This window comes from Arvicola amphibius, chromosome X, assembly GCF_903992535.2.
Source record: "Arvicola amphibius chromosome X, mArvAmp1.2, whole genome shotgun sequence".
NCBI lineage: Eukaryota > Metazoa > Chordata > Mammalia > Rodentia > Cricetidae > Arvicola > Arvicola amphibius.
Genome location: NC_052065.1, coordinates 137,629,777 through 137,701,865, shown reverse-complemented (window position 1 = coordinate 137,701,865; position 72,089 = coordinate 137,629,777). Strand labels below are relative to the sequence as shown.

General features: G+C 39.7%; 1 protein-coding gene across 5 annotated transcripts; it reads right to left on the bottom strand.

Moving 5' to 3' along the window:
• Window positions 1-13,616: 13,616 nt before the first annotated feature.
• Vamp7 (vesicle associated membrane protein 7) lies at window positions 13,617-53,407 on the bottom strand. Of its 5 annotated transcripts, none has more exons than XM_038316561.1 (8): window positions 53,282-53,407; window positions 46,982-47,136; window positions 44,192-44,249; window positions 39,184-39,321; window positions 37,146-37,236; window positions 33,434-33,501; window positions 16,477-16,569; window positions 13,617-15,424 (listed from the first exon to the last, which is right to left on the bottom strand). In XM_038316561.1, the coding sequence occupies exons 2-8, from the start codon at window positions 47,125-47,127 to the stop codon at window positions 15,356-15,358; spliced, it is 663 nt and encodes a 220-aa protein (XP_038172489.1). In that variant the 5' UTR covers window positions 47,128-47,136; window positions 53,282-53,407; the 3' UTR covers window positions 13,617-15,355. The 5 variants fall into 5 exon arrangements, with proteins under 5 accessions (XP_038172489.1, XP_038172491.1, XP_038172492.1 ...); XM_038316563.1 differs by having other exon boundaries at window positions 47,047-47,136; window positions 53,282-53,401; XM_038316564.1 differs by having other exon boundaries at window positions 47,047-47,136; window positions 53,294-53,389.
• Between the last annotated feature and the right edge of the window lie 18,682 nt (window positions 53,408-72,089).

Below are 72,089 nucleotides of genomic sequence, written 5' to 3'. Positions count from 1 at the left end.
GTAGCTACATGTCTAGCTATCACCATCATGATGTAGCTACATGTCTAGCTATCACCATCATGATGTAGCTACATGTCTAGCTATCACCATCATGATGTAGCTACATGTCTAGCTATCACCATCATGATGTAGCTACATGTCTAGCTATCACCATCATGATGTAGCTACATGTCTAGCTATCACCATCATGATGTAGCTACATGTCTAGCTATCACCATCATGATGTAGCTACATGTCTAGCTATCACCATCATGATGTAGCTATATGTCTAGCTATCATCATCATCATGATGTAGCTATATGTCTAGCTATCATCATCATCATGATGTAGCTATACGTCCAGCTATCATCATCATCATGATGTAGCTATACGTCCAGCTATCATCATCATCATGATGTAGCTATATGTCTCGCTATCATCATCATCATGATGTAGCTATACGTCCAGCTATCATCATCATCATGATGTAGCTACATGTCTAGCTATCATCATCATCATGATGTAGCTACATGTCTCGCTATCATCATCATCATGATGTAGCTACATGTCTCGCTATCATCATCATCATGATGTAGCTACATGTCTAGCTATCATCATCATCATGATGTAGCTACATGTCTAGCTATCATCATCATCATGATGTAGCTACATGTCTAGCTATCATCATCATCATGATGTAGCTACATGTCTAGCTATCATCATCATCATGATGTAGCTACATGTCTAGCTATCATCATCATCATGATGTAGCTATATGTCTAGCTATCATCATCATCATGATGTAGCTACATGTCTCGCTATCATCATCATCATGATGTAGCTACATGTCTAGCTATCATCATCATCATGATGTAGCTATATGTCTAGCTATCATCATCATCATGATGTAGCTATATGTCTAGCTATCATCATCATCATGATGTAGCTATATGTCTAGCTATCATCATCATGTTGCTAGCTAGCTATCATGTAGCTATCTATCTAGCTATCATGTAGCTAGCTAGCTATCATGTAGCTATCATGTAGCTATCTAGCTATCATGTAGCTATCATGTAGCTATCATGTAGCTATCTAGCTATCATGTAGCTATCATGTAGCTATCATGTAGCTATCTAGCTATCATGTAGCTATCATGTAGCTATCATGTAGCTATCTAGCTATCATGTAGCTATCATGTAGCTATCATGTAGCTATCTAGCTATCATGTAGCTATCATGTAGCTATCTAGCTATCATGTAGATATCATATAGCTATCTAGCTATCATGTAGCTATCATGTAGCTATCATGTAGCTATCTAGCTATCATGTAGCTATCTAGCTATCATGTAGCTATCATGTAGCTATCATGTAGCTATCTAGCTGTCATGTAGCTATTATGTAGCTATCATGTAGCTATCTGGCTGTCATGTAGCTATCATGTAGCTATCATGTAGCTATCTAGCTATCATGTAGCTATCAGTTATAGCTCGGAGATCAGGGAGGAGGGAGGGGAGCACGGGGATGAGGGAGGAGAGAGGAGGGCGGGGAGCACAGGGATCAGGGAGGAGGGAGGGGAGCACGGGGATTAGGGAGGAGGGAATAGGGAGGGGAGCACGGGGATCAGGGAGGAGGCAGGAGCAAGGGGAGCACGGTGATCAGGGAGGAGGGAGGGGAGCACGGGGATCAGGGAGGAGGGAGGAGAGCACAAAGATCAGGGAGGACGGATGGGAGCACAGAGGTCAGGGAGGAGGGAGGGGAGCACGGGGATCAGGGAGGAGGGAGGGGAGCACGTAGATCAGGGAGGAGGGAGGGGAGAACGGGGATCAGGGAAGAGGGAAGGGAGAACGCGGATCAGGGAGGAGGGAGGGGAGCACGGGGATCAGGGAGGAGGGATGGGAGCACGAGTATCAGAGAGGACGGAGGGGAGCACGCGGATCAGGGAGGAGGGAGGGGAGCACAGGGATTAGGGAGGAGGGAGGGGAAGACGGGGATCAGGGAGCACGGGTATCAGGGAGGAGGGAGGGGAGCACGGGGATCAGGGAGGAGGGAGGGGAACATGGGGAGGAGGGAGGGGAGCACGGGGATCAGGGTTTAGGGAGGGGAGCACGGGCATCAGGGAGGAGGTAGGGGAGCACGGGGAGGAGGGAGGGGAGCACGGGGATCAGGGAGGAGGGAGGGGAGCACGGGGAGGAGGGAGGGGAGCACGGTGGTCAGGGAGGAGGGAGGGAGCACGGGGATCAGGGAGGAGGGAGGGGAACATGGGGAGGAGGGAGGGGAGCACGGGGATCAGGGTTTAGGGAGGGGAGCACGGGGATCAGGGAGGAGGGAGGGGAGCACGGGGAGGAGGGAGGGGAGCACGGGGATCAGGGAGGAGGGAGGGGAGCACGGGGAGGTGGGAGGGGAGCACGGTGGTCAGGGAGGAGGGAGGGAGCACGGGGATCAGGGAGGAGGGAGGGGAGCACGGGGAGGAGGGAGGGGAGCACGGGGATCAGGGAGGAGGGAGGGGAGTACGGGGATCAGGGAAGGGGGATGAGGGAGGGGATTACGGGGATCCGGGAGGAGGGAGGGGAGCACGGTGATTAGGGAGGAGGGAGGGGAGCACGGGGAGGAGGGAGGAGGGAGGGGAGCAGGGAGATCAGGGAGGAGGGAGGGGAGCACGGGGATCAGGGAGGAGGGAGGAGGGACGGGAGCACGGGGATCAGGGAGGAGGGAGGAGGAAGGGGAGCACGGGTTCAGGGAGGAGGGAGGGGAGCACGGGTATCAGGGAGGAGGGAGGGGAGCACGGGTATCAGGGAGGAGGGAGGGGAGCACGGGGATCAGGGAGGAGGGAGGAGGGAGGGGAGCACGGGGATCAAGGAGGAGGGAGGAGGGAGGGGAGCACGGGGATCAGGGGAGGGAGGGGAGCACGGGGATCAGGGAGGAGGGAGGAGGGAGGAGGGAGGGGAGCACAGGGATCAGGGAGGAGGGAGGGGAGCACGGGTATCAGGGAGGTAGGGAGGGGGGCACAGAAATCAGGGAGGAGTGAGGGGAGCCCGTGGATCAGGGAGGAGGGAGGGGAGCACGGGGATCAGGGAGGAGGGAGGGGAGCACGGGGATCAGGGAGGAGGGAGGGGATCACGGGGATCAGGGAGGAGGGAGGGGAGCACGGGGATCAGGGAGGAGGGAATAGGGAGGGGAGCACGGGGATCAGGGAGGAGGGAGGAGAGGACGGAGATCAGGGGGGACGGATGGGAGCACGGAGATCAGGGAGGAGGGAGGGGAGCACGGGGATCAGGGAGGAGGGAGGGGAGCACGGGGATCAGGGAGGAGGGAGGGGAGCACGGGGATCAGGGAGTAGGGAGGAGGGAGGGGAGCACGGGGATCAGGGAGGAGGGAGGAGGGAGGGGAGCACGGGGATCAGGGAGGAGGGAGGAGGGAGGGGAGCACGGGGATCAAGGAGGAGGGAGGAGAGCACGGGGATCAGGGAGGACGGAGGGGAGCATGGGGCTCAGGGAGATGGGAGGGGAGCACGGGGATCAGGGAGGAGGTAGGGGAGCACGGGGATCAGGGAGGAGGGAGGGGAGAACGGGGATCAGGGATGGGGTAGGGGAGCACAGGGATCAGGGAGGAGGGAGGAGGGAGGGGAGCACGGGGATCAAGGAGGAGGGAGGAGGGAGGGGAGCACGGGGATCAGGGGAGGGAGGGGAGCACGGGGATCAGGGAGAAGGGAGGAGGGAGGAGGGAGGGGAGCACGGAGATCAGGGAGGAGGGAAGGGAACACGGGGATCAGGGAGGAGGGAGGAGAGCACGGTTATCAGGGAGGAGGGAGGGGAGCACAGGGATCAGGGAGGAGGGAGGGGAGCACGGGGATCAGGGAGGAGGGAAAGGAGCACGGGGATCAGGGAGTTGGGAGGGGAGCATGGGATCAGGGAGGAGGGAGGACGGAGGGGAGCACGGGGATCAGGGAGGAGGGAGTTGAGCACGGGGATCAGTGAGGACGGAGGGGAGCATGGGGCTCAGGGAGGAGGGAGGGGAGCACGGGATCAGGGAGGAGGTAGGGGAGCACGAGGATCAGGGAGGAGAGAGGGGAGAACGGGGATCAGGGAGGAGGGAGGGGACCACGGGGATCAGGGATGAGGGAGGAGGGTGGGGAGCACGGGGATCAGGGAGGAGGGAGGGGAGCACGGGGATCAGGGAGGAGGGAGGGGAGCACGGGGATCAGGGAGGATATCTAGCTATCATGTAGCTATATCTAGCTATCATGTAGCTATATCTAGCTATCATCATGTAGCTATATCTAGCATGACTTAGCATGAGGCAACAATATTACAAGCTCATAGTTTCCCAGGCCAGGATGGCCACGGCCGAGGACACCACAAACAACAGAACACTTATGAACATAGATGCAAAAATACTCAATAAAATGTGTCAAACTGAATCCAAGAACCCTTTTAAAAAAATTCACCATGATAAAGGCAGCTTCATAACAGAGATCCAGCTCATCTATTTTACTGAACTACTGTAAATACAATAATTTGGTTTAATGGTAAGTTCAGTTCTTTATATAGATTCATGGTCTGTGGACAAACAAAATGGCCAGACAGAACATTTATGGAACATCTGAAATTGATTACCTCACTACTCACTCCTAATATCAACTATAGTCACAGCAGGAAAGCTTTCACCCTCTTTCTTGCCAATCCCTTCTGTCGGGACTACACTGTCTTTACAACTGTGAACTCAGTTTTTATACAGGTACCACTTCACTTGTAAGTTCACAATGAAATCTGTAGAAATTGGAGGATACTCATTCACTGATCTATTCCTCCTTCACACAGACCAGTCAAGGCCCAGCCTGGTAGGAGTTGCTGGGCTGTCTTTGCAGCACTGGGTAGCAGAGGCAGGATTAGGTGTTCACAGCAATTCTCAGTTTCATAGTATGAGGCAAGCCTGAGCTACAAGAGACATTAATCTAAACCAGTTGTTCTCAATCTTCCTAGGGCTATGAACCTTTAATACAGTTACTCATGATGTAGTCAACCCCCCTATAAAATTATTTTTGTTGCTACTTCATAACTATATTTTTGCTACTGGTTATGAATTATAATATAAATACCTGTACTTTCTGATAATCTTAGGCCAGTCCTATGATAGGTTCATTTGATCACTCCAAAAAGTCATGACCCACCAGGTTGAGAACCACTGCTATAAACTGATAATTCAAAACCTGGGAAATATTGGAAAATAGAAACAAAAAGATTATAGCAGTAATGCATTTGAAGAAAATGAAATCTAAAAACCAATAAACAATATTTCACTTCTAAAAATGATAAAGATAACTGAACACTTACTTATACTGACTTTGAAACAGAGTAGGCTTCTCCTGGTAGGGAGAATGCCATTAATAAGAGAATGCATGACTTTGTCCCATGTAAAATGTTAGCTGCTGAGTGCTCTAAGCTGACACATGGAGTTACAGCCAATAGCCTGTGTCTCAAACATCTGAGCTGATTAACTGTGTCAACCAAGACTGAACATATCTGCACGGGAGAGTTCACTAATTGGAAAATGGATACTTAGAAGTTAAAGTTCTCCTCCCTGAACTGTACACCCACTGGTGTCTGTCTTCATTCACATGAAAGAAAATAATGTATGATGGGAAATTATACAGAAAGTCACACACTGTGCCCCATCAGGTCCTTCTTTGTTATGGAAACCCCTGCAGTCCATGGTCTTAAACTTCAGTCTAATATCTAGCTATTGTCCAGTGTGTTTAACCCTGCAGTGTACACAGTGCATTGTTCCTACTCTTCTGGTCTGAGGGAGAAGCCTTGCTCCACACACAAATCCTTTTATTGTTATGCCAATGGATGCCCCACGATATAACTCAAACTGGTAAGTTTAGAGCTCTGTGGTGCAGCAAGGGTAATGCCCTGTGGGGCTACAAACAGGGTACAAGTCCACATCAATCAGTATAGGGGACATTGACTCTAAATTGCTTTTCTTTTTTTTTTTTTTTTTTTGGTTTTTCGAGACAGGGTTTCTCTGTGGCTTTAGAGCCTGTCCTGGAACTAGCTCTTGTAGACCAGGCTGGTCTCGAACTCACAGAGATCCGCCTGCCTCTGCCTCCCGAGTGCTGGGATTAAAGGCATGCACCACCACCGCCTGGCTTCTAAATTGCTTTTCTTAGAGATGAAAAATGGAGCTGTTCTAAAATTATTATACTTTCATGGCACACAGGTCGTGACCCTGTAATGGCAACTTCAGCAGCATATTAAAGGTCTTTGATGGGGAAGTGGGTCTTTTCGCTGGTTGTAAATCATGGTTGTCTCATTTGTTATAAAAATGTACCTTAATGGTTGATTAATACTGGTGAACAAACACTTGAATCTCATTTTGCATACTACTTATCTTTGGGGTATCTGGGATGAGGTCCTCCCTTACTTAAATTCTACTTTGTGTGACTTAATGTCTCCTAAAAACTGGTAAATCCTTATACCACTAATTCTATAATCAATCATTATACCATTAATTCTACATCACAGGTTAGCAGCAAAGTGATGAGGAGGTACAGCTTAACCATCACCACCTTGAAGAGGCTGGCTGTGGAAGAGGGGCCACAGCATCCCTGGCATGGCTACTGAGGGCCTGGCTGGCTCTGGGGATGCCTGCCATGGAAGAGGGAGTACAATTTCCCTGGCCTGGCAGCTGTGGAATGGTGGGCACATCTTCCCCAGCCTGGCTACCCAGGGCCTGCCAGGGAGGACAGCTGTGGAAGAACGGCAGATCTTCCCTGGCCTGGCTTTCCATGGCCAGCCCTGCCCTGGGTAGGTTGGTCGTGGAAGAGGGGGTCGCAGTGTCCCTGGCCTGGATCACCAGGGTCTGGCTGGCCCAGGAAGAGGGGGTGCATCTCCCCCAGACTGGCACACCAGGACCTGTCATGGGGAATCCAGTCATTGAAGAGGGGCACAGCTTTCACAGCATGGCAGCCCTGGATGAGGGCACACAGCTTTCCCAGACTGGCATTCTAGGGCCTAGTGGCTGTGGATGAGGGGCAAAATTTCTCCAGCCTGAAGCTGTAGGGACTGTCCTACCCCGGGAAGGCCAGCTGTGGATGAGGGGGAGCAGCTCCCCCAGCCTGGTAACCCAGGGCCTGGAATGCTCTGGGAAGGCCAGCCATTGAAGAGGGGCCACAGCTTCCCATACCTGTCATCCATGGAAGATGGGTCATAGCTTACCTGTGCTAGCAGCTGTGGGTGAGGAGGTGCAACTTCCCCATCCGGGCTCCCAAATGCCTTGCTAGCCCTGGGAAGGCTAGCTGTGGAAGAGTGGGTGCATCTTCCCCAGCCTGGCACCCCATAGTCTGGCCTGCCAAGGGAGGTCTGCTACAGAAGAGGGGATGCATCTTCCATGGCCTGGCTCCCCAGATCCTGTCCACCATGGAAGAGGGGGCACTTCTTCACTGTTCTAGCTGTCCTACTCTGGGGGGGCCAACCATGGAACTGGAGGGTGCAGCAGCCCTGGCCTCCCTCCCCAGGGACTAGCCTGCCCTGCAGAGGCCAGCCATGATGGAAGGGTACAGCTCCCCTGTAACAGGGCCTGGCCTAAACTGAGGAAGCCAGCCATGGATGAGGGGACATAGCTTTCTCCTCCACGCAACCCTTGGCCTGGCCAGACTTCAGCAGGCCAGCTATGGAAGAGGGGGTGCAGCTTCCCTGGCCTGGCACCTCAGGGCCTGCCTTGGAGAGGCCAGCCATTGGGGAGGGATTACATCTTTCTCAGCCTATCCTTTGTTGAAGCTTCCCTGTCCTGGAAGCCATGGGTGAGGAGGCACAGTTTCAATGGACTGGCACCTGGGGAAGCCAACTGTGGAAGAGGGGCACAGCGTCCCCAAACTGGCTCCCTAGGTCCTGGCTGGTCCTGGGGAGAGAGGCCAGCTGTGGAAGCGGGGCATATTATAGTGATATAGTATTTTTATTTAATAACTAAATCTTACCTAAAGACTAGATGCAAAGGTGAAGCCACTAGAGGTCAGGTAATGGTGACACACACCTTCAATACCAGGATTAAGGGTAGAGGTAGAGAGGTGGATGGTGTTTGGTCATTCAATGGATTATGGATATTTGTCATTCCTTAGGGTGTTAGTTAAAAGTTAATATTGGTAATGGTTAGGAAAAAGGCTAAACAAAAGAAATTAGATTAAAGGTTCTTGTTTTGAAAAGGAAAAAAAAGGGAAGGTATATATATGATAAAAAGTAGATTATTGATCCTACTTTTAAAAAGCAACTACTAGTTTTAAATGTTTTACATTGGATTGTACTTTTATATATTGTATACAAATTTTGTATATTAAGATTAATTTTGTTAGAACATACTATACATACATTTCTACTCTAGTTCAAGGTATTGTACCTATATAACTCATTAAACAACGTAATGCAAATTTCTAGTCCTTGAAAGTTATTATTACTAATTGTTTAGGATAAGGAGATCCAGGTTAGTAATTAGTCACCTATTATAATCAAAGTTGTAGCCAGAGAAGAGTGGGCACATCTTCTCAGGCCTGGTACCCCATGGCCTGCCCTGCCCAGAGAGTCCAGGAGTGGAAGAGGGGGACACTTCACCCTCCAGCCTAGCACCCAAGGGATTGGCCAGCCCTGGGCATGCCAACTGTAGAAGAGGGGGCATGGCTTCCCCTGCTTGAAACCCTAGGGACTGACCAGCCATGGGGAGGCAAGGGGTGGAAGAGGGGGTACAGATTTATCAGCTTGGCACCTCGGGAACACAATGGACAAGGGGAATTCAGCCATGGAAGTGAGGGTACAACTTCACTGGCCTGGAACTCCATGGCCTGGCCTGCCTGGGGAGGCTGGATGTAGAAGAGGGGGGCTTCTTCCCTGGCCTGGCTCCCCAGGGCCTGTACACTATAGAAGGGGGCACAGCATCTCCAGTATGGATCCCCAGAGTCTGCCTGCCCTGGGGAGGATGGATGTGGAAGAGGGGTGCACATTTACATCAACCTGGCACCCCAGGGCCTGCCATGAAGAGACCAGATATTGAAGATGGGGCACAGTTACCTTGAATTGGAAGCCACGGATTAAGGGGCGCATCTTCCCCAGAATGGCACTTGAAGGCCTGGCATGTCCTGAGGAAGCCAGCTGTGGAAGAGGGGGGACACAACCTCTGCATCCTGGCAGATGTACAAGAAGAGACACAGCTATTCAAGCATGGCACCCAAGGGCCAGGCATGGTCTGGGGAGTCCAGTTGTGGAAGAGGTGGTGAAGGTTGCTAGGCCTGGTAGTTATGGATGAGGTGGCACAGCATCTTTGGCTTGGCTACCCAGGGCCTGCCCTGCCCTAGTGAGATCAGCTGTGGAGGAAAGGGCACTGCTTCCCTGGCTTGGCATCCTTAGACCTGGACTGTCCTGGGGAGGCCAGTTCTGGATAAGGTGTGCATCTTCCCAGGCCTACACACCACAGCCTGTCCTGCCCTGGGGAGGCCAAACATGGACAAGGGGCGTGCAGCTTCCCCAGACTGGTACCCCAGAGACTGGCTTTCCCTGAAGAAGCCAGCAGTGGAAACAGGGGCACAACTTCCACAGCCTGGAACCCTAGGGCATTGTAGAACCCAGGGCAGGTCAGCTGTGGAAGAGGGGATATAGTTCCCCTGCCTGAGAGCCGGAGAAGATTGGGTGCATCTTCCCTAGCCTGACACCCAGGACCTGGCTGGCCCAGGTAAACCAGTGTGGGAAAAGGGATGCATCTTCTCCAGCATGGCATGTGAAGGCCTGGCCTGCCCAAGGGAGTCCAGTCAAGGAATAGGAAACACAGCTTACCTGACCTGGAATCCCAGGGACTGGCCAGCCCAGGGTAGGTCAACAGTGAAAGATGGGGCACAGTTCCCCTGCTTGGCAGCAATGGAAGAGTGGGCACAGCTTTTCCAGCCTAGCTAGCTAGGGCCTATCTGGCCTTGGGGAGGCCAGCCGTGGAAGAGGGGGGCATAGTCTACTGGCCTGACCTCCAGGGCCTGTCTGGCCCTAGGTAGGCCAGACTGGAAAAGTGGGGCTCAGTTTCCCTGGCTTGGCACCCCAGCACCTGGCCGGCCAAAGGGAGGTCAGCCATGGAAGAGGGGACACATTTCTGCTGCCTGGGAACTTCCCTAGCCTAGCACTTGAGCACATGGCCTGTCTGGGAAGGCTGGTCATCTTCCCTGGCCTGGAATTCCAGGGCTTGGCTGGACCTAGAGAGGCCGAGGTGGAAGAGAGGGTGCATCTTCCTGGCCTAGCACCCCAGGGCTTGGGCAGTAACTGTGGAAGTCAGCCATGAAAGAGAGGGTGCATCTTCTTGGCCTGGCACCCCAGAGCTTGGCTGACCCTGGGGATACAGACCATGAAGGAGGACACAGCTTTGCCAGCTTGGCACCCTGGGCCTTGTAGGCCCTCAGGAGGCTGTCCCTAACTCTAGGGAGAAGACAGGGAATCACAGGTTCCAAGGCCTAAATCCCCAAGCCTTGGCTGGATCTGGGGAGGCTGGTCATAGAAGAGGGAGCACAACTTCCTGGCCTGGAACACCAAGGCTTGACTGGCCCCAGGGAGTCCAGCCTTGGAAGAGGAGGAGCATCTTCCCCTGCTATGGAAGAGGGGGTGCATGTCCCCTGGCCTGGCATCCCAGGGTCCTGGGTAGCCATGGGAAGCCCAGCTGTGGAAGAGTGGGTGCAACTTCCCCGGGCCTACTCATAATTTTACTGAAAATAAACCTTTTAGCCCTTTATTAACCACCTATAAATGTAGCGTAGCACAGTAACCTTCCCCTCTTAGAATTCCCTGATGATTTAATTCCTTTCTTAACTCTCTCCATTAAGGTGTTCACCAGATGTGCACTAGTCACTCCCATGGATCTCTCTCTGTCTCTCTCTCTCTCTCTGTGTGTCTGTCTGTCTGTCTGTCTGTCTCTCTCTCTCTCTCTGTGTGTGTGTGTGTGTGTGTGTGTGTGTGTGTGCGTGTGTGCGTGTGTGTGAAAACCCTTATCTGATTTCTATGGGGCAAAAGAATTTTGGCCCTGAAACCTGCTAGGGCTGGGGAATTGCTGGTTTAAAAGTTATATGTGACTAGGAACATTGGTAACAGGTAGAACAAGGCAGAACAAGAATAAAGAGAGAAAGAGAATAAAGAAACATGGGCAGGTGATTCCCATTGTGAATAGACTTCTTTACCCTCAGATTTTTAGTCCCCTTTTAGCTTATCGTGGTGTCTTTAATTGAACCCTGCACAGAAGTCTTGAAGGCTAGAACTTTAAGGCTCCCATTACATTTCCCCAGCCTGGCACCCCCAGGGTCTCCCATGGGGAGGCCAGCAATTGAAGAGGGGGTGCAGGTTCCCTGGCTTGGGAGCCCTGGATGAGGGGTCACATCTTCCCTGGCCTGGTTGTCCCTGGTGAGGCAGGCCCTGGATGAGGCGGTGCATATTCCCTGGCCTAGCAACCCAGGAAGCCAGCCAGACCAAGGCTTCACTAACACAGGGGAGGTCAGCCGTGGAAAAGGGGGCACATCTTCCCTTGCATGGCTCTCCAGGGCTTGGCCAGTCCTGCTTTGGCACTCTGTAATCCAAATCTGAATTGGGTTCTTTTTTTTTTTTTTTTTTCACTTTCTTTCCTGACATTATGTTCCAGATTTCTGGGGAGGTGTCTTGAGGTTTTTTGGTTTAAGGTTTTTTTTCCACACTCAGAGTGAAAGCCATGAATGTCTGCATTATAAAATATTCTGTTATAATCCAATCTAATATGGCATTTATCTCCAACTTCATATTGTAATGCAGCAGCAATGAAATAATCACATTTCTTTTCAGCTTGTTTGGATTTCAGCCAAATTCTATTTCTATAGACTGCTAGGTTGAACCACTTAAGAACCTTTCCTAACAGAGGAAGGACAGCCACGTTGTCATTTTTCTCTGAGTTCTCACTGCCCCAAGACCTAAATCCATTCACATCAGTATCAGCAGTACTCTCACTATTGCTTTCACCAGCAACTTCAGACGTTTCTAGTACCATCATGATTTTACTAGCATCACTTTTAAATACCTTTTCATACAGCAATTCATAGAAAGACTGACACATCGCAGAACTATTTTTATGTTTGTTATAGGATAGACAATATCATAATTTCCATTTGAAAAACACAGTAACATATTTTCAGGAAAATTATTATCAGTTACTTGTGAATGAGAAATATTTGGTTCCTGATATATTACAAAATCTTTCCTGTACATAAGAAAAAGTACTTTTTCCAATTGTCCTACCCATTCCTGTGGGTTTTCCAAACGTTTTAAATATTCTTCAAATGACGCTCTAAAATGCTTCAAGTTTCTCTCTGTCCTCTCAAAGGTAGTGAATACAGGTCATTCTAACTTCCACATGGCAAGACTGAGAATGCAATACCTGCTCAGCTACAGCTCTGAACAAGTAAAACCCGTTCTTTGCAACCAATTTCTGATACAAGCCCAGTTTGGGGAGATAGGCATGCATGGGCTCCTTGAAGCAGCCCTGGTATTGCCGTTGGGCATGCCCATGGTTAAAACCTTAACATTTAACCCTAATCCTAGCCTAATCCTGAGTACCCTAACCACATAACCAACCTGAACCTGAACTCAAAGTTTAAATCCTAACCCTAACCCAACCTGAACCCTAACCCAAAACCCTCTCTAACCCTTACCCCAATCTTAACCCCTTTTGCTGCTGCTGAGTTCTGCTAACCCTAACCCTCTAACCCTAACAACGCTAATTGTTACACCCAACACTCTAACCCTCTAATTCTAATACCTAACCCTAAGTAATCCTGAGTAATGGTAAACTTTAACCTTGCTCCTTACTTCCTAATCCTGACAAACCAAGCATTTTGTTATATTGTTTAATAAACAAACTCTCAATTAAAAAAGTCTCATTTTCCCTTCTGTATCATTCAACATACTGTTTACAACTTGGCGTGTGTGTGTGTGTGTGTGTGTGTGTCTGTCTGTCTGTCTGTCTGTCTATGGATAGACTGTCCCAGCTAAAGATGAGTTTTAAATACTTTGAGCATGTTGGGCTACATACCTTTTTTTAGTTATTTTTATTTTCATCTTATGGTTTCCGGAATTAAACTCTATGCTTTAAATCTTCACAGAAAAGAATTAGGTCACACTTCTCAGTTGTAGTGATATTTCAGTTTTATTTTAATAAAAAAAAGTCTACCTGAAAATCAGAGAGTAAAACAGCCCCACTGGTTAGTCTTATAGACCAGGCAGTGGTAACACATACCTTGAATCCCAGTAGCCACACCAGTTTGCCGTAGAAACCAGGGAATGCATGCCTTTAATCCCAATGGTACACACCTTTAATCATAATCCTAGAGAGGATTATAAAATGGGATGAGACAGCTCACAGACACAGTCTCATTCTGAGATTCTTGGAGACAGGATCACCATTTTGGACTGAGGTAGAGGTAAGAGCCAGTGGCTGGCTGTTTTGCTTTTCTGACCTTCAAGCTGAACCCCAATTTCTGTCTCTGGGTTTTTATCATTCATACTACACTCAGTATTTCAACATAAATAAAATTATTTTTCTCCAAACACCATGTTTAAATGTCTTTACATTTAACTAAAGTAAGAACTTCTAAAACAAGAAACTCAATGTATTAACTTTTATTAATGTTTTCAATTTGTGCATCATTTACAATGAAAAATGTGCCGTAAAAAGCATTCTTATACATAAATAGACCAAGGAACACTTAAGTAATTAATCCCTATAACATGCACATTAATTTTATTCTAGTGTGTATAAGAAAAGGAAATAAATTTTAAGCCTTTAAGTTATTACTTGGGAATGTCAATTTTTTTGGAGAATGAATGTATTTCCTAATAGGAAATAATTATATAATTACTATGAATTAGTGCTCATAAAAATGTCCGCAAAAAATTGTGTTATACATGATGAACCAAAGATTTCCTATGTGCATTAGGTGCATCAAATAAATCAAACAGGTAGCATGAACATAGAAGAAGAGGTACAAAGAGTCTGATTATAGGACACATACATATTCAAGGCACATGACTAGGCTAAACAGTTGGCTGAGTCCAAAACACTAGTTTATTGTTTCATTGAGAAAAGAGTAAAATGTAATATCACTTCTATTTAATTTCACCTATGGATAAATAAATGCAATTACATCTAGGGCAAAAATGTTTTGATTTCAGATAGACACCAACTACTAAATTACTGATGCCAGAGTAGATGAAGAAGCATAACATTCAGATTTTCTTATTCTATAATAAATTTATATTAAGATATTTTGTACTATATCATTATACTGTTTATTCTCTTTCAGCTTTACAATTATTCAAAATTAGATTAAAGAATTTGTTAAACCACAAAGAAAGATCAAACTATTATTCAACAGAAGTTAAATCCAAATCCTGGAGTTAACTTCTGACTGTATTCATTTTGGGCTTTTCCCAGAATGGAAAAAAACTTACCACATGACTGCATTTTGTGAGGCTAAAATGCCTGCACTTTTATTGTGGTTCCCTTCTTTTTCTTTGATGACTTAGAAATATTTGCCTCCCCTTTCCTCTGTTATGAATTTTATTAAAAATGTTTGTCCTAATTATGCACAGAAGAAAAATAATGTGTAAAGCCCATAATTCTCAACTTATTTAATTCATTTTCTCAATTTGACTTTGCAATGGAGAAGCAGAACATATTAAAATATCTGCAGTATGGATAAATAATGCACTAAACTTTATTTAACAAAGTAAATGCTGGGAGGACAAAGATAATTCTTGTGCTTCTAATGGGATAGCAAAATGTTTCCCACCTTATTAAAATAAAAACACTAAGTACATCATTTGTATGGGCTCCTGGATATAAGCAGCACCAACAATTCATTACAATTCCCCAAATTATCTATATTATTTTGAAGCACCAAAAACTCTCCCATAACAAAAGAGACTAAAATGATATGTTAGCAATACAATCAATCTCCCAATAATTTTGTGTCAGTATAGAAAATTCCTAGAGAGTTTTAGCAGACAGATTCTAAGATTGGTGGTTTCCACCTTGGCAAAAGCTTTGTGTGTTAAAAACAAAAATGTCTTTCTAAGTAGAAGTTTATACTTAACAAACAAAAGAAACAAACAACATTTCAAAGATATTCATGTAAATAATGGTTCAAAGTAAAGTTTGTTAAACAATATGAGAGGACAAAGATAAATCTAGAGGCATATAATACTATTAAACAAGAAAAAGCAAAAAGAAGATTAAAGAAATTGGCAGATAATTTCTGAAAATAGTGAAAAGCCTGAGTCACATGGATTGCCTTTCTTTCCTTTCACTCTTATATCCTTGGTTAATGGTAATGTTTTCCTTTTTATTTCTTTACACAGCTTGGCCATGTAAACCCACCACAGAGAGGTGACACAATGATATAGATGAACACCTGGAAGAAGAAAGAAGGCAATTTTACTTACATGACTCTATCACAAGGTTCAAGGAACACATCAAAGAAACACTATTGGTACTAGAGGAGTAATGCTCTTCACTAATGTAACCAATAGTGAAAGTATAGCAAAAATAAGTATTGTTTGTGAGGAAATATTTTATTATTTTCAGTTATAATCATGAGTCTGGATAAATGCAAAAACACATACCACCTAGCTAACAAATGTTTGTAGAATAGATGAAATCACATATTAATTCCTATATAATTCTGTGTATACCTAGAACAAGTTGAAAGTTTTAAATAACAAAAGTGTTTGTGTGTGTGTGTGTGTGTGTGTATGTGTGTGTGTATGTGTAGTACATGGGTATGTACACCTGTGACTGTATATACAAAAGCCAGAGTACCTCCAGTGTCTTCCTTTACTGCTTTCCTATTTATATTTTGAGATCAGGTCTCTCATTATGCAAGCATACTAGAAGTTCACTTTTTCAGCTAGGCTGCTTAGGCAACAAGCTACCAGGAACTACATATACACACTACACATGCTACAGGCATGCGCGACTATGCCCAGCCTTTTAGGTGGCTGTGGGAGATTTGGACCCATGTCCTCTTGCTTACAGAAAAAGTGCTTTTAAACACTAAGTCATGTCCTCAACCACAGTTTTGCTTATCTCATTACGCACAAAACTTCTCTACAGGAAAATAGGAGTTTAAATGAAGATGATACTTAATGCTGATTTCACAAGAAAAGATATTTCCCAGGCATGTGTTTTACAATTAAAATGTGAATGTAGAGCCGGGCTGTGGGGGCGCACGCCTTTAATCCCAGCACTCGGGAGGCAGAGGCAGGTGGATCTCTGTGAGTTCGAGACCAGCCTGGTCTACATGAGCTAGTTCCAGGACAGGCTCCAAAGCTACAGAGAAACCCTGCCTCGAAAAATCAAAAAAAAAAATGTGAATGTAGCCCATTTCAGAATATCAATAAATAAGAATCCCATCACCTTAAAGAGTGAAAAATAAGCTCATATACTAGCGAGACAAAAACTTACAATCGATACGATGATGATGATGACAGTAAGCTTGATATTCTTCATACACATGGCCCGAGCAAGATTTCTGCTGGTAGTTTTGAAAGTTACAGACTAGAACACAATCGTAAGTTGTTTTATTCTTGGCACTGGCTATATGAATTATTCATAGTAACAACCTGCAAGCTTTTATTTTAATCAATTATCTTACTTTTTTGGTTCTAAGAATGGAAACCAGGGCCTAGATCATGGTAGACAAGTACTCTACTACTGAGCCATACTTACACTAATTTTGTTTAAATTCAAATGTCCTTTTTTCCTTCCTTTTCTTTTCAAAGAGAGACTGGTCATTAGTTAGCCAAAACAGAGTTCATTGAAACCTATAATAAGGAATATGAACTTACTGGCAAGGCTTCACTTCTTTTCCTTCTCTGTGTAGCAACGTACATAGTGTTGAATGAACAAGAGATTATTTAGGAGAAAACAATTTCCAATTTAAAACTTTAATAAGAAAGACTCACTATGCAAGCATATTAGTTTATTCTATCCAATATGATTTTTGGGCTTTGAACAATATATATCTGTTTCATTTTCCTAGAAACATATGTATTTACTTGTTAAGTGTCAAAAACCCCACAGGATCACATTTCTTCTATTATACATTTTCTTTTGCATTGTAATCTTCTCAGGAGATATTAAAGCATTTCACCAGAACACAAGCAATTTAAAACAAATAGGTAAGCAAATAACAAAATGTACTAACTACTCAGCTATTATTATACAAAAGAGATATATGTGAAAGTTCAAAAAATGTTTGGGTTATTATTCATACCTAAAACTGGAAAGTATTAAAATATCAGTAAACCACAATGAAATATTATATAGTACTTAAAACAGTTTACTAATATATTTATGTAGTCAATCTACATATCATGGATTAATGTCACAATTTTGACATAAAGAAAAACAGAGTAAATGTTTCTTTTTATATTTTTTGGAGACACAGTTACATGCAATACTGACTAGTCTTGAACTTGCTATGAAGGTAAGAACATTAAAGTTCTGATCTTCCTGGCTATACTTCCAAAGTGCTAGGATTATATGTATGTACCACCTTGCCTGGTTTAGGTGACTGCGATGGCTACTTTTAAATCTGTGAAGAGGGAACCTCAATTGAGAAAATGCCTCCATAAGATTGGGCTGTAGGCAAGCCTTTAGGGCATATTTAAAATTAGTGATTGATGTGAGAGGGCCAATACCATTGAAGGTAGTGCTACTTCTTGGCTGGTGGTCCTAGGTTCTATAAGAAAGCAGGGTGAGCAAGCTATAAGAAGCAAGTCAGTAGACAGCACTCCTTCATGGCCTATGTATCAGGTCCTGCTTCAAGATTTTTGCTCTGTTTGAGTTCCTGCCCTGAAATCCTTCAATGAACAGTGAAGTTCCATTGTAAGGGAAAATAAACCCTTTCCTTCCTAAGTTGATTGTGGTCATGGTGTTTCATCAGAGCAATAGTAAACCTAAGATAGAAGTGATGGAGATTAAGCCCAGGGCTTTGTGCACACCAAGTAAGCACTCTACCAATCGAGCTACAGCCCCTGTCCAATAGCTTTTTAATATATGGGATACTACAAAGGGTGCAGTCAATAGAAGAGGGTAGAAAGGCACCTCTGAGTTTTGATAATACTCTAAATTTAATCTTCATGTTGGCTCAATGAATGTATTTGCATATATTAGTAAATAATTACAAGTTGTATACTTACAGTTAATATACTTTTCAATATGGCTGCTACATTTTAATTAACTGCTTTCTCTACAAAGTATCTATAGTGCTGCAGGTAATAAGATATCAGCCTGGGTTTCATTTAGTGCAGAATGAAAAGGATGCCATGCACAAACTCAACTAATACATGAATATATACTACATGTCCAAACTAAGTAATTAAGCCCTAAACATTCATGCCAGAAATATGTACACTGACTAGGGCATATTAGAAGGGCTTACAAAAGTAACATATGTAAATGATCAGAGAAAATGGTTCTTAACTGAAAAAAGTTAATACAATTTATAAGAAAATAATAACTCTTAATAATTATATCAGTCAAACAACAATGTGCGCACATATCCAAGATCATCCTAAAGGTTAGAAATATTTTTCAGCACATGATTCCAGAGAGCTCAGTCCAGTAACTTAGACCTTTACTTTGCCAGAACAGTATGGTGATGGTAATGTGTGGTAAAGAATATTTACCACATGGTCCAAGTAGGGAAAGGGAGATAGGAAAGGTCTAATGATAAGGCAACCTCAAAAACCATCACCATTGATGTATACTTCCTTGCACATGCCTTTAATCCCAACATTTAAGTCACAGTGGCAGATGGATCTCTGGGTTTGAGGCTAGCCTGGTCTATATGGTCAATTTCAGGCCAGCCTGGTCTATATGGTCAATTTCAGGCCAGCCAGGGCTACATGGTGAAACAGTTGTAAGCCACTATATGGGTGCTAAGAAATGAACCCAGGTCCTCTACAATAGCAGTAAGTACTCTTAACTGTTGAACCATCTCTCCAGTACTACATAGGAAAAAAGAGTGAAGAACTATAATGAAACATTCCAAACTGATTACCTGAAACATAGCAAGGAAAATTGTTCTGCAGCACATTTCTACCACCAAATGAAAATTTACATTAGAATCTTAGATGTTCATGGTAACAGGTAAAGAATAAGTTTCCCTATTTGTCTACGTAAAAAGGCCCTGAGTAGGTTATCATATTTTAATCTGGTAATATTTGGTAGCCATGGAAGAGTGGGCACAGCTTTTCCAGCCTGGCTACCTAGGGCCTATCTGGCCTTGGGGAGGCCAGCCGTGGAAGAGGGGGGCATGGTTTACCGGCCTGACCTCCAGGGCCTGTCTGGCCCTAGGTAGGCCAGACTGGAAAAGTGGGGCTCAGTTTCCCTGGTTTGGCACCCCAGCACCTGGCCGGCCAAGGGGAGGTCAGCCATGGAAGAGGGGTCACATTTCTACTGCCTGGGAGCTTCCCAAGCCTAGGCGCATGACCTGTCTGGAAAGGCTAGTCATCTTCCCTGGCCTGGCACTCTAGGGCTTGGCTGGACCTAGAGAAGCCGATGTGGAAGAGAGGGTGCATCTTCCTGGTCTAGCACCCCAGGGCTTGGCTGACCCTGGGGAAGCCTGCCTTGGAAAACAGGGTGCATCTTCTTCTCCTGTGAAAGAGGAGGTGCATTTTCCCTTGCCTGACACCCCAGGGCTTTGGCAGTACCTGTGGAGGTCAGCCATGGAAGAGAGGGTGCATCTTCTTGGCCTGGCACCCTAGAGCTTGGCTGACCCTGGGGATACAGACCATGAAGGAGGACACAGCTTTGCCAGCTTGGCACCCTGGGCCTCGTAGGCCCTCAGGAGGCTGTCCCTAACTCTAGGGAGAAGACAGGGAATCACAGGTTCCAAGGCCTAAATCCCCAAGCCTTGGCTGGATCTGGGGAGGCTGGTCATAGAAGAGGGAGCACAACTTCCTGGCCTGGAACACCAAGGCTTGACTGGCCCCGGGGAGTCCAGCCTTGGAAGAGGAGGAGCATCTTCCCCTGCTATGGAAGAGGGGGTGCATGTCCCCTGGCCTGGCATCCCAGGGTCCTGGGTAGCCATGGGAAGCCCAGCTGTGGAAGAGTGGGTGCAACTTCCCCGGGCCTACTCATAATTTTACTGAAAATAAACCTTTTAGCCCTTTATTAACCACCTATAAATGTAGCGTAGCACAGTAACCTTCCCCTCTTAGAATTCCCTGATGATTTAATTCCTTTCTTAACTCTCTCTAGTCACTCCCATGGATCTCTCTCTGTCTCTGTCTCTCTCTGTCTCTCTCTCTCTGTGTCTCTGTCTCTGTCTCTGTCTCTGTCTCTCTCTCTCTCTCTCTCTCTCTCTCTCTCTCTCTCTGTGTGTGTGTGTGTGTGTGTGCGTGTGTGTGAAAACCCTTATCTGATTTCTATGGGGCAAAAGAATTTTGGCCCTGAAACCTGCTAGGGCTGGGGAATTGCTGGTTTAAAAGTTATATGTGACTAGGAACATTGGTAACAGGTAGAACAAGGCAGAACAAGAATAAAGAGAGAAAGAGAATAAAGAAACATGGGCAGGTGATTCCCATTGTGAATAGACTTCTTTACCCTCAGATTTTTAGTCCCCTTTTAGCTTATCGTTGTGTCTTTAATTGAACCCTGCACAGAAGTCTTGAAGGCTAGAACTTTAAGGCTCCCATTACATTTCCCCAGCCTGGCACCCCCAGGGTCTCCCATGGGGAGGCCAGCAACTGAAGAGGGGGTGCAGGTTCCCTGGCTTGGCTTCCCTGGATGAGGGTGCACACATTTCCCAGCCTGTTACCAAAGGGCCTGGCATGTCCTGGGGAGGCCAACCATGGATGAGTAAGTGCAGTTTCCCCAGCATGGTGGATGTGGAAGAGGGGACATTGCTTCCACATGCTGGCATCCGTGGAAGAGGGGGACACAGTAATTTTATCGTGGCACACAAGGCCCAGGCGTGGTCTGGGGAGGACAGCTGTGGAATAGGGGGTACAGTTTACCCAGCCTGGCAGCCATGAATGAAGTGGCACAGCATCCCTGGCCTGGTACCCCAGAACCTATCCTGGGGAGTCCAGCTGTGGAGGAAAGAGTGCTGCTTCCCCAACCTGGCATCTTTGGACCTGGAAGCCCTGGATGAGGTGCGCATCGTCCCAGGCTTGGCACAACACAGCCTGTCCTGCCCTAGGGAGGCCAACTATGGACGAGTAGGTCCAGCTTCCTCAGCATGTCTTGCCCTGGCTTGCCATGGGGAGGCAAGCTGTGGACAGAGGACACAGCTTCCCAGGCCTGGCATCCTAAAGACTGGACTGCCCTAGGGGAGGCCAGCTGTGGATAATGGGGAGCAGCTTCCCCGCCCTGGCACACCAGGGCTTGGCCAAACCTAGGGAGGCCAGTCGAGGATGAGGGGGCACAGCTTCCCAGCCCTGCAACCCAGGGACTGGCCTGCCTGAGGAGGCTGGCCGTGTAAGAGAGGGCACATCTTCCCAGGCCTGGAACTCCCAGCAGGGAGGCCAGTCATGAAGAGGAGATGCGTTTTCCATGGCCTGGCTCAACAGGGCCTGTCTGCCATGGAAGAGGGGGTGTATCTACCCAGACTGGGACTCCAGGGACAGGCTGACCCTGGGAAGGCTGACTGTGGAAGAGGGGGAGATCTTCCCCGGCCTGGTACCCCAAGGCCTTCACAGTCCAGCTTTGGAAGAGGGGGTGCAACTCCCCTGCCTGGCAGCCATGGAAGAGTGGGTGAAGCTTCTCTGCCTGGCACTCCAGGGCCTGCCCTGCTTGAGAAAGGAAGCTGTAGTAGAGGGGGCGCATCTTTCGTGACCTGGCCAGACCTCAGGATGCTGGCCATGGAAGGGGGGTGTTTCTTCTCTGGCCTAGCTCCCCAGTGCCTGCATGTCATGGAAGAGCAATGCACAACTTCCCCAGCCTGCCTCCCCAGGGTCTGTCCTGGCTGGACCTGGGGAGGCCGGCCGTGCAAGAGGAGGGCACAGCGCCTCCACCCTGGGTCCCCGGTGTCTGCCCAGCTATGGGAAGCTGGCTGTGGAAGAGGGGTGCACATGTGCCCAAGCCTGGAACACCAGGGCCTGCCACGGGGAGCGCAGCCATTGAAGAGGGGGTACAGCTTCCCTAGCTTGGGAGCCCTGGAAGAGGGGTCGCATCTATTACTACATTTCTATCAAATGTTTTATGTTCAAAACATAGGTTTTGGGGGATGTGTGTGTGTGTGTGTGTGTGTGTGTGTATGTGTGTGTAATTCTGCACTAGAAAATGATGTCAGAGGCCATGAGAGAGGAGCTGCCATCAACAATGAAGCTTAAGGAATACAGCCAACCAGAGAGCAAAGCTATGATGTGAGTCCCTGGAGGGGCAAAGCCCTGGGTAAATTGTCCCCAGGTACCCCTTGCTTCTGCCGTGTTTCCTCCTACTTGCTGTCAGGTTCCTGTGGTATTTGGCATGGTGTGATTACTATGAGAAAGGATCCCACTGTGTCTAGTATAGTGATGGTTTCATGGGAAAATCCCACTCCTCACTGGGAAATTTAATTGAAGATCATAATGAAGATGATTTTTATAAGAGCAATGATGATTAGTTAGATCGATAATTTAAAGATCCATGTGGTTAGGACAGTCAATAAAAATGATTAGGGAACTGTCATACGTAATTCTGCCAATTATTGCTCCAACAAGAGATACAAATAAGGGAAAATTAGGCTAGAAGTCACCTTCACCTTTCTTAGATTTGCAGAGAATGAAAAATAAGAACAAAGAAGTTTCACGCATTATAGCTCCATGAATTATGACTCTGGAAAAACAGGTTGATGATCAAAGAAAGCAATTTATACCTACACCCAAGGTTAGGCCTGAATTCCTTGGTCATGCAGCTTACAGAATTAATCACAGGCCCTGGTATGCACCTTGAAAAAACAAAGTTGTGAAAGGAAATTAAATGACCCTTTGTGTGTAAAGAAAAACAGATGGTTAGCTATAACACTTGAGTAAAGTTTTGTAGAACAGAAATAGGATAGAAATCAACTACACTGAAACTATAAATAGTTGCCTGCAAGTACAAACGGAACTAGCTGAAATATACTTGGCTTGCTTAAATCTTTGTTAAGGATCATTGCTTTGGGGTGAAGATGTTATTGTGGGACTATTAATGCAAAAAAAGTTTAAGTACTTATGGACTTCTAAGAAAAACATGTAATTTGTGATCATAATGTGATTTCGTTCAGTGTGAAGACTAATTCGATTTTGGAAAAAAATGTAACTTGTGGTTGTGAGGTAATCTTTTCTTACATAGAATTTTTTGTCTTAGGTGATCTAAAAGGGCTAAGAGAAAAATAAAGATACAGACGAAGAGACTGACTGTCTTGTTTCTCTGATCTGCTGGAGCTGGTTCTCTCAGCAAAATGGTTTTCAAGCATACACATATGCCCAAAGTTAAGCTGTCTGATGATGTATTTCCTGATTTTGTTTGTACTGATTTGCTACTACTACATCTTATGGATCATTTAGCTCTGTAGCTGCCAGCAGAGCTTGTAATGACAACAACATGCTATCATCCATTAATTTTTAAAGATGTACCCTGGCTGACAGAAATAATATCAGGGTGACATTTTAGTGATAAACCAGACTTTAGGGGGGACTAAATGGATGTGATGCTTTGACTGATAAATGTCCCAAATAGACTATGACATTTGAACACTTGATTCCCAATTGGTGAAACTGCTTAGGGATATTTAGGAGTTGCAGCATTGCTGGAGGAAGTATATCACTGGAGGTAAACTTTGAGAGTATACAGCCTTGCCCTACACTTTCCGTTCGCTCTCTGATTCATAATGTAATCTGCTTCCTGGTCCTGCCACTATGACTATTACTTGCATCCATGCCTCCTCACTGTAATGTGCTGTAGGAATAATGAAAGCTGAGACATTTGACTATAATACTGAGGCTTGGGTAGGAGAAGCAATTTCCAAAAGTATGAGGAGACATCAAAATGCCAAATGTTTCAATTGTGGTAGAATAGGACATCTAAGAAGAGATTGTAGACAAGGAATTTCTAGAAATAATGTCTCCTCTGGTAATGACAAAAATAGAAGGTCTCCACCTTCTGGATTATGTAGAAGATGTGGTAAAGGCCAACATTGGACCAATGAATGTAGATCAACAAAAGACAGACAAGGGAACCCAATACCATGGAGAAACTCCTTGAGGGGCCTCTCACAGGTCCCCAAGCCAAAAGTGGTCCAGTCATTCCCAGTCACCATGGAGGACCTATCTCACCAGGAAAATTATAACATCCATTGCCTGCTGTAAAAAAACCATACTGTTCTGGATGATGAAATAGACATCAAGGATGAATCAAAAATTCCAATAGGAAATAGGAAGTATATATGTTGGCAGACTTCTATAAATGATCAAAGACCAAAGATAAGAGTGTGTATAAATAATATTCTAATTGAGGGATTACTAGAAGAACACGAAGCAACTAGCAAACCTTTAGAGGTCCCAATGGCTCTACCTTTAAAATGCTTAACTAAGAAACCAGCCCTTGGAATTCTCCTCTATTTGTTAAAAGAAATCTGGCAAATGGAGAATGGTGACAGATCTAAGAGCTGTCAATAAGGTAATTTATCTTATGGGACTTCTACAATCTGGAATCCCTTTGCCTTCTCTATTACCTAAAGGATGGCCTCTTATAGTTATTGATTTAAAAGATTATTTCCTCACTATACCTTTACAAGAAAAGGACAAAGAAAAAATGCCTTCACAGGACTATCCTCCCATAGGCAATGCTTTATGAGTCAGCCAGTGGAAATAATATGTAAACAATTTGCTAAATCTATAATTTACCATTACATGGATGACATTTTGCTATTTGATTCAAATGCAGATACCTTAGAAAGAATGTTTGAAGAAGAAAGTTTTGCCTAAATGGGGATTACAAATTGATCTTGAAAAAAATAGAAAGACGAGTTTCTGTCAATTACCTAGGTTACAGAATAGGTTTACGGTGTATGAGGTTCTTCTGTTTGTGTGTTGCTTTCATTGGTTGAATAAAGAGACTGCCTTGGCCTTTTGATAAGGCAGAATTTAGATAGGTGGAGTAGACAGAACAGAATGCTGGGGAGAAGGGAAGTGTGACAGATGCCATGATTCTCCTGCCTGAGACTGACACCGGTTAGAATCTTTCCTGGGCATGCTGCAGAGATTTCCTGACTCAGCAATAGCAGCAGAAAAACAGCTGCACCATTTTAAAACAAGGTTTCCTGGGCCCTACCACTGGTGCAATCTCCAGTTATGGAGCATTTGTGGGCCCGGATGTTTGTGTGCCCACTCGGGGTCGGAATCAAAGCAACTGAGACCATGCCTGTGGTTTGGCGTGGCTTGGCGCTCCCTGCCTGGGTAGGCAGCAGGATCAGATCTACTAGAAAGTGGCGGTTTTGAAATGCCAGATTATGGGCTGTGCTGCCAGCGTAACCTCTGGCTCATGCGGGAGACAGAGCATTTCCATGGGGTTTGTGAATACAGTTCATTTGATGACCTCTGGATTCGCTGTGTGCCTAAAAGGGGAGCATTACGCACGGTTCAGAGGCACAACTGACTCACAGGCACAAGCAGCTCCGCCATGCTAGCGGTGCTCATGGCTCCGAGGCACAAGTGGCTCTGCCATGCTGGACTGGGCGGGGCAAGCCCACAGTACCTGTTTTTGACCTAGGAATGTCTCATCTTAGATTCTTAAGTACTTAGCGATTTAAAACTGCAAAGCAAAACTGCTCTTGGACAGTAAAGAATTACAGATTCACAATAGGACAGATTCAGACATAAAAGACCACTAAATGCGTCACACTGTTAAATAAATGTACGTAGGCTTAGAAGAGAAAAGATAAAAAGTATAGAGACTCATAAAGTTAATGTTTTTTAAAAAAGGGTAAAGTCTTTAAAGAGACAGAGTACAGATAGTTATAGATTAAAAGAAATAAAGAAAAATAAGCCATATAAAAATGGAAAATTCACAGACAGCCTGGATTCTGTGTATTATTGTGTTTTCTTTAAATCTTTTGACTGTGAAGGAGCTAAGTACAGAGAGACATCTCATTATATGGGCTGCCAAGCTAAACCAGCATGAATATTATAAAGGTATTATGACTTCAGAATGTGGGTCTAAGGAAATGATGCTTTGGAAAAGAGGTTCTACTTTTGTTTTCACAGAGGATGAGACACTGTGGATTGCTTCTAGACCAATATGCTATGATAGACCACACCCTCCTAAAAGGTCACCGTGAACACCTTCAAAAAATTACTTCACTCAACTGCCGACTGAGATGAACCTAGAACACAGGATATACCATGAAGGACCTGATTAACAGCGCACCCATACAACATGAAGCAGTTTGGAGAGAAAAAACTACGCCCATATTCCCAAATATTGTTTATAAATTTTTTTTTTACATTTAAAGGGGGATATGATATAGATATGAATAATTTGCTTTGATACGAATCTTGGTTTACTGATACTAATTTAAGGTCAATTTTGTTATATGCATATTTCTGATCTTGATTAAGGTATTGTGATTTTGTAGTTCATTTAAAAATGTAATGTATAATTAGGAAGTATAGGTTAATGGATAATCATCTATAATAGTCAAGTTTGTAGTTATGTTAGTTAAATTTTCTAGATGTGCATAGATATAGTTCATATAGGCATTCTTCATATATTCCAAAGACTACAGAATATGGCATTTGAGATGTTTTAATAACTTAGGGCTTTTCATGACAATAAGATATACCTGCTCCTGGCAGCACCAATCTACTTCAAGAGGAAGATGGGCATTGAAGAGGCTCCTTATGAAGTTGGTTAGCCATTTGGGCAAGAAACTGCTCTTGCCTGGACTGTTGTATAAACTGGACATGAAGAACCCACAGAGAAAAGACTGCTGAACGTGCCTAAAGGTGAGATGATCTTTCGGGATTCCTGATTCATAAAAGAGTCTGTGAGACATTCTGCAGGACACAGCAGAAAGTGACTGAACTGTCTTTAAAATTTCCTGCTTCATGGAAATGTCTGCTGGATACTATGGGCCTGAAGGCCGAAGATGGATGCCCCAATGGTACAGAAGAACTCTGGGTGACTGTCCAGGCAGCAAGATGTCTCTGTCAATTCTAGAGTTTTAGAAGTTGCTTACTTCTTGTTAACTTAGGTAATAATATATCCTTCTGGAGTCTTTGATGGGAGTTGAAGAATAGATAATTATAGTTTTCCTTTGTTATGATAAAAGATAAAGTAAATATAAATATTGTAACAGTAATTCTTGCTTGATAACTGTTTTGTTATATGTAATTTTACTATGTTAAAGTTAAAGCTTTTCTTTTTTGTTTAAACAGAAAAAGGGGAAATGGTGTAGGAGGTTCTTCTGTGGTGTGGGAAGTGGTGCGGGAAAATTGTCTGTATTCTGTCAATCATGTTTTAAATAACTGCTGATTGGTTAGGCAGGAAGTATAGGCGGGTCAACCAGACAGGAAGTAGAGGCAGGTCGAGGAGAACAGGAGAATTCTGGGAAGGAGGAAGCCCATTCCTCCCACTCCTGCCCAGATCACCGAAGAAGCAAGATGTGACCTGCCCTGCTGAGAAAGGTACCGAGCCATGTGGCTAACAGATAAGAATAATGAGCTGGTATACATTATAAGAGCTAATAAGTAGCCTGAGCTAATGGGCCAATCAGTTTGTAACCTAATGTAGACTCTCTGTGTGATTTTTCTTTGGGACTTGCCGGCTGTGGGGTACCAGGCGGGACAGAAACCCCAACAAGCCTGCTCGTCATGTTACAGGTTTACAGTAAATTAGAACACAAAAGGCATAAATTAGGAGAGACCGATTGTGAACTCTTAATGACTTTCAAAGATTATTAGAAGACATTTCCAGTCTATGACCAGCTGTTGGGATAACACCTGATCTAATAGTTCACTTAAACAAAACCTTAGATGGTAACAAAGATTTAAATAGTCCCAGGGAATTAACAACTGTTGAATGTATGGACACACAGCATCTGTGAATACATGTATAAGATTAAAGCATGGATGTGGTAGGAGCTCATGAGATCCCACCACTAACGATTGTCAGTTGATTACCACTATGGGAGAAAAATATGTTTTCTTTAGGAATATCATCCCTGAGAGGTTACATATGCTCCTGTATGTTCTAGACAAATGCATATATACAGGAAGAACTAAATGAAATCAGCACAAAAATTTGGGAGAGAAACATAGAAGAGGATAAGGGATGAATTGGCAGGAAGGGAAGGTGGGGTAGAGCTGATCAAAATGAATCATAAGCATATATGAAATTTTCAAAAAATTAAAAATCTTTACATCATTATTCTAATTACCCTACTTTGGTGAAAAAAATATAAAATGCTACAAAACATAATAGTGGTAATACAGCCTCCTAAAACCTGCCATTAATACATACCAGTATTAAAATTAACAATAACATAACTTAAAATACCTGTTAGAATGTAACAGATACCATATAAAGCTCTTTACATACATCATATAGTTTAATTCTCAAAAATCAATGAAAAGATATATTGCCACTTTACATATTATAGAAGTTTAGGCATAATGAGATTAAGTAACATGCTTAAACTCACACTACTAATAAGTGGTATTAAAATCTAGACTGTTTGGTTCTAGAGTTCAGGCTCCTAATCACTACAGTCTTGTTGCTAGTTGTATCAACATGATTACAATGCTTTATATTCTGGTGTGGGAGGTTCTTCTGTTAATGAATAAAGAATAAAGAAACTGCACTGGCCTGTTGATAGGGAAGAATTTAGGTAGGCGGGGAAGATGGAACTGAATTCTGGGAGAAAGAAAGAGAGTCAGAGAGATGCCATGGATCTGCTGCCAGAGTAAGACATGCTGCCGAAACTTAGCTGGTAACCCACTGCCACGTGGTGATACACAGATTAATAGAAATGGGTTAAACTAAGATATAAGAGTAAGCCATTAAGAAGTTAGAGCTAATGGGCCAAGCAGTGATTTAATTAATATAGTTTCTGTGTGATTATTTTGGTTCTAGGCAGCAGGGAGAAAAAAGCAGCCCTTTCCTTGCAACAGCTGGCACTCCAATGTGTGCTAGCTAAATCCACGTAAAACCTCTGAAAGCCTGAAAATGAAATCTAGAAAAAAATAGTTTAAAACTGCTTTTTGCTGTTTGCTGGCAGCATGCCGCAGCTCCTTTAAGAGAGATTTCCCTGACTCAGCAGCAGCAGCAGATAAAAAACCATGCTGTTTTGAAATGCAGGATTTCTGGGCTATGCTGCCAGCGAGACCTCTGGCTCTTGCAGGAGACAGAGCATTTGGATGGGGTTTGTGAGCAGAGTGCTGTAGCTTGCTTAATGGTGTCGTGGACTGGCAATGTATCTAGAAGTGGGGCGGTGCACAGAGCTCAGAGGTGCTGGACTGGGAGGGGCAAGCAGGCACTGACATATTACCCGAGCAATAACACAGCTTAAGTTTTTAAGAAGTGCTTAGCATTTTAAGAAGTGCTCCTGGACAGTAAAAAATTACAGATATACAGTAGGACAGATTCAGACATAAAAGACCTCTAAATGGGTAATAGTGTTGGATAAATGTACGTAGGCTTGGACAAGAGAAGAAAAAGAGTATAGAGAGTCATAAAGTTAATGCTTTTAAAAAATGATAACGTCCTTAAAGAGACAGAGTACAGACAGTCATAGATTAAAGGAGTAAAAATAATAAAAAATAAATATTAAAAAGTAATAGAGTAAAAACAATCCATGTAAAGACGGAAAGTCTACAGAGAGTCTGGATTATGTATATTATTGTGTTTCTTTGAATTTTTTTTTTTTTAATCTTTTATTTTTTTTTTTTCCTCATGGTTTATTTTTTTTTATATTTAAAAATTTCCATCTCCTTCCCTCCTCCTCCCCCCTCCCTCTCCTCCTTCTCCCCTTTCTCTCCCCTCCTTCTCCCCCTTCCCTCCCCTCCCCTCCACCCATACCTCCCCTCCCTCCCTCTCAAGGCCAAGGAGCCATCAGGGTATTTTGACTGTGAAGAAGCTAAGTACAGAGAGACACTTCATTGTATAGGCTGCTAAGCTAAACCAGCATATATGTTCTAAAGGTATCTTAATTTCAAAATTTGAGTCTAAGGATATGTTGCTTTGGAAAAGAGGTTCTTCTTTTGTTTCCACAGAAGATGAGAACCTGTGGAATACTTCCAGACAAATATGGTTTGATAGACCAAGCACCCCTGAAAGGTCGTCGTGAACACCCTCTTTTTAAATGTATAAAATTTTACTCTGTAATAGATCTCTACGTGTTTATCATTATTTTCAAAACACTTTTACAATAAACTGCACAGAAAATGTAAAGATAGATACTACTGACCCTCCCCCTACATAGCCAGCAGACATCCCTGCTCAGGTGCAGGCCATACCAGTCAGAAGAATAGACCACCACAGATTAAATCTGGATATAACAATAACAGAAAGTGCAAATGTCCTACAAAACTCATTGGAAATTGAACAACTCCATACGAATCAACTACTGTGTCAAGGCAGAAATGAAGAAAAAAGAAAATAAAAACTTCCAACCACACAAAGATTCAACAAAGGAAGAGAATTACAGACCAATCTCTCTCATAAAAATTTATGCAAAAATGCTCAATAAAATACTCGCAAATCAAATTCAAGAACACATCAAAAACATCATACACCATGATAAGTAGGCTTCATTGTAGAGATGCAGGCATGGTTTAACATACGAAAACCTGTCAATGTAATTCACCATATAAACAAGCTGAAAGAAAAAAAAAAATACATGATCATCTCATTATATACTGAAGATACCTTTGACTAAATTTAACACTCCTTCATGATAAAGGTCTTGGAGAGATCAGGGATACAAGGAACATACCTAAACATAATTAAGGCAGTATACAGCAAGCCAACAACCAACATCAAATTAACTGAGAGAAATTCAAAGCAATTTCACTAAAATCAGGAACAAGACAAGGCTGTCCACTCTCTCCATATGTATTCAATATAGCATTCAAAGTTCTAGCTAGAGCAATAAGACAACAAAAGGAGATTAAGGGGATATAAGTTGGAAAGGAAGAAGTCAAAGTTTTGCTATTTGCAGATGATACGATAATTATCACACAAGTGATACCAAACTTTTTACCAGGGAACTCCTACAACTGATAAATATTTTCAGCAATGTGGCTGGATATACAGTTAACTAAGAAATTAGTAGCACACCTATATACAAATGACAAACAGGATGAGAAAGAATTCAGGGAAACAATACCCTTTATAATAGCCACAATAATATAAAATATCTTGGGGTTAACTATAACCAAACAAGTGAAAGACTTTATGATAAATACTTCAAGTCTTCAAAGAAATAAATTGAAGGAGATATCAGATGATGCAAAAGTTTCCCATGCTCATGGATTGGTAGGATTAACATACTAAAAACAGCCATCCTACCAAAAGCAATCTACAGATGAAACACAATCTCCATCAAAATTCTAACACAATTCTTTATAGACCTTGAAAGAATTAATGCTCAACTTCATATGGAATAAAAGACCAAGCAAAACAACCCTATATAATAAAAGAACTTCTGAAGGTATCACGATCCATGATTTCAAGCTATACTACAGAGCTGTAGTAATATAAACCATATGGTACTGCCATAAAAACAGACATGTTAATCAATGGAATTGAATCAATGACCCAGACATAAATACACATATCTATGGGCACCTAATTTTGATAAACAAGACAGAAATATATAATAGAAAAAGGAAGGCATCTTCAATACATGGCACTGGTCCAACTGGATGCTGGTATGTTGAAGAAAGCAAATAGATCCATACTTAACATCTTGCACAAAAAATTAACTCCAAATGAATCAAAGACCTCAGCATATGACCAGATACACTGAACCTGATAGAATATTAGCTTTAAAGTAAAAGATAATCATACTAAGGTCCACAGACCCAGAGAGCCTAAGAAACAAAGAGGGGAACACAAGGATCTCCCTGGGAAGGAGTAATAGAACAGCTTTCGAGGATGGACTGAGGGCGAGTGGGGTTGGAAACAGGAGAGATCAAGTCGGAATGTGGGAGAAAATACTGGGAATTGGGAGGAGCATTGGGGGGGGTGAGGTGAAAACCTAGTTCAATGGAAATTTCATGGAATTTACAAGAGTAACCCTAGCAAAGACTCCTATTAATGGGGGTTATAGAGTCTGACTCGTTCATCTTTTATAGCCAGACAAGGCCTCAAGTGGAGGGATTGAGGTAGCAACCCAGCCACAAAACCTTCAATGTACAGCTTGTCCTGCCTGCAGAGTATTCTGGGACCGGAGCCTAGCAGAATCATCATTAAAGAGACCAGAGAGACTAAAACCAGTAATTGACTGGAGCAGTTAAACATTAGGCAGAGATCAGGGAGTCCTGAGGAGGAGGGGAAGGAAGGATAGGAGTAACCAGAGAGGACAAGGACACCACAAGAATACAACCCATAGAATCAACTGACTGGGACTCATGGGGGCTTACAGAGATCAGTGATCCTGTAAGGGTCTGACCTAGATCCTCTACAATGTTATGGCAGAGTAGCTTGGTGTTTTTGTAGGATTCCTAACAGTGGATGTGGGGGATGTCTCTGACCCTTTTCCTCCTACTGGGTCACCTTGTTCAGCTGTGATATGATGGTATGTGCATGGTCTTATTGTAGCATATTAAGCCATGTTTGATTGATGGCCCTGGGAGGTCTGCTATTTTCTGAAGAAAAACAGAAGGGGGATGATGGAACTGGGGGAGAAGGGAGGTGGGGGGAGCCTGGGGAAGGGGAGGGAGGGATATACTATATGAGAGAAGAGTGAAAAATATAAAGAAATATGTAAGAATAGAACAAGTAACTCACAGGGACACACTTATCTCAGTTAAGGATTAATGGCACATTTCAACTTATACATTTGGTTTGATATAAGGAAAAAATCAAGGGAATTGCATACTTTGAGGATTCACAATGAGTCACACCAAGCTGAAACTTACAGCAAAGGTACATAATGAATTATTTATCAATTGAAAAACTTTGCCTCAATCCAAACTTTTAGGAAATTATTTCTAGACATTGAGTATATTTTCTTAAAAAAAAGCTTCATTGATGGCTGCTGAGAGATTGTTTTGTATGTCTCACTGTTACTCTTCTTATCACAATATAATGACATAATAGATATAAGAAAGGAAACAGAGAAACAAAACAACTCAGCATAAAATTTAAGGCATTTCCATATTTTCTTAGACATAAGTGCAGTTGTTTTAAAAACCTGGAAAGAAATATCATATTCTATACTTACTGAATCCACAAGGTTTTCTGTTTTATCTATCAGTAATTCCAATCTTTCTCCACGTTGAGCAACCAAATCTGGAAATATTTTTACAAATAGAAATAATGTTTTATATTAGAAATAAAGGGACCCACTCACCAAAGCCAAGGGCCCTAAAACTGAGTTCAAAGTTCCATGAAGTAACTATTTGACTTCAGAAGAAAAGCAGCTGACCCCAATTCAAGACAACTGATAGTTGCATAGAGACAACAGACTCTAACCTTTTCAAAAACATCTTATTTAAGGAAAACAGCTAACTTCCCTATTCAGCAATAATGAATGCTTTCCCATTTCACTATCATTACAAAACTCCCATCTTGGAGAATATGAACTGTGCTCTCTGGAACTATGGTCATTGAGTGACTGGGTCCTTTGCCCTGATCATGGTGAGGCTAGTACTCAGGATTGTACCCCTTTAGCATTAAAAAAAAAAAGCCCACTCTAGATGTTTGAGGTCATCTAACTTCTCATCTTTTTTATTTCTTCCTATAAACTTAATTATTACATATCCTTACAATAAATATGCAATTTTGAGGTTAGCAAAATAATTCAAAATGGTAAGGGTGTTTATTGTCAAGCCTGACAATGAGAGTACAATCTCTAGAACCCACATATACATAGGAGAGAATAGGTTCAAATGAGTTGTCCTCTGACATTCACACACACACACACACACACACACACACACACACACACAGTGGCATATTCCAGTTACCATACACAAATAATTAAAAAATAAAAATCTGAATGTAACAATGTGAGATTAAGCCAACATTTTCAAAACTTTGAATAAAAATCAATGCCTGGATAGATTAAAAGATGAATTCTATATAAAATATTTCAAGAAAAATACACACTACTTATCATAAACTTCTGGGTTTTTTTTTGAACAGGGTTTCTCTGTGTAGCTTTGGAACCTGTCCTGAACTCACTATGTAGACCAGGCTGTCCTAGAACTCAAAGAGATGCCTGCCTCTGCATCCCGAGTGCTGGGATTAAAGATATTTGCCACCACTGCCCACCTTTCACAAACTTCTTGAAAAAGTGAAAAGAAAGAAGTATTTCTCAATGTATTAAATGTGTTCATTATCATCTTGGTATTAAAGTCAAACAAAGGCATCACAAGAGGATCTGGGGATGTGGCTCACTTAGCAGAATTCTTTGCTAACATGCATAAATCCTGGATTTAATCATTAGCACTACATAAACTGGAAGACATCTATAATCCCAATATACTGTGGGACAATGGTCTTTTATCCTGTCACTTGTATTATTTTTAATAAAACGCTGATTGGCCAGTAGCCAGGCAGGAAGTATGGGCGGAGCGACCAGGCAGGAAGTATAGGCAGGACAACCAGAACAGGAGAATTCTGGGAAGAGGAAAAGTCAGTCTGCAGCCATCACCCAGACACAGAGAAAGCAAGATGAGAATGTCTCATTGATAACAGGTACCAAGTCACGTGGCTAACACAGACAAGAATTATGGGCTAATATAAGTTATAAGAGTTAATAAGAAGGCCAACCAGTTTATAATTAATGTAGACCTCTGTGTATTTTGGGGGGATTGAACAGATGCGGGACCTGGCAGGACAGAAATCTCTGCCAACACTAATACCTTGGAGGTCAAATTAGGGTTAGTTTTAATTGACAATTTGATACAACTTAGAATACTTGGGAACACAGTATGGATGAAATAGCCTAGATCAGGCCACGTGGTGGTAGCACATGCCTTTGATCCCAGCACTTGGGAGGCAGATGCATCTCTCTCTGAGTTCGAGGCCATCCTGGTCAATATAGCTAGTTCCAGAAAAGTCAAGCCTACACAGAGAAAACCCTTCTCAAGAAAAAAACAAACAAAAAAGAAAACAAAACAAAAAACAAATTAAAAAAAGAAATATCTAGATCAGATTGGCCTGTAGGCTTATCTGTAGGAATTTGCCTTGTTTACCTTAATTGATGCAAGACCCAGCCAAAATGTAGGTAGCACTAAACCCTAGTTTTTGGCCCAGAGACATTTAAGAGTACAGTAAGATAGATGAGCACTAAGCATGCATGCATTTATTTTTCTGTATTCTTAAATGTAGATGTTATGTAACTGGCTACTTCAAGCTACTGACTTTGTGACTTCCCTGCTATGATGGCCTTGCAAACTAAAACCTTTTCTTCTCTAAGTTGCTTTTCTCATGATATTTTATTAAAATTATAGAAAGAATACTAGAATACAGGAAAACCAGAACTTCAAGGTCATCATCAGCTAAATAATAAGTTTAAGCACAGTCTTACATGAGACTGTCTCACAAAAAGAAAAGTACATCATAAATTGAGAAAACAAATAGGCTAACAACCACAAATACACACACACACACACACACACACACACAGAGAGAGAGAGAGAGAGAGAGAGAGAGAGAGAGAGAGAGAGAGAGAGAGAGAGAGAGAGAGAGAGAGAGAGAGAGAGGCTGGTGGTCCTGGTTCTATAAGAAGAGCAAGCTACAGAGAGCAAGCCACAAGCAGCAGCCTTCCATGGCCTCTGTATCAGTTCCAACTTTCAAGGTTGCAGTCATGCTTGAAGTCATGTCCTAACTTCCTTCACTGATGGGCTATGATGTAGAAGTGTAAGCCAAATAAACTTTTTCCTCCCCAAGTTTCTTTTGTCATGGTGTTTTATCGCAGCATTAGTAACCATAATCAAAATACTGCCTGATACACAGCCCAGGGAAGCTAGCTAATTGCAGATCTTCAACGTTCCCTCCTTTCTTTTAAATCCCATCCGCTAGTCTTACCCCCAGCTCTATAACAGACAACCTGTTGCAGCCTGCCCTCCCTTTAAGTCACCATTTCCAGAGGATTATACAGATGGTCTCCAACATTCTTCCACACTCATACCTTTGTCTCAGACCCCAACTCTAGCAGGCATTCCCTGGGAAGCTACCAGTAAAGCCATTTAGAGAACCAAGTAAGCCAGTGAAGAAGGTAGGTGAGCTTCAGATCTTTACTCCCCCTCCTTTCCTCCAAAATCAATACCCAAGTCTCATCCCCAGATTCACAGCAAACTACCTTCTGTGGCTTCTCCTGATCCTTTGCCTCCATTCCTAGGGTATTAAACAGATTATGGTAGAACACCTTCTTCTCCTCCTTCCTGTGGAGCCACCCAGCCTCTCTTCTAGCTAATTCCCATTTCTAAGTATCAGTTCCCAGAACCTAGACATGCACTGAACCAGGAAGTCCCTTGGCCATACTTAGCAGGATCCCAGAAGCATTCCCTATCAAGCAATACACAATCACCACACCCACCTAAGAAGCAGAGAGGGCAACAGAAACCAAAAAACAAAACATCCACCCAACAAAGGCAAGACCAGGTATCAGCACCTAGATCAGTGGCTCTCAACCCTCACAAGGGTTGCATATCAGATATCTTGCATATCAAATACTTACATTACAATTCATAACAGGAGCAAAATTACATTTATGAAGGAGCAATGAAAATAATTTTATGGTTGGGGTCCCTATAACATGAGGAACTATATTAAAGGGTCACAGCATTAGGAAGGTTAAGAACCACTAATCTAGATGGTGAAAACAAGGAAATGCTGTTTCTGCCTTCCTACAATAATCTGTCTCCAATCTAGTAAACCAGTGTTATTTGTGTTCATATGAATGAAACTATGCCACTTAAACGTACCTATGTTTCTGACCATGATTCCTTTTAGTTCATCCACTTGTGCTTGAGTCTCCATCACTCTGTCTTGCCCTTTATTTTCGGAGTGATGCTTCTACAAGATATTAAGTTTTACAATATTAAGACATTATTAAAAAAAGAAAGTGTAACAACCAACCTATACTGAGGAATGCTATAGAATCATGGTTCTATTATATAAAAGACACATATACCTGACAAAACAGTTTACATTTAGAAAATTATTGGCAGTATAAAAACTACTCTTATATGGAATGCACTTTAGTATAAAACATCTTATTTTAAGTAAAAATCTGTGAATGTATTACAATATATGAAATATATGAGACTCTTAGGGCAGAGGTGAGGGGATATGTAATCTGTGCTTATACAGGAAGAAAGGAACAAATTAAAAATGACTATAGTTGGGATAAGGAGAGGCAGGATAGGATAAAAGTACTCTTGATTTTTCTTACTTCTTGAATATAACAGAATAGGGGCACACTCAGTTCTTTTAATATCTGCCCATCTATCTGCTGGGATTACAATATGTCTCTTATTTTCATTGGCTTCTCTCAAGATCTAGAATCTAAAGGACTGATGATAGTATATATTTTGAAATTATCACTCAAGACGAACAACTATAAAGTACTTAATGCACAATATTACAGATATTTCACTATGGAAAGTAATTCAGATAATATATTACTTAATCCATTACAAAACTCTATGATGTAGATATTTTCATTATTTCTATTTGCTATAGGGAAGAAATTAGTAATTCAAAGGATCACACACACAAATCTGGAGCTAATAATAATAATAATTTTGCTGATACTTAAAGTATTTTTTAAAATAGAAAAAGTGAAAACTGATTAAAATGTATAGTTTCCATATGTCTTTGAACCCAGATACTTTTACAGATAAAAAGAAAGCATTTTGAAAGGTGCTCGTCATCATTCATATCATGAAAATGCAGATTAAAAACCCTATGAGATACCAGTGCATATCCACTAGAATAGCTAAAATAAATGATAAGACAATAAATGTTTACAAGGATGTAAAACACTGGAATTGCCAATGAGAATTTAAAAATGGTACATTCACTTTGGAAAAATAAGGTGATAGATTTTTAAATTAAATATTACCATATGACCCAGAAATTCCATTCCTAGGTATTTATTTACCAGAGAAATAAAAACATATGTCCACACAAAGACATGTAGAGATTCACAGCAGCTTTACTTGTAACAGTTAAAAAAAAAAAAACAGCAACCCAAACATCGAGCAACAGATAAATGAGTAAAACAGTATGTATACAGTATTGGTCAACAAAAAACAAAAATATGCTGCTGCTGACTTACTCAACATGGATGAGGGCTAGAAGTATTATAATGAGCAAAAAAACCAGACACATCAGAATACTTACTTTATGAGTGCATTTATACAAAATTCTAGAAAAAGCTAATCTATAGAAATGAAAAATAGATCAATAATTTGCTGGGACAGAGTATTGGGTAGATGGCTTACTAAGAAGGGGCATGGGGAAAAGTTTAGGGTTAATGGAAAGTTTTTTTGTATCTTGACTAGGGTGGCATTTCAGATTTGCACACACACATCATCATCATCATCAATTCAGTTGAGAATGAGGGAGTTAGGCAGATGAACAGATTTTCACATGTCTAATTTGAACTATTCAAATATCAAACATATCGTGGATAAGGAAAGGGTTTATGGACGGGATAAAATGCCAGTACACAGGTTTAGTGAATCTAAACATTAAATGAGTAATCAAACCAGTCTATCTTTAACATTCTTTCAAATCCTGAGATATGCTGACTATTAGTAATAGAGAATGTCACCAATCAGCTTTCTACACTAAAATGACCCCTTTACATTTTTATTAGGGAAACTTTATTATGTTGGCTTATAGTAACACAATCAGAAAAGTGTTCTATAGGCCAGGGCCCCTATATCCATGGTGTTTAAAGGTAATAAAGAAGAAAATATACATCGAAACACTATGTCCTGAGAAAAATCTTACCAGCTGTGCAGCCAAAACACTCGAGAACTCACTATTCATAGCATATGGAAGTGCAGTCTGTGCTCTGGAACCATAAGTAGTCTGGAACCTCTTCTTTACTTCATTAAGAAAACTGAAGGCTCGAGAACGCTCAAAATCCTGTAAAGTGACCCACATTGTACTCATATTTACAAAGCAAACAAAGATATGTAGCAGATTAGCAATAACAACAATACTGTTTACTGATTCATGACTCCATTAGGAATAACTAGAACTGACCTTGTTTCATAGATAAGGAACAAAAGCTCCCAAAGACAACTAACTTGCCATTTGTCATACAGCTAATAAATTAAAAAGCTGAAAACAAAATCCAAACTAAAAACAACAGTATGTGGGGAAAAAAATCAACAAATTCCACAAAGAAAGCCAAGAAAAAACAATCAAACAGGTGAAGGAAACAGATCAAGACTTGAAAAAACTGAAATAGAGACAGTAGAAAACACAAATATAGGGAATTCTGTAAAAGGAAAATCTGGGTAAAAGATCAGGAATTACAGATGCAAGCATAACCAACAGAATGTAAGAGAAAGAATCTTGATGTGGTATGTCTTTTTGTATATGTGTTGCTCTTATTGGTTAATGAATAAAGCTGCTTTGGCCTATGGCAGGGCAGAATATAACCAGGCTGAAAGAGAGAGAGGGGCGGGAGGGACGGAGGGAGGGAGGGACGGAGGGAGGGAGGGAGGGAGGGATGGACGGAGGGACGGAGGGAGGGAGGGAGAGAGAAGGCAGAGTCAAGGAGACACCATGTAGCTGCCAAAGGAGAAAGACACTGGAAAACCTTCACAGCCTTGTTGTGATACACAGAATAATAGAAATGGGTTAATTTAAGATGTAAGCTAGAAATACACCTGAGCCATCAGTCAAACAGTGTTGTAATTAATATAGTTTCTGTGTGGCTATTCGGGTCTGGGCAGCCGGGAAATGAAAGAAAAGTCTCCATTTTTTTTTAGAGGGGCTTCTAGACCCACAAAAAAAGGGAGCCAAGTGCAGCTTCTTGGTAGCCGCATTTTTCAGATAGGCTGTTTGCTGGCAGCAAGCAGAGGCATGGCTACTTTAAGAGAAGGCTTCCTGACAGCATTAGCAGCAAAACTGCATAGCTTTAAGGGAAAGCTTCCTGGTTTATAGCCAGGATATACGAATGGTTCTGGCTCTTTCAGGAGGTCCTGCACTTAAATGGGGTTTATGAACAAAGTGCTACTAATGGTGGTAAAAAATGACATCTTGAAATTTGCAGGCAAATGGATAGAACTAAAAAAAAAATCCTAAATGAGGTAACCCAGACACAGAAAGACAAATACAGTATGTACTCACTCATAAGCGGATATTAGACATACTATCACAGCAAATGATAACCAGCCTACAGCCCAAAACCCCCAGAGAAGACACGAAGGGAACCCTAAGACAGACAGACATGGATTCCCCCCCCCCAAGAAGGGGAAGTAGATAAAATCTCCTTAGTAAATTGGCAGTTGGGTGGGGAGGTTGGTAGAGGAGTGGGGAGGGGAGAAGGGAATCAGGGAAGAGAACATGAGGATTTGGGAAGGTCAAATTGGTTGAAGGACATAGAGGGAGCACAAGGAAAGAGATACCTTGAAAGAGGGAGCCAATATGGGATTAGTGAGGAACCAGGCACTAGGGAAAGTCCCAGGAACTCACAAGGATGATTCTAGCTAAGATTCTAACCAATAGTGGAGAGGGTTACCTTAACTCCTCTTCCCCTGTAAGTAGATTGATGACTACCTTAATTATCATCATAGAACCTTCATCCAGTAACTGAAGGAGATGCAGAGATCCATATTGGAGAACTGGACTGAACTCCTGGAATCCAGTCATAGAGGGAGGAGTGATATTATGAGCAAAGGAGCCAAGATCATGATGGGGAAACCAACAAAAAAACAGTTGACCTGAGCAAGTGGGAGCTCACTGACTCTGTAATGACAGCTGGGGAATCTGCATAGGACCAAACTAGGTCATGTGAATGTGGGTGACAGTTGTGTGGCTTGGGCAGTTTTGGGGGTCACTAGCAGTGGAACCAGTATTTATCCCTAGTGCATCAACTGGCTCTTTGGTGTTCATTCCCTATTGCTCAGCCTAGATAAAGGGGGGAGGGCCTTGGTCTCAAGTGATGTGACAGACTTTGTTGATTTCCCATGGGAGGCCTCACTCTCTCTGAGGAGTGGATGGGGGTGGGGTGAAGAAAGTTGGGGGTAGCAAGAGGACAGGAGGGAGGGAGAGGGAACTAGGATTGGTATGTAAAATAAAATTGTTTTAAAAACAAAAAAAGAAAGTTAAAAAAAGAAATGATATATAGATTAATAACTCAATGACCTGGAATTAATTTTCAATTCCTCCAGTTCTTTCACACAATCACAAGGTCCAGCATAAGAAGATGCTCAATAAATCAATAAAAAATAATATAGTTTGGAAGCTGGAGAGATGGCTCAGTGGTTAAGAGTGCTTGTTGCTCTTTGAGGTTCCCAGCTTTACAACTGCCTACAACTCCAGTTCCAAGGAATCTGACTAGCTCTTCTGACCTCTGTAGACATTGCCATACATAGATATACATAAACAAAATAAAACACAAAAACAAAATAAAAGATTTTTAAAAAGAGTACATTATAAAGATAATGCTATTGATAGGGCTTTTGAATTAATACTTTTTTTTTTTTTCCAAGACAGGGTTTCTCTGCGGCTTTGGCTTTGGTGCCTGTCCTGGAACTAGCTCTTGTAGACCAGGCTGGTCTCGAAGAATTAATACTTTTTAATAACAGTGATATATCTGAAAAGGTCAAGTGATGTACCCTGTCAACGCCCAGCCAGTCAAAAAGTTGTGTATATGTGTGTGCATGCACATGCAACAAATCACAGCTTAAGAATTTTAATGCTCAATTTGGACCATTTGAGATTTTATAACAGCTCTTATCTATCTTAAGTATTTCATATAAGTCCTTTTAGATACAGATAGACCTTATTGTGAAACCAGAGGTAATATCATTGTGATGATGAACGTAATTTGATGTCATTCCAACTTAGCTTCAACCAAGGATTCTTTATTAGTTTATGTGTGGGGGTGTTTTTGCCTATGCACCATGTGTGTGGATTGCCTCATAGACCACAAGAGGGTGATAGATCTCCTGAGGCCAGAGTTGTGGAAGCTTGTGAGTTGCAATGTGGGTGTGAGGGATCAAACCTGGGTCTTCTGGAAGACTAGACAGTACTCTTAACCACTGAGTCATCACTCCAGCCCCCAAGGATTCTTGAACTGGGATCAATGGTCAGAATTCTACAGGCACTTGTAGTAGGATACACAGAAATATTACAGAGTTATTTTCATCATTCTTTAGGTTAAATTTCAATTTTGAATACGAGTTAACAAAACAAAGGGGGTATTAAACAGTATCTATAGCTTTAGTCATCTCCAGAAATTATTTATTAATATGCTATCATAGTAACAGGTATTTTGAAATAGTCTACATGCATCAACATTTCAAAAGTATTATTATTAAGCTGATGACCAGCTGTTATCAATGATGTTATAAAGAAGTATATTCATTAGTGTATCCTTTAAAATATATTGAGTATTATATTAAGTAAAACTGATTTTGTTTAGACTTCTGTGTATTCTACTTCATATATTTAACAACATTCTCAGTGTAAGCAGGAGTCTGTGACAAGAAAGTTTAAAAACACTGATTTATAGAAATCATGTTAATTCCATGACTCTGTCAGAGACCAGCTTAAAAATAAGCACATGGCCAGTATGACACAAAAAGAAGTTAACATCAAAAGAAAAAAAGAGGGGCATAGTTTCCTCATTCCTATAATAAGAGATCAAAGAACACAGTTCCTTTTCTTTATACATAAATAGCCACACAGCTACATGCCACCATAAAGGGAACTTGCAAGAAATTGACAATGAGTAAAGAAAATGAGAGACTGTTTCTTGATGACATTAAGTGACTGAACATTCAGGGCTTGTAGCATACTCAGAAAACAACCTAATCAATGGAAACTACACATTTACATAGTTGATCATAACATATGTACTATGATACTGTTTTTCTAAAGTACAAATACATAAAAACTTCATTAATATTGACTGAAGGAATTAATTTAATATTCAATTTTAATAACAAAAATAATCTTTAGGAAGAGAGAGGACAAGAAACCCTATGAAAAGAAGGGAAGAAAGAATTATATGTAGGTGCCAGAGGGGTCAAGGATACTAGGTGAACATGGCCCACAGATATTAACTAAGTTGGGCTTATTGAGGCTAATAGAGACTGAAGCAGCAATCACAGAGTCTGCATGGGTTCACACTAGGTCCTCTGCATATACATTATGGTTGTTAGCTTGGTGTTTTTGTGGGACTCCTAACAGTGGGAATGGGGTTGACACTGACTCTTTCATCTGTTCTTGGGACCTGTCCCACTGGATTGCCTTTACCAGCCTTGATATGAGGGGTTGTACCTAGTCTTATTATATCTTATTATGCATGTTCAGTGGATAGCTCTTTTCTAAAGAGAAATGGAGCAGGAGTAGATCTGAGAAAGAGAGGAGATGGGGGGCAGGGAGGAGTGGGAGTCTGGAAGGAGTTGAGGGTCTGGGAGTAGTAGATGGAAGGGAGACTACAGTCAGGGCATATTGAAAACAAAAAAAAATAGAAATACAAAAATGATTTAAGACAAAACCAAACAACAATCATAATCACAAATACCAATTTCAACATACTGTATAGTAATAAATGTTTAGAGATATTAAGCAGAAAGTATCAAAACTGAGCTGAATAATACATATTTAAGATTCAAACTTTGTCATAAGGTGCTCTTTATAACAAATACAACATGTAGAAAACATTTCTAGGTACAAATTTTTTATCACCTTTACCCATTATAGGTAAAGATAATTAATAATTGACTGTATTAGTATACACAGTTAAATAGCAATACATCTTCAAGTTACTTACATCATCAGTGATACAAAGATACACAATCCTGTCTTGGCAGATATAATGAAACAAGTAACTGTAGAATAAAAGATATAAGATGTATTGTGGTTTTAAGCATCATCTATTTCACTTCTAAGTTCTATCTATATATAAGCCAGTTCAGCATGTCCAATTTCACTATACTGATACAAATACAACATATTCTCATCCTCCCCTTCCCAACACATTTCTATCTCTAGTTAAACTAACAAAAATGAATAAAATATGAAAATAAGTTCTCTTTCCTAAATATAATAACATATGCATTAACCATTAAAATGTTAGCTACAAAAGCATAATTGGATTCTTAAGGCCTAAAGAAGAGATGGTATCTTAGAAGGGACACACAATTAAAATTCATCTCCAGTGGGCCACAGGGTTTTTATTTTTGTTTAGCTTTTTCCTGGTATGACAAATACAAACACCTTTGCTACCAAATTCCCAACAATAACATTTGAGCATCTACTTTAATCAAGTTAATCTGCAGGATAATAAGGATACAGAATGTAAAAACATCAGTCCCTGCTTTTTTAGGGATTGTAAGGTAAAGACTAACAAAGCAGCATGGCAAACAAGATGATAACGAAGTTGAGGGTAGTACAGAGTAATGAGGTAATGGAGATTTACCAATGGGTAAAAGTGATATGTGATCTGAATTCTAAAGAATAAGTAATAGATAGGAATGCAAAGAATTAGCAAAGAATAGACAAAAGTACAGAATTAGGCAGCGTAAGGATGTGAAGATAAAAAGAGCACATAATAGATACAGATATAGGAGAGTAAGATCAGTTCACATGACAAAAGTATAGAATATGCAGGGGAAAGTGTAATTGCCTGGACAGATGACAGTACAAAAATAGGTACATAATAGATTATACAAGAGTTTATAAACTACATTGCATACTGCTTTGAGAACAATGAAAATATTCAAAACATTTTGCCTGTTGAAAGTAGTGTTATTACATTTGATGATACTAAAAATCAGTTATGTAACCCACCACCTGAGCTCCAGTCCTACATATGCTACTGTCTATCACACTTAACCTTTTTAAAACCTGCTTTTGTCTTCCTGAACAGATTTTTACAAACATAAGTATGGTGACCATACACCAATAAAAGGAGAGAATTATCACAAATGTTATGAAGAAACTAAGAAATTAATACTAAATAGTAAGTTATTTAAGTGTAGGTAGAAAACAAAAATGAGGACTAAAGTAGTAGAAGACAAGGTCACTGAAGAAAAAATGGAAATAGAGAAGAAATGGGCTGACAAACTTGTAGAAGAAGGGTAACTATTTGGTGAAGAAGTGAAATATGATTCTGAAGTTTTAGGCTTAGCTAGCTGAATATCTAGTGAAAGTATTCAATTTAGTAAAAGTTACCTTATTGAGATGACTAACATTATATGACTGAAGCCAGGCCATAAGTTTAAAAAAAAAACTCACTGATTAAAATTCATCTAACAAACATGGGAAAAGCGGTGAAGATTTGGGTAGAAATCACAGCATGTATAAAATATTTTCTTCTTCTAAAACTTACATTGTAGTTAAATTTCTTAGGCTGCCTTATAGCTAGATGTGGGTATGTTTCTAAATTCTGGCTCTAATAATATTAGTGGAAGATATAATCCCTTCCTCCAAATAAAAGAATTCCGTATTTTTTTCAACAGTGATGGCTCTAAACAACTCATCTCAGGACTATTTTCATATATGTCAATTCTGTATCATGGTGTCTTCTCACAGTAGCTTTAATTAACCTGTAAAGGGGCTTAATTCTAGAAAGTAATAAGGATTTCCTGACATTAAAACCTAAGGGAAAAAAACCTAAGGAAATAAGGATTAAATAATAAAATATTTTAAGCATCAATAAGGAAAGTTAATGCCCCATGAAGCCATGCATGACTTTCTCCTACCCATCTCTTTAGTTTTATCATCATCATCATCATGCTGAGTACTAGTCACAGAGAATGACTTACAATTTCATAAATACTCTGTATAACTCTGTTCCTTCTAACTTAAATGCTACTATTTTGCAGTCTCTACTATACTTATCTACAGATCTCATTATTATGCTATAATCTTTATGAAGGTAAATACTAAATTTCTTGTTATATTACTTTCAACAGGTAAAGTACCTACCAATAGCTAAGTACTGTGTTAATATTTACTAAAAGAATGAAAATGAATACTTTTTATGCTATCTGTATCATTTCACATATCTTAGAACTTGATAGAAAAGCCATTTGTATATATAACATTGCCATATCTTTTTTTAATATATGATTTCAATGATAGGATAAAATAACCATAAGTTAGCCGGGCGGTGGTGGCGCACGCCTTTAATCCCAGCACTCGGGAGGCAGAGGCAGGCGGATCTCTGTGAGTTCGAGACCAGCCTGGTCTACAAGAGCTAGTTCCAGGACAGGCTCTAAAGTTGCAGAGAAACCCTGTCTCGAAAAACAAAAAAACAAAAAAAAAAACCCATAAATTAATAAATAACAAAACCAGACTGGTTTTTTTGTTTGTTTGTTTTTTTACTGTTCTGAGGTAGGGTTTCATTCTGTGGTTTAGACTAGTCTTGAACTCACAGTGGGATCAAGTAGTAGGATTAGAGGCATGAGTTACCACCATGCCTAGCTTAGTACCACAAATTTTCTAAGCTAGTCAAATTATTGCTTTGTCAAATAATGTACCTAAAAACTTATTTTCTACTGCTTTTACTACAATAAAATTCCTTCCTTCCCTCTACCACATGCAGATCAGAACTCACTTGCCATGTGAGTAAGTTAGTTTATTATTTTCAGAAGGTATCTTAGCCAGAATCTGCTCTGTCACCTCCAGGAAGTTTCCTCCACACCAAGCATGTTTGGCAAGGATAGTGGTTCCCCTGGCAACAACAGCAAAAAGAATGGCCATGACTTCAATCTATTAAAAGTAAAAAAAGGACACAGATTTAGAATATTACTTAGGTGTTGGCAGAAGGTTTCTGTCCCACCCAGTCCCACAGCCATTCAGTCCCAAAGAAATACACAAAGGTCTACATTAACTATAAACTGTTTGGCCTATTAGCTCAGGCTTTCTTATTAACTAACTCTTACATCTTACATTAACCCATAATTCTTGTCCGTGTCAGTCACATGGCTTGGTACATTTATCAGTGAGGCATTCTCATTTTGATTCCTTTATGTCTCGGTGATGATATCAGACTGAGCCTTTCTTCTTCCCATAATTCTCCTGTACTGGTTGCCACAACTATACTTCCTGCCTGGCTACAGGCCAATCAGCATTTTATTAAACCAATACAAGTGACAAATCTTTACAGGGTACAAGATCATTATGTCACAGCACGAAGGCATAAGCTTTCAAAAGTAAACTTATCATTTATCTACATCCATCTACAGATAGTATTGAACAAGCCACTATAGTATAAAAAATCAATGAAACTTAATAGGAACTGGGACACAGCTCAGTGGTATAAAATATGCTTAGTATGCCTGTAACCCTGGGCTTGATCCTCAGCAATAAGAAAAAAGAGAGAACCTTAAGGTTTTCTATAAGCTTATGACTTATACTGCTTATAGTTATGTATCAGTGCTGTATTTATAAATTATATAGCAGAAACTTGATACTGTTTTAAAAAGTAATGGTCATAGACAGCAAAGTGACATGATGTCAATGATGTCATCACAGTTTAATGAAATAATCTCATCCTGAAAATTTATCTTAGGGAAATAGTTTAGCAGAAAAGAGACTCTAGATTTACAATGATAACAACAACCCATATTTATTGAGTATTTACCTTGGAACAGATATCAGCTCATTTAATTTGCATAACTCAATGGGATTATATACACTTATGATGCTATTATAGATAAGGAAACTGAGGCATTGACACCATAACTATTTTTCTCAAGATTACAAGGCTACAGTGATAGGATGACTTAAACCCAGACACTGTGATTCTAGAACCCACATGGCTATATAGAGTCAATAATATATACATTATATAATTTATGACTATATGATAATTACCTCTAAGAGAAAAGCATTACTCATAAAAGAAACCAAATGAAATTAACATAAACCTTCCAAAAAAGAAGAATGATTTTATAATTTATGGTAGGACCTTCATAAACAAGCTATCACCAAAACAATACGGCATGAGTTGAAAATAACTTTCCTGACATTTGGATATGAATATGCTCATTTTTCTTCCTACATTAGGCCAGATTTCTCTGTTTCATGGTTTAAGCTATAAAAATTAAAAAATTAACCCTTCAAAGTAATATAATTTAACACGACTATTTTCACCAAGTATATCAGTGGTTCTCAAACTATGAGACTATAAATCATGTAGGGTAGCAGAATGAATCACTTGACATAATATGAAAATCTGATTTTTAAGTCAGAGGTTAGATTCTGAAGAAAACTGTAGTTAAATAATCTGGCTTAGATGGGCCTAGAAGAAAATAATTAACATAGCCATACTTCAAAAGAAGAAAACTATGAACTACTTGGGGTCAGGGAATCTGCTGAGCACTGATTAGAATCTCAGCACTGAAGAACAGTACACAGAGCAAAAGGTATTCATTCATCTATCTTTTAAGCTGAACTTCTAGTAGGATCTCATGTTCATTCCTAATGCCTAAATAAATTTGTTCCCTAGAGTTATGTCTTTAGCAGTCTTCTTTCCAGACTCCTCTGAACAAATATGCAGGAAGTTACACTTTCCAAACCATCTCATACTTTTATCTCCCTTGATCTAAAAGCCTCCCTTGACCATGTATCATCACTCTGCATTCTATTTCTCAGACTTTTGGCTATATATTCTTTGCTTCTTTACATTCTTTTAACTCCTCAACTTACTATGCTCTGGCTTTTGCCCTTAAAAATCCAAAATATGATTCCTAAAATCACAAACAGCCTCCTTCTATGCTATAAAATAATGATCATTTTTATATATTCACCTTAATTCATTTCTCAAGAACTACCAACATGCTAACTGATTCTCATTCTTGAAACTTTCCTACGTATTTGACTTCTCTGGCTTTCTTCTTGGTGACTTTTTCAACCCCTAACTCACCACTAAATGGTGAATTCCTTAAGGGACTTATTCTATACCCTTTTATCAAAGATGTGTAGTGATGAGAGCGGCAGGCTGCATTCCCGCCCAGCTCCTGGCCGCCTGGCTAGCTTTACACCCGAAATAACAACACACAAACTGTATTCATTTAAACACTGCCTGGCCCATTAGCTCTAGCCTCTTACTGGCTAACTCACATCTTGCTTTGACCCATATTTAGTAATGTGTGTAGCCAAGGCAGTTTCTTTATTAGCCAATGAGAGTCCTCCATCAAAGATGAGTTCATGTGAATTTGACATTTAAAATATAATTCATAAAAGATACAAAAGAATAGGGTCAATGATAAACCCAAGACATAACCAACAATTAAAGGAAATATAAAAGAGTAGAGACCAAAAAAAAAAAAAAAACCTCAAGAGAACCAAGTGGGTAAATGTGTCCCAGAGGTCAAAAAGGAAAGAAAAAATGAAAAGGAACAAGTTTTAGTGGTTGGATGTATTGTCTCGTACAAAGAATGAGGACTAGAAAACACTGACTTCAATTTCAAAAGGAAGGAAGCTATTGCATAGGGTCAAAGAGACAAATAGTTGAACAAATGAAAGCACAAAGATACAGAGATAAGAATTCATATGATATCCAGACAGAGAGATGAAAGTAACAGTTTTGGTCACTCTGCAACTTCAAAAAAAACCCAAGATTTTCAACAACATAAAAAAGACTAATTATGAACCAAGGGCATGAGGTAACTGTTTAAAATGCTTAATAATATTAAATTGTATTAGGAAATGGGGTAATTTGCTCTCTTTAAGTCCTATTATTGTTCCATGTTATGTTATTTATACTTTACAGAGAACACTGAATTGAGTTCTAGGTATCTTGACTGTATAGAAGGGAGAGACTACATGTGAGAAATTTGGAGATTATGTTATAAAGGGGATGACTTAAAGAACTAAAGATAATTTAAAAAGAAAAGGGAATATAAAACATCTTTTAAGTTTATATAAAGTGTATATGTATTGGAATAAAGAGCACACTTATGAGAGTAAAATTGGGAATAATGAATATAAGCTACAGAGTAGTGCAATAAATAGTATAAAATAGAAATTTGTTCCCACAATAAAAGTAGTTCCAAATTAAAATTTAAACTGTTAAACATTGCATATATAGCAACAAAAACCTTATTTTCTTTCCAGATGTCACTAATAGGAATTTTTTTAATGATGTCATATATTACTAAAAAACTTCACGTAAAGTCAAATCTTGCCCAAACACATTATAACTCTTTTGCAATTGAATGTGTTAACATACTGATAAGTGTTGAGATAACAGAAACATAGCAGAAAGAACACTCACTGTTTTTGAAATAAGGAAACCTAGCTCGACTAATTATAAGCACTATGTGACTATCTAACAAAACAAGAAATGCTGTATAAAGTAACATTCGGAAAGAAAAAGCATCAAATAAGCCAGATAGAGAGGCAAAATAATAGAAATACCAGATTTTCCTCAGTGCTGCTTCTCCCAATTCTCTTAGACATTTATCACTTAGGCCAATAGACATTATCCCAATTCTACTTAGATCTTGCTAAAAATTCTAAATTAGTTTTCTGTGGCAGTCATAAAAATTATCAAAAACCAGGTGGAAAAAAATAAAAAAAATAAAAAATAAATAAATAAATAAAAACAGGTGGATTACCACTGACAAAAATTAATCACCTCAAAGCTTAAAAGGCCAGAGGGTAAAAATCAAGACATTGGTAGGACCGTGCTCCCTACAAAATCTGTAGGGAAGAATCTTTAGTTTCTTCTAGTTTCTGGCAATTTGCTAGCATTCTTCTTTGGCTTGCAGTTGCAGCACTTTAATCTTTGCCAATCTAGACACATAGTGCTCTCTTGTCTTCAGATAACATTGTTTCTGTGTTTCTTCTATCCTTTTGAGACCAACCATATTAGTCAAGCGTCTACTATACTCCAATATGGCATCTTTATTTACAAAAATCCGATATGCAGTAAGGTACCATGCACAGGTGTCAAAAGTCAGGACTTCAACATAGCTTTATGGAAGACACAATTAACAGTACTCTGTGCTCTCAAATCAATCCTATTCTCCATTTTCCATATAATTTACATTCTTCCAAATTGCCTCTTCTACTTCTAAAACCAACTACCTCATCTTTTCCCTCAGTGATTTTAGAGACCTGTCCTTATAGCTATGAGGCAATCTACTATAGTTTGGACTTAGAAAAGTATGTTGTAGCTGGATGTGGTTGTGCATACCTCTGATCGTAGCACTTGGGAAGTAGAGGCAGGACTATCAAGTATCAGCAATATAGTGAGTTCAAGGCCAGCCTGGATGTAACTGTCAAAGCAGTAGATAACGGAGTTATGAAACCGAGGTAAAAAGGACTCCTATACTATAAAGGGAATCATAATACAAAGGGAGACAGACATAAATAAATACAATAAGACATAGAGAATGAATAACCTAAGAATAACCACAATTGTTTAAACTGTTCAAAACAAGATTATGTAATTATGTGATTCTAATCTTCAGTGAAGACAAAGAATGACTAGTTACAAATCTATGTATCAGCATTTTCCTCATATACTGTTAACATTTCTCCTTAAAAGAGAGGTCAAAGTGTTTGTTTTACCTTATCTACCCAATTCTCAGCACAATCCCTAGCATAGAATATTTATTGAACAGTTAAGTGAACACTGGGTGTACTTAAAATATTCCAACTAATAGATAACTTTATATTCTATAGAAACAGTCAAGAAGAGTACTTTTTTACTACCAAACTCTCTCCGTAATTTAGGTAAGACAGTTTATTGATAGTAATCCAGTCCCAACTCTTCAGTATGAGACAGCAAAAAAGTCAATGGCAGATAAACCACAAGTTGTTGCATATTACAATTTGTAGGATAACCTTGCAACAGATAGCAAAGAAAGAACACTGTCAAGCTAGACAACTAAAAAGAAGGGGTGTTTATGAAAAGTCAAGTTACAGATAAAGATTACTCCTGTTGCTATCACAACTATTGTTTCTTGAAAATGATTTGAAGTCCAACTCAATCACTCTCACTTTCTCAGGATAGAATTTTATTCTGTCAAACCAACTACCTTTAAAGTTTTACATTTATCAACACACACCAACATATTGATCTACTATTCCTACTTATCCCTGTTCCCCAAACATGTAAGTTCCTATAGTAGTTACCTCCTATGTCTTGTTTACTACCATGCATCCCATGCACTTAAAGGAGTATTTAATATGTATTCACCCTTTAATAAATATATGTTAAGTACACTGCTTCAAGCCATAGCTATTCAAAGGAAAATAATTTTCAAAAGAGAATGGTGATACATGTCATAGTGTGATTAATAAAATCCCAAGAAAAAGACTTGATAATTCATTGGTTATGAGAGTCAGAGTCATAGTAACCAACGAGTCAAGTACATGATCAATTTGGTAAATATTGGCCATCAATAAAAATAACAGTAATACGCTCAAACAATAGTTTTGAGTGGGGAATCTACTGCCTACTGGAAATGAGAAAGTGCAATGTCAATACCGCTAAAAGTGTGCGGGGGGGGGGGGGGTAGGCGGAGGCTAGGAACTCACAAGGAAGCATGAATAGGAGAAAAACACGAAGCAGAAAGTGATGTCGGTGAACATGGGTGAAGGAGTTTTTTGGCTATAGAAAAGTCTGCAGTACGCGAATTGAGAGAGACTTAATATTTTCCACCCTGTAATTACAACTTAAATGACGCGTTCTGACACTAACGTGAGACCTCTTCAGCAGTGTAAAACATACTTTGCCCAAACTGGACCTGCTCAACAATTAGAACTAAAGACAACAGAAAAATCCAAGTCACACTTGCCCTGCCTTTTGCTCCACCCTAGCACCTTCTAGTTTACACCACCCCTACGCTCTCTCTCCGGTGTCGCCTCACCTCCCGCAAAAATGTCCCACTCCATTTACCTGTCCGCGTACCCTCTAGTGGGAACTCGGCCTCCTGTCCAAGGGGAGCAGGTCCTCCCAGTGTCGCCCACTGCCGGAAACGAAAGAAAGACAGGACCTGACGCCCCAAGCTTCCGTGTAAAGGGCCCCGCCTACGCGTGGCCTCCTGGGAACCTGATCTCTCCTCCAATGGGAGCAAGCTAGAGGGCGGGATCTGAGACGTTTCCTACCCTCCGCATTTCCCAGGACTTATACTGCACTCTGGGAGTGGTAGTTCCGACTACGATGTCGTCACGTCTGCCTTAGGTAGGCTCAACAGCTGGTAAACGTCTAACGCTCTACTATATAATCCCAGAAAATGAGAGGATGCAAGACAACACAAGTAATCTGCCAGTATAATCAGCAGGATAAATGAGGAGTTGAACTTCCCCCACCATCTCCCAACTGAGTCTCAGGAGTTAAAGTCGCCTGTTAGAGACAAAACAGAATTCCTCTGGCAGGCACCCCTTTTGCCTTAGCTATGAAAAAAGATGTAGCTTCCTTGTGTTCTTCACCAATCATTTTCCCCATACTTTGGCAGCAAAAATAACAGCAGTAGCAGCAGCAGCAACAGTAATCAGCAGCAGATAGTTTCCTGTGATTTAAATATACTATGCTATATCCTTTTTCTCCTTTGATGAACTCTTCTTACTCATCACCACCACCACCTCTGCCACCGCCCTGACAAGGTCCCTGCTTCATGACTCTTTATTGCCCAGTGTGGAGAGACTCTAACACGACCCCCCTTCCCCAGTAACTAATGAGAGCCTGTCCTTGCTGCAATCACACGAGGTTTAATGATGAGATGAGACGGGAACCAGTGCACTGGGGCCGAGACTCATAACCCACGCAGGGGAAGAGTTTGACCCCGAGTGACCAGGAGAAGGAGTTTTTCAGGGAAGAAACCACAGCCCAGTGATCCGAAAGGGGCAGAGAGGGTGTAGAAAATTCCGAAAATACCAGTGATGATCACAAGGGGGCAACTCCCTGCCTCTCAAGATTATTCTCAAGATTACAATCTAACTTTATCTTCAGCTAGTTCCTGAAACACAGTCACTGAACCGGGTAATCCTAGATTTTTGGCTATTTTCTTCCCACATGGGTGGGGGGGGGGAGGTCTGGATTTATCCAGGTCTTTCACCATTATTTAGAAACCAAAAAGCACCCTTTTCAACTACACACTTCCAACCTCCTCACCACACACAGACTTAAGTGAGTGATCATTCTCCAACTCTCCATTTCATACAAAGTTCTCAACAATGTTACTAAGTACTTTTCAGCCATTGCTACAATTCAACTCTGCAAGACACATACTCTGAATATTCTCTCCTTTAAACCCCTTTTTTTTTCTAAAATCTATTCTTTCAAAGATACTACATTCTCCAGGTTGGCTTCCCACCTCTATGCCAGCACATTTACTTTTGGAGTGTACACGTTGCATAGGCCTATGCTCTGCACTTTGTTTTCTTATCCTTCACACACTTCTTGGTGTTATCAGCTATCCCCATTACACTGCTGTCGTTCATATCTTGATGATTCTCATGTATAATACAGGAAGCCCAGATAATACTCCTGAGTCCCAGTATCAACTGAACATCTTCGGTACGTAAAACTTAATAATAGTTCCCAATCTACCTAATAGATTTTACTTCCCCTGTTCCCTAACTCTCTCTCCTCTAAATCCCATCTCAGTGAATGTCACAATCAATGAATGGACAACCAATCAATTGTTCACTCCAGAATGCTAGGTGTGACTTTGAACGCATATATTTCCTTAAAACTCATAGCTAAACATCAATCCATATTCAACTAGTCAATGTTTCATTTCACACAACTTCGATTTTCTCATTCTTTTTCAGGGATTGCCTATAATTAGTGAATAATAATTCTAGTCAGAGGATAACATTACCTACAGTATCTCATTGGAAATACAAAGACCTTCCATTATCTATCTTTTCTGTATATCTCTCATTTTATTTTCTTTATTGTACTATGGAGGTGCCCAGCATGCACAAGATCTACACAAGTTTAAATTAGACAAAAATCCCATCACTAGTAAGGGAGAGTGGATACAAAGTCCCACCCCTAATAAAGAAGCTATTTGCAATTTATACATACTGGGAAAAGAAAAATCAGTTTTCTCTAATCAAGTCTAACTGAGTATATCAACCATACTTCAGGCTAAAGGTAAAGTGTCTGCAAGCACCCTATAGAGTTACTGGTGTGCATCTACATTGAAGAGATTAAAGAAGTTGGAGTCTAATTTCCACAATTACTACTCAATAAAAATGAAGCAAAATGAGACAGCACACAAGAAATATTTTTGCATTTTCTATATGAGTTTTGGAAAGAGAAGAGTGAATATAGCACGCGGAAAGAGTATTTGGATAAAAATATAGCAACAAAAATTCAACAGTTTTATTTAAAATTTTTCAAATTATATACTTTTTTATATGAAAGGGTGAAGCAGTGCATTTTGGATTCAGAAGAGGGAGGACTCTTTCTATCCATCACCTCTGTGTGTGTTAGTGTTATATTAGTTTTATATAAATTTTTGTTCTTTTTACTTCACCGAATAAATGGAATAATTTTTTGTAATTATGATTGTAGTAGCTCTGTCTGTAAGTATTAGGAATGTGAGTTCTATTAACTTAAGGATGAGTAATGGACAAACTGATATTTTCCTGAAAACTTATGATGTTAATAAAATGAACATAAATAGGTAAATTGGATTTTCTGTGTACATACTGATTTTCTTGAAAGAAGACAGCCAATTTTAATAAGAAACAGCTCTTCAAAAGCAATGCTTTTTTCAAAACAATGTTTCAGTTATCAGTGACCTTGAATAAATATTTTAGCATGTACATTTGTTGAACAGATATTCTCTTCATTGCCCAAGGTTTATGTAAGCATTAGCAAACTATTAGATGTAAAGAATCAGGAATGACCAGAGTAAAAATTAGATCAACAGGTCATTTGTATCATAATCAGTCACTAAACATTGATCTTGCAGACAATAGTCTTTTTTATGCTACATTTTTATAATAACCATATCTTAAACATTTTTTTTGGTTTTTCAAGACAGGATTTTTCTGTAGCTTTGGAGCTTGTTCTGAACTTTTGTAGTCCAGGTTGGCCTCGAACTCACAGGGAGTTTTACATGTAACTTTTCCAGAAACATAACACATCAAAGTACTTAACATATATACAAATGAGGACTCACCATGACAAGCAGGGAAGCTTTATGAATTGACACAGTGAAAATTATAGGAAAGAGTTTTGTGGGGAAAGAGCAAAGACTTTAGAATCCTCAGTGAACCAACTAAACTTTAGGCCAAATTCAAGAAAAAAGATCAGAGGCACTTGGGATTAAGACAGTCTGTCCTATTTCCAATCAATGTATATTACATGACTCAAATTTCTACCATAGGATATTCAGATCGTCTTGCTTTTTTACTATTCCATTCATAGGCTTTCTAATCATTGTGTGAGATGATAAATGTAGCTAATGCCCAAGCAACATCTATCCTATATTTTGCTTGCAATAAATACTTGAATAAATGACCGTGATATTAGCTACTGTCATGTTCCTGACCTTTCCTGTTCTTCACTCTTATTGAATGTATTGTCTAATAGTGGAAGAGCAATGTTAAGGAAATAAGGGTATTCTTGCAAATTAGTACTTTTTTAAGTACTAGTTTCTGCCACTAATAGTCACTTACCTTCCCTGAAATTCAGTTGAGAAACAATGGTTTGACCCTTGTAGATTAAAACTAGAAAGTATGAGATGGAACAAGACATCCACTTTTTAAAATGCACATTTCTGGCACATAACCAGAACTTTTTAGGTAGGAGGAATTTTGATCTCAAGCTTTTTTGCTTTAAGAAGTCTCAAGTTCAAGTTTCAGTAAAGGTATTGTATAAGTTTTGTGTTTAAAAGCTTTAGGCAGGCCAGGTGTGGTGGGAAACACCTTGTCCACAGTACTCAGGAGGCAGAGACAAACAGATATCTATGTCATTGGCTAAATTGATTGAGATCCCACAATATTTCACCTTTTTTTCTAATTCTGATCCTAACAAAAAAACTATATACAATAAGAACAACTATCAAGTATTGTTCAGAAGATAAAAAGGTAATAGCACAAACAAAAATGAAACTAAAAATAACAAGAACACCATCAAGCAAGAAACACATTTTACATGTGCAGATCATAGGAAATTGGAAAATTTCAGAGATTACTCCAATAGCTGTTCTATCCTGAAGAGTCTTAAGTCTTGTACCTAATATGCCCTCAGCTAAGATATGAGATGATTGTAACTTTAACTATCCAGTCTTTAACCCGATCAACGATCTGAGAAAGAAAATGATATTACCTGAGTAAGAAGGAAGGGCAAGCAAGTGACTTCTGAAAGACGCAAGAAATGACAGAAACCACTGGCTTTGCTGGACAGTCAGCCAAAGTTTCTCTGTAATGTTGGGACATCAAATTTTGACTATAGGCCTAGATTATCTGACAGATCACTTTCAGAAGCAGGAAAATTAGAAAGACTATCCTACCCTGTTTTGACACGGTTAAGCAGTCACATTTCCTTGTATTCTGTTAGTCCAGATTGGACAACATGCCTACTGTCAGCAGTAGATGTAAGCACAGTTCTTTGCCTAATATGCCAGTTTCACAAGGAAGAAAACAGACTCCATATAGAGTTCTTTGGTGTTCATCGTCCTCTCAGGAGTAGATTGGTGCTTCAAAAAGCAGTTGTCTCTCATGTTAACAGAATTCTAAGTTATTAAAACATTTGAATGTCATATTCTGTAGGTCTTTGAAGTGTTTGAAAATTACCTATCTATAAGGAATATATCCTTGTGTATCTAAAAAACCTAACTAACATAAGTATGACAAATATGGGTTACTATTAACCTGTAATTATTAATAACCAATACAGCTTAAAGACTAAAGCTTCAAGTTATAAAAATAAATGATATGTAAACAGATGTACAATATAAAGACAATGACCTTGAAATTGTAACAATATACAAAAATTTCTTAAGTGATGCAGAAATGTATAGTGCAATATATCAAAAATATTCTTATTTTGCATCAATACACAAAACATCCTAAACAGAAGTAGAAACATACATACAGTATGATAAAAATAATTTTATATTTGTGACATTATACAAAAATATTTTAAACAGAAATAGATGCATGTATAGAATATAGCAAATATAATTTTGAATTTGTATTAATATACAAATTATCTTAAACAGGTATAGAAAAATAATTTTACATTTGTACCAATATACAAGAATCCATACCAATGCAAATTATCTAAAACTGATTATTGCTATTCTATTTTACAAGAAAATACAATAATCTACCTTATTATTCTATCCTACCTATCCCCCATTTTCCTATTTCAAATAAGATTAACCTTTATTGCTCTGCCCCAACCCTATAACAGCTTATAAACAACCCCTTACAGATGAAAATATTCATAACCCTGAGAAAAATTAAAAAAGCATCCATCCCACATGTTGGAAGAGAGGGGTCCATGTTCTTGGAATTGATTCTGGATGTCTAGGGGGTAACAGTATTTCTATGGAATCCTGTAAAAAACTAAAACAATGGTTAAGTCTCATGAGGACTAGCCATAACATATGCAGCCCATCTCAGAGTAATGGGTAAAGTTTATCTGAAGTTTTGGCTAGAGTTGTGTATCATATCAACTAGCCATCTTGGAATTCTCCTGAGCAGTTTGTGGTCCAAAACTGATTTTTGTGTGGTGTTTATTGGCTCAATGGCATTATATATACTAGGTAGATTCTTTGTTGTGGAGTCCAATCATCTTTCTGGAGATGTCAGAGATCACTGTTAGGAAAATTTATTGTTCACTGTGGAAAATTTAAACATTATTAATATCAAAGCAGAAAGTTTAAATTTTAAGATAGCAAAGCAATATATCTAAAGAAAGTTTCTAAAAGAGTCAAAAATAAGTATGTGGAGAAAGAGATTTGGGACAATAATTCCTAGATTTTGGTTTTTCTTCTGTCTGTACCAGGTGGCTCTTCTGTTATGAGAAAAAACTCTGAATTTTTCTTTTAACAACCTGTTTGGATTTAGAGAAGGAAAGAGCTACACTCTAACTCTAAAGCCAGCTTTAAATTTTAATTGAGTTGCGACTTCAGCCTTTTCAAGAAATTAAGAGATATTAATTTTTAGGCTGTGAGATTTTAACCTATAGGGAATATTGGTACCACTAGGTCAAATTTTTCTTTGCTTGGCAATAGTTTTTTTTTTCTTCAGCTGTCCAAGGTCTTTTGACTTCTTGAAGATGGGTATTTCTATTTAGCTGTAAAGAAAAAAACAACAATAACAACAACAACAACAACAACAAAAACCAACCAAACAAACAAACCAAAAAACAGAACCCTGTCCCCGACCCTTATAGGGTGAGTTTTCTTTTTGACATTTTGAATTGCCCAAATGTCATTTGCTAGATTGATTGAACTCCCACACCAGAGAAATGTAATTATATTAAAATCTCAAAACGTTTATCAGCCCTATTATTCTGTTATATTATCTCTTTGTTCTGAAATTATTATATTCAGAATATCAACTTATTTATTTGTTTATTTTTTGTCTTTACTCCATATCATTTACCACTTTCTTCTTACCAGTTTATCAAAACTGACCTTCTACAGATCAACAATGATACCAATGAGTACCTGTATTATTAAATTCAACAACAGAGATAATATTGTCCTTTATTACTTACTTTGAAAGGTAATTTTCTTGAAACATAATTTTACATAAAATAAAATAAACTCATTTTAAGTTATAAATTTTCTAATTTTGTATAGGTAATCATTATCAGAATTGAGAATGACGATGATTAATTATCAATTATCACACAAAGTTTCCTCCTGCCTATTCACAATCAATATCACATTATCTCTCTTTGGTCAGAAGCAACCTTTATCTTTCTGTCACCATTGCTCAGTCTTTTCTATAATTTAATATTCATAAAATCACATAATATATACATTATTCTGTCTATATTTTGTTATATAGTCTAATCATTTTTAAATATGCAAAATTATAGTGTATATCAATAACATGTCCCTTTATTTCTGAGTAGTTCTAAATTTTTAGATGTATGAGTTTGCTTATTCAGTCATCTTTTGAAAAATTATTTCTTGAAGATTATGATATAATTACATAATTTCCCCCTTATAGTTCTTCCGTCTGAACACTCTCATATAACTTCCTTGTTTTCTTTCTAATTCATGGCCTCTCTTTTGATTAATTGTTGTTGCATACATATATGTGTATTATATATATTAACAAATGTATTTAATATGTATTCATATCCAGGTCTTCGATTCGATTCCATTGGTCAATGTCTCTGTTTTAATGCCAATAACAAGCTGTTTTCATTACTGTAGTTCTATAATAGAGTTTGAAGTCAGGGATGGTAATGCCTCCGGAAGTTACTTTATTGTATAGGATTGTTTTGGCTATCCTGGGTTTTTTGTTTTTCCATATAAACTTGATTATTGTTCTCTCAAGGTCTGTGAAGAAATTTGGGGGGATTTTGATAGGGATTGCATTGAATTTATAGATTGCCTTTGGTAGAACTGCTGCCATTTTTACTATGTTGATCCTACTCATCCAAGAGCATGGGAGATCCTTCCATTTTCTGGTAACCTCTTCAATTTCTTTCTTCAAAGCCTTAAAGTTCTTGTCAAATAGATCTTTCACTTCCTTGGTTAGTGTAACCCCAAGATACTTTATGCTATTTGTGGCTATCGTGAAAGGTGAAGTTTCTCTGATTTCCCTCTCTGCTTCTCTATCCTTTGTGTATAGAAGGGCTACTGATTTTTTTTTTTGAGTTGATCTTGTATCCTGCCACATCACTGAAGGTGTTTATCAGCTGTAGGAGTTCTTTGGAAGAGATTTTGGGGTCAGAGACCCTCATAAAAACAACGGACTGAGGTCCCAAGGTCCAGTTGAAGAGCAAAAGGAGGGAGAAGATGAGCAAGGAAGTCTGGACCGCGAGGGGTATGTCCACCCACTGAGACAGTGTGCCTGATCTAATGGGAGCTCACCAAATCCAGCTGGACAAGGACTGAATGAGCATGCAATCAAACCGGACTCTGTGAATGTGGCTGACAATGGGGGCTGACTGAGGAGCAATTGATAATGGCACTGGGACTTGTTTTTACTGCACATACTGGCTTTTGGGGACCCTAGTCTATTTGCATGCAAAGCTTCCTAGGCCTGAATGTAGGGGGTGTGGGCCTTGGACTTCCCACAGGGCAGGGTTCCCTGCTCTCTCTTAAGGAGGGAGGGGGAGGGAGAACGGGAAGTGGGAAAGGGGGGGATTGGGAGGAGGGGAGGAAGTGTAAATTTTATAACGGAAAAAATAAATAAATAAATAAAAATTTAAAAAGATGTATTCATGCATATTATTAAATGCATAATACAACCTGTTGAGTTTGTATAATGTTAACTGTACATTTGTGCTTTCAGGGCTGATTATTTGCAATTGCATAACATAATTGTTGTGATGTTCTTCCCTGGGAAAGACTATTTCTACCATTCTTAGCATTCCTTAGTTGTCTATAGATTTTTGTGTAGTGTTGAGGCCTTGCAAACTTTCCACATCCATGTTTTAATAGACATTTGAGTTGTGTAGTGCTTGGGATTTACAATAAAAGTAATATGAGCATAGGGTTGGTTCTGATGATTCATAAATGTCCTTGGGAATTAGTTTTATTTCTCTTGATCAAACATCTATAAGAGGAATTTCTGGTTATACATAATCAGTATAAGATTAACTTCTTTTCTTGATCAAACATCTATAAGAGGAATTTCTGGTTATACATAATCAGTATAAGATTAACTTCTAAGAAATCACCATACCTTTTCCTAAAGTGGTTATAGCATTTAATATTTTGACTGGTAGTGCAATCACTCTAAGTCCTCACTAACATCTTGCATGATCAATTATTTTTGATTTTAGTCATTCTAATAGGCTAATTGCAAGATTTTTTTACATTTGTGTGTGTTTGTCTGTGTGCCACAGTGTATGTGTATGTGCAGTCAAAGGACAACAATCAGGAGTTGATTCTTTCCTTCTACTATGTGAATTCTAGGGATAAAATTCTGATTGTCAGGTTTGGTAACAAGTACATTTGATGACTGAACCATTTTGCCAGCTCCTAATTGTGGTTTTAATTGCATTTTAAAGGTAATGATATTGGGTAAATTTTTATGTTCATATATGCCATTTGTATACCTTTGTTTGGAGAAAGCATCTACTTAAATCTTTGCATTTAATTGGGTTTTGTCTTATTTAATTGTAATAATTGTTTATATATTCTATATATTATTTTTTGGTATTCTGAATACTTTCTCCTGAGTTTGCAACTTGCCTCAATTTTTCTAGAGAAAATTTTAAAATTATTTTAGATTAACTTATAGCTTGAGCACCAAGAATTTTATGAGTCTTGATTAGCTTCTTTTGAAGATCCTAGGGAAGGATCTGTTCTAGAAGTCTTTCCTGGATATTTCTTGGCCTGTAGATGGCCACCTTCTCCCTGTGTCTCTTTATATTGTCTTCACTGCATGTATGCTTGTATCTAATAGTTTTTTTAAAAGGCATTCAGAATATTGGATGACTCTACCCTAATAGCTTCATTTAACTTGTGTATCTATTAAAGACTATACTATAAATAAGATAACATCTTTTTGGAGGACATGATTGAATATATAACAATAAAATACCTTGAAAGCTGTGGATGAAATTAGTACTTAAAATTATAGAGCTACTTATAAAAATATTAGTGGCCTCACCAGCTCATTCAGAGTTCATTTTATGTTTCATATTCTTTTTACTATAAGTTAACACGTAAATGTGTTTGAAATAAGTAGTCATGAGATGTGTGGCTGACTTTGATGGTTTCACTCAACTTTATTTTTACTTTTGTTTTCAGTTGTAAAACACATATAACATAAAATTTACCATCTTAGTATCCTTTGCTTAACAGCTAGTATCCACTTTTGAGTGACTACATACCATGTTCATTTTTCTGAATCTGGCTTACCTCACCCAGGATGGATTTTTCTAGTTCTATCCATTTGCATGCAAATTTCAAGATGTCATTGGTTTTTTTTTTTTAACCTCTGAGTAGTACTCTAATGTGTAAATGTGCCACATTTTCTTTATCCATTCTTAGTTGAGGGGCATCTAGCTTGTTTCCAGTTTCTGGCTATAACAAATAATGCTGCTATGAACATAATTAAACAGATGTCCCTGTAAGATGAGTGAACATCCTTTGGGTATATGCCCAAGAGTAGTATTGCTGGGTCTTTAGGTAGGTTGATTTTCGCAATTTTCTGAGAAACCATAATATTGATTTCCAGAGTGGCTGTACAAGTTTGCATTGTAGGAGTGTTCCCCTTACTCCATATCCTCTCCAGCCAAAGCTATCATTGGTGTTTTTGATCTTAGCCATTCTGACTGCTTACCTGAGCTAATGGGAGCTAACCAAATCCAGCTGGACAATGAAGGAACCAGCCTAGGTCCAAGCTAGTCCCTTTGAATGTGTTTGATGGTTGTATGACTGGGGCAGACTGCAGGGTCACTGGCAGTGGCACCAGGATTTATCCATACTGCTTTTACTGGGATTTAAGGATCCTATTTTCTTTGGAAGGATAACTTGCTCAGCCTAGATATAGTATGGGTCTTTGAATTGATTCCATTAGTCAATGTCTCTGTTTTTATGCCAATAACAAGCTGTTTTCATTATTGTAGCTCTGTAATAGAGTTTGAAGTCAGGGATGGTAATGCTTCCGGAAGTACTTTTATTGTATAGGATTGTTTTAGCTATCCTGTTTTTTTCCATATAAAGTTGATTGTAGAAGGAGCGAGTGGCGGGGCTGTGTCCCGCCACCCAGCCGCTGGCTAGCTTTACACCCGAAATAATTACACGGAAACTGTGTTCTTTTAAACACTGCCTGTCCCATTAGATTCAGCCTCTTATTGGTTAATTCTCACATCTTCCTTTAACCCATATTTAGTAATCCGTGTAGCACCACGAGGTGTGGCTTACCAGGAGAGATCTTAACCTGCATCCATCTTGGAGAGGAGAATCATGGCGACTCACTATGGCGACTGCCTGAAGCGTCTCCCCACTGCCTGCTACCCCTTTTCCCACAATTCTCTTCTATCTACTCTGCCTACCTAATTTTCTGTCCCTTAAAGGGCCAAGGCAGTTTTCTTTATTAATTAACCAATGAAAGTAACATAGACAGATAACTCTCCTCCATCATTTCCCCTTTTTCTGTTTAAAAAAGAAAGGCTTTCATTTTAACATAGTAAAATTACATATAGCATAACAGTTATCCAGCAAGAATTACAGTTATAATATTTAAATCTATTTTATCTTTTATCATAACTAAGGAAAACTATAATACCTATTTATTCTTTAACTCCATCAAAGACTCCAGAAGGATATAATACTACCTAAGTAAACAAGAAATATGTAACTTTCAAACTCTAGAAATGACAGAGACAACTCGCTGCCGGGACAGTCACCCAAAGTTTCTCTGTACCGTTGGGGCATCCATCTTCAGCCTACAGGCCCATAAGTATCCAGCAGACATTTTCATGAAGCAGGAAATAGCGTCTTCCCACTGCCTGCTACCCCTTTTCCCACAATTCTGTTCTGTCTACTCCGCCTACCTAATTTTCTGTCTCTTAAAGGGCCAAGGCAGTTTTCTTTATTAATTAACCAATGAAAGTAACATAGACAGATAACTCTCCTCCATCAGTTGATTATTGTTCTCTCAAGGTCTGTGAAGAATTTTGCTTCAATTTTTATGTGGATTGCATTGAATCTATAGATTGCTTTTGGTAGAATTGCCATTTTTACTATGTTGAGTCTACCAATCCAAGAGCATGGGAAATCCTTTTATTTTCTGGTATCCTCTTCAATTTCTTTCTTCAAAGCCTTAAAGTTCTTGTCAAATAGATCTTTCAATTCCTTGGTTAGAGTTACCCCAAGATACTTTATGCTATTTGTGTTTATCATGAAAGGTGATGTTTCTCTGATTTCCCTCTCTACTTCTTTATTCTTTGTGTATAGGGTACTTTATGCTATTTGTGTTTATCATGAAAGGTGATGTTTCTCTGATTTCCCTCTCTGCTTCTTTATTCTTTGTGTATAGGGAGGCTACTGATTTTTGAAGTAGATCTTGTATCCTGCCACATCACTGAAGGTGTTTATCAGCTGTAGGAGTTCTTTGGTAGAGTTTTTGGGGTCACTTATGTACACTATCATATCATCTGCAAATAACAAAAGTTTGACTTCTTCCTTCCCAATTCGAATCCCCTTGATCTCCTTATGTTGTCTTATTGCTATTGTTAGAATTTCAAGCACTATATTGAAGAGGTATGGAGAGAGTGGACAGACAGCCTTGTCTTGTTCCTGATTTTAGTGGAATGGCTTTAAGTTTCTCTCCATTTAATTTGATGTTAGCTGTTGGCTTGCTGTATATTGCTTTTATTATATTTAGGTATGAACCTTGTATCCCTAATCTCTCCAAGACCTTTATCATAAAGAGGTGTTGAATTTTGTCAAATGCTTTTTCAGCATCGAATGAAATGATCATATGGTTTTTTCTTTCAGTTTAATTATATGTTTGATTACAATGGTAGATTTTTGTATGTTCAACCAGTCCTGCATCTCTGGGATGAAGCCTACTTGATCATAATGGATAATTTTTTGATGTGTTCTTGGATTCGGTTTGACAGTATTTTATTGAGAATTTTTGCATCAATGTTCATGAGTGAGATTTGTCTATAATTTTCTTTCTTGGTTGAGTCTTTGTGTGATTTTGGTGTCAAGGTAACTGTGGCTTCATAAAAAGTTTGGCAATGAATCTTCTGTTTCTATTTTGTGAAACACATTAAGGAGTATAGGTATCAGCTCTTCTTGGAAATTCTGGTAGAATTCTGGTCCTGGGCTTTTTTTGGTAGGGAGGTTTTTGATGACAGCATCTAATTCCTCACAATTTATAGGTCTATTTAAATTTTTCACCTGGTCTTGATTTAATTTTTGTATATGGTACTTATCTTAAAAAAATGTCCATTTCTTTTACATTTTCCAATTTTGTGGTATACAGGCTTTTGGAGTAAGATCTAATGATTCTCTGAATTTCCTTTGTGTCTGTGGTTATGTTCCCCTTTTCATTTCTGATCTAGTTAATTTGCATGTTCTCTCTCTGACGTTTGATTAGTTTGGATAGGGATTTGTCAATCTTGTTGAGTTTCTTAAAGAACCAACTTTTTGTTTCATTGATTCTTTGGATTGTTTTCTATGTTTCTATGTTTCAGCCCTCAGTTTGATTATTTCCAGTCTTCTGGAATTGATTATGCAAAATGAAAAAGATAGTTGTTTTATTTTTAAAAGAGAACAATAAAATAAATTTAAAAAAGAAAAAAGTCAATATTAAAAATTATCTTCTTAGGAATTGTTAAGTATTCAATTCAGTATTATTAATTCATTATTCACATTGCTGTAAAATACTTTTTTATTGTAATAGTCTAATTTATTAATTTTTATGACTCATTCTTCTCTATTGTTTGACAATGTTATCTACCTCATTATTGGAAAATGTTTTGCACCATTTTTTTAGAAGTTTCATAGTTTTACTATTTATGTTTAAATATGTAACACAATTTAAATTAATATTGAAATGATATAGAATGCTTTTTATATGAATATCAATCACTATTTGAAAGACTATCTTTTTCTTCAGTAAATTATATTCATGTCCATGTTTAAAGTCAATTGAAAATAAATGTAAACATTTATTTGGGGGCCATCAATTCTTTTCTATTGGTCTATGTTAGGGTAGGTAGTGTCACATTGTCTTAATCACTACAGCTTTATACTAAGTTTTAATGTTGAAAACCAAAAGTACTGATGCTTTGAACTTATTCTCTAAAAATGTTTCTGCTTTTTAGATTTTTGCACATGGGGACCTGCTTGTGAATTTCTGGAAAACCTATGGGTATTTTGATAAAAATAGCACTGAATCTATCAATATGTATGGGAGAATTTCTATCCTATTAGTACTTAATTTTCCAGTCACTCAGAATACCTCATAATGCTTTTAGATTTTCTTTAATAATGTATAAAGGTTATACTTATTTTGTTACATTTCTAAAGATACCTTAATCATTTTAATACTACTATGAATGGAATAAATTTCTTTATTTTATAGCTTCTTTGCTAGTGTAATTGATTTTTATATATTTATTTTGTATTTGTGAACATAAGAACATATACGTGTCTTTCAGATCTTGATTTTAATTCTTTAGGGTACGTACTTGGAAGTGAGATTGTTAGATCACCTACTTTTTATTTGAGGAATTTTAATAATGTTTTCCATCATTATTTGATGTGGGAAGTGATGTATGTTATGAATATGTTTTATTGCCATTGGTTAATAAAGAAACTGCTTTTGGCCAATGGCTTAACAGAGTAAAGCCAGACTGAAAGAGATATATAGAGAGAGTAGGCAGAGTCAAAAAGAAGCCATGTAGCCCCTCCAGAAACAGACACAGGACACTGGATGGAACTTTACCTAGACTGGGAGGGACAGAAACCTCTGCCAACACATTGGCATGCTACCATGTGCCAGCTAAATCCACATAAAACTTGCGAGAGCTTGGAAAGGAATTCTAGACACAAAAGAACAGAGTTAAGCATGGCTTCTTGGTAGCCGGCATTTTTTTCTCAGATGGACTCTGTTTGTTAGCAATGAGTTTAAGAGAGGTCTTTCTAACACATCCTTGGCAGCAAAAACCATGTGGCTCCTTTAAGAAGGCTTTGTGGTTCATGCTAGTTGTACAAACAGCTCTGTCTCTTTCAGAAGACTGAACATTTAAGTGGGGTTGTGAACAGCATGTTACAAAATGCTTAATAGTGCAACATAGACCTAATGCATACTTGGAACAGGAGCTGTTTGCACAGCTAACAGAGGTAGTGAACATGCCTCCACCATGTTGGACTGGGCAAAGCTAAAAGGCAAAGGAGCCTTAATCCTAGCCACATCTTTTAGCATTTTAAAAAAAGAACACACCTGGTCAGAAAATATTTACAGATATGTAATAGAGACAGATTTAGACAGAAATAAACCTCTGAACAGGTCACAGTGTGTTTAAAAAATGTACGTAGGCTTGAGAGAGAGAAGACAAAGAGTATATACAGTTATAAATAGAAGCAAATAGTTTAAAAAATAAAACATGTCTTTAAAGAGACATGGTAAGGCAGTCATAGATTAAAGGAGAAAAGAAAAATAAGCCAAGAAAAGATGGAATATATAGAGAGTCTGGATTATGTATATTCTGTGTTTCCTTTGAATTTTTGACTATGAATGAGCTAAGTGCAGAGAGACATTTCATTGTACAGGCTGCTAAGCTAAACCAAAATATATACTTTAAAGGCACCTTGATTTTGAAATTTGGGTCTAAGGATATGTTGCTTTGGAAAAGAGGTTCTTCTTTTGTTTCCACTGAGGATGAGAACCTGTGGATTCCTTCCAGATTAGTGTGGTTTGATAGATCAATACCTCCCCAAAAGTTTCTGTGAACTCCCTCAAATTATTTCACCCAACAAAAAGCAGGAAGCAGTTTGGGGAGAACTATGCCCAAACCCAAATATTTTTTATGAATATTTATTTACATTTAAAGGAGGATATGCTATAGAGATATGCATTGTATTGGTATGGATATTAGTCTATTGATACAAATTTAAAGTCAATTTTGTTATATGTATATTTCTGATCTTGATTAAAGTATTGTGTTTGTGCAGCTCATTTAAAAATATAATGTATAATTTAAAATACAGATTAACAGTCATCTATATCAGTCAATCTTGTAGTCATGTTAGGTTTTCTAGATGTATTTCAGATGGATATTTATTCTTTATACCTTTCAAAGACTAACAGAATATGGCATTTAAAATGTATAAGAACTTAGGACTTGTCATGAAAGTGAGATACAAGCTACTTTAAGAGGATGATGGAGTTTGCTAGCCATTTGGGCAAGAAACTGCTCTTGCCTGAACTGTTTGACTGGATTTGCAGGACCCACCTACGCTTGTAAAAGAAACATTACTTAAGCTTAAATCACACATCAAACCCCACACACTAATGGTAGGAGACCTTAACACCCCACTCTCCCCAATGGACTGGTCAACCAGACAGAAACTTAACAGAGAAATAAGAGAACTAACAGATGTCACGACTCAAATGGATTTAACATACATCTATAGAACATTTCACCCAAACACAAAAGAATATACCTTCTTCTTAGCACCTCATGGAACCTTCTCAAAAATTGACCACATACTCAGCAACAAAGTGAACCTCAACAGACATGAAATAATTGGAATAACCCCCTGTATCTTATCAGATAACCATGGCTTAAAGTTAAAATTCAACAATAACACTAATTGCAGAAAGCACACAAACTCATGGAAATTGAACAATGCTCAACTGAATCACACTGGGTCATGGAAGAAATAAAGAAAGACAAGGAATTTTCCTAGAATTCAATGAAAATGAATCCACAACATACTCAAACTTATGGGACACTTTGAAAGCAATGCTCAAAGGACAGTTTATAACACTAAGAGCCTACATAAAGAACCTGGAGAAATCCCACACTAGCAACTTAACAGCACACCTGAAAGCTCTAGAAAAATGAAGCAGACTCACCCAGGAGGAGTGGATGCAGGGAAATAATCAAATTGAGGGCTGAACTCAGTAAAACAGAAACAAAGAAACAATATAAAGAATCAATGACCTCCTGGAGGATGGGGAGAGCTTGGGGGAATGGGACAGCTGGGATGGAAAAAGGGTGGATATGGGAGCAGGGAAGTATACATCTTAATTAAGGGAGCCATTTTAGGGTTGGCAAGAGTCTTGACTCTAGAGGTGTTCCCAGGTGTCCATGGAGATGTGCCCAGCTAGATCCTTGGGCAGCGGAGGAGAGGGAGCCTGAAATGGCCAGTTCCTATAGCCATACTGATGAATATCTTGCATATCACCATAGAACCTTCATCTGGCGATAGATGGAGAAAGAGAGACAGAGACCCACATTGGAGCACTGGACTGAGCTCCCAAGTTTCAAATGAAAAGCAGAAGGAGGGAGAACATGAGCAAGGAAGTCAGGACCACGAGGGGTGCTCCCATCCACTGAGACAGTGGGGTTGATCTACTGGGAGCTAACCAAGGCCAGCTGGACTGGGACTGAATGAGCATGTGATCAAATGGACTCTCTGAACGTGGCCGACAAGGAGGACTGACTGAGAAGCCAAGGACAATGGCACTGGGTTTTGATCCTACTGCATGTACTGGCTTTGTGGTAGTCTGTTTGGATGCTCACCTTCCTAGACCTGGATGGAGGGGGGAGGACCTTGGACTTCCCACAGGACAGGGAAACCTTGACTGCTCTTTGGACTGGAGAGGGAGGGGGAGGGGGATGGGAAGAGGGGGAGAGAAATGGGAAGAGGGGAGGAGGTGGAAATTTTTAATTAAAAATAAATAAAAGAATCAATGAGAGAAAGAGTTGGTTTTTTTTTGAGAAAATCAATAAGATATAAAAACCTTTATCCAAACTCCCAAAAGATAGAGAGAATATGCAAATTAACAAAATCAGAAATGAAAATGGGGACATAACTGAAGCATGATCAATAAAAACTCAGCAAGAGAAATTGGGGATCAACCTAAAGATCCAAAAAGCAAAGCAGTTAGCCACTGTCTCTTAACTTGACCTCAATCCGAAAATGGTGATCCTGCCTCCAGGAATCTCAGAATGAGACTGTGTCTGGGAGCTGTTTCTTCCCACTTTATAATCCTCTCTAGGGCTGGGATTAAAGGCATGCACCACAGGGATTAAAGGCATGCACCACACAGTTTCTATGGCAACCAGTGTGGCCACTGGGATTAAAGGTGTGTGTTACCATTGCCTAGTGTAAGACTGACTAGTGTGGTTGTTTTACTTTCCTTATCCCCAGGCAAGCTTTATTTATTAAAATACAATTTAAATGCCAATACACAGAACAACAGATACTGAGGAAATATAGAGAATCATTAGATCATACTTCAAACACTTGCACTCCACAAAATTGGAAAATTTAGAGGAAACAGACAATTTTCTGGATAAGTACTACACAACAAAATTAAATCAAGACCAGATAAACAACTATATCCCCTAAGGAAATAGAAACAGTCTTCAAAAGCCTCCCAATCAAAACAAACAAAAAAAGGCCCAGGACCAGATGGTTTGGGCATAGAATTCGATCAGAACTTCAAAGAAAAACTAATACTGATACATACTATTAGAAGGAACACTGCCAAACTCTTTTTATGAGGCCACAGTTACCTTGATATTTAAGCCACATGAAGATGCAACTAAGAAAGAGAATTACAGGTCAATCTCCCTCATGAACATTGATGCAAAAATACTCAATAAAATACTGGCAGACTGAAACCAAGAACACATCAGAAAAATCATCCACCCTGACCAAGTAGGTTTCATCCAGAAATGCAGGGATGGTTCAACATATGAAAATCTGTTAATATAATCCACCATATAAACAAACTGAAAGAAAAAACACATGATCATCTCATTAGATGCAGAAAAAGCATTCAGCACAATCTAACACCCCTTCATGATAAAGGTCTTGGAGAGATCAGGGTTACAAGGA

Coding starts and splice junctions, on each gene's coding strand:
- Vamp7 (XM_038316561.1), bottom strand. CDS start 47,127: ATGGCCATTCTTTTTGCTGTTGTTGCCAGGGGAACCACTATCCTTGCC. Junction 16,570..33,433: donor CAGAAAACCTTGTGGATTCA/GTAAGTATAGAA, acceptor ATTGTGTTCTAG/TCTGTAACTTTCAAAACTAC. Junction 15,425..16,476: donor TCATCATCATCGTATCGATT/GTAAGTTTTTGT, acceptor TTCTTCTTCCAG/GTGTTCATCTATATCATTGT.